The sequence below is a fragment of the Apaloderma vittatum genome, unplaced genomic scaffold, assembly GCF_000703405.1.
Source record: "Apaloderma vittatum isolate BGI_N311 unplaced genomic scaffold, ASM70340v1 scaffold9378, whole genome shotgun sequence".
Lineage (NCBI taxonomy): Eukaryota > Metazoa > Chordata > Aves > Trogoniformes > Trogonidae > Apaloderma > Apaloderma vittatum.
Window position 1 is genome coordinate 4,890 of NW_009730212.1, and position 67,203 is coordinate 72,092.

The 67,203-nt window shown below is 39.7% G+C and overlaps 1 protein-coding gene across 1 annotated transcript; it reads right to left on the bottom strand.

Moving 5' to 3' along the window:
- Window positions 1-3,149: 3,149 nt before the first annotated feature.
- ATP10A (ATPase, class V, type 10A) lies at window positions 3,150-60,182 on the bottom strand (the record flags this gene model as incomplete). The annotated part of the gene is given in 20 exon segments (XM_009874716.1): window positions 3,150-4,464; window positions 5,155-5,342; window positions 5,677-5,781; window positions 5,872-5,952; window positions 8,511-8,711; window positions 12,851-12,976; window positions 16,944-17,020; window positions 18,335-18,656; window positions 19,943-20,127; window positions 22,300-22,426; window positions 22,598-22,701; window positions 28,254-28,812; window positions 30,256-30,450; window positions 31,938-32,155; window positions 42,391-42,643; window positions 43,437-43,570; window positions 45,947-46,078; window positions 46,187-46,293; window positions 52,836-52,921; window positions 60,096-60,182. Coding segments are annotated over 20 exon segments (3,993 nt in total), but the record flags the coding sequence as incomplete, so codon positions are not given.
- Between the last annotated feature and the right edge of the window lie 7,021 nt (window positions 60,183-67,203).

Genomic DNA, 67,203 nt, shown 5'->3' on the forward strand with positions numbered 1-67,203 from the left:
GAAATTTATAAATTGGATAAATCACTAGCAAGTTAGTTCACGTAAAAAACCCTAAGAAATATGGAACTCTGTGAGGCTTAATTCACAACTCTCTTCTCCTAAGTCATTAGTTTCATTCAGACTGCTTCAGCCAGCAACGTTTAATAAATGTAGGAGTTCTTGCAGAGTCCTGTGCAAATATTTTAAAGAGTGTACAACGGGCTGTTGTTTGTAATAGACTAAAACCGGGCATTGTTTTAATTGCCTCGTGAAATCTTTTATTAAACAGTTACAGGACTTTTGAGGATTGGCTTCATGAATTTAAAGCTTTGTTTTGCCTGATATGGCAACTACTCAACTGCACTGACAGGAATATCTTTAGAAGTTTATTTCTATTTTATTGAAATCAATGTATACAGCTTCAAGAAGCCATTAGTATTTGTTTAGTTAAAATGTTTCAACTATTAATAGCAGCTTCAAAATGTTGACCAGCCCTAAAGCACAGCAAGTAATATGCTTTGATGTGTTTGTCTTCTGGCAGCTGAAGAGACAACTTCTGATTTGAAATGAAAAGTATTAGTTTGCTTAATATTTTCTTTTCAAATGTGAAACCTGTTTTTTTTTTTCCCTCCAAATTGTGGTTTAAATTACATTTTATTTACATTATTTTACAATCTATCTTGCAAAAGAAAATGGAGACATCTTGCTTAATGACATCCTGCTGACCTGGTTCTGTGCACCTACGTATCTCACCGCGTAGTTCTGGCACACAGAGACCTCAGTGTGGCACATCTTCCTAGCTGTCCTCCTGAGGTCACTGGTTCATTAAGGTTAGCAGGATTATTTGGTTTATTTAAAATTAAACATATACATGTTTGCAGGATTGCCACCATAATAGAATATTTTATCTTTTAATATGGAGTGAGCATTTATACTTTATGCATTTCAAAATATATCTCTAAGGATTTTTTATTTTTTATTTTTCTGCAACCAAACACAGCAGTTATTGAGGCCTGACTCCCAGCTGGGGTAAGTCAGCTTGCAGAAATTGAAGTAGCTACGATGGTTATAGCAGCTGAGCATCTAGATCTACAGTCATGTTGAGTTTCCCTAAATATATAACGCAGATGTCCTACTCTCACACTCGCAGTGGCAACTTAACTATCTGGCAGCACATGAGCATCTCTCAGTCCCAAAGGAACCCTTTAATCCCTTATCTACAAAAATAGTCTTTGAAAACACTGAAAGCACAACAACTAAACTGAATCTTGCATTACAAAGGCCTGTCTAGTGAGGAATTTAGATTATTTTTGATGAGAATATCATCAAATACAGCTCTGAGCCAAAGCCCAGCAATGTTCCAGCCCTGTCTGCTGCCAGCACCAGGCAAGTCCCATGTAGACCTGCAAGACCCTAAATGTGCTTTGGAAAGATGTGGAGGAGTCAATAAGTTGGAGAGATCCTCGCATACCTGCTGGGACTGCTGCTGTAACCGAGAGAGGGCACACGCATGTGACATCCATGGTACGCTCCTGCTACCACCCCACGACACTCAGACTGAATTTAACGCCTTGTAAAGCTATGAACTCTGCCTTGCTTGGTATCTGGTACTGTGAACTTCTGTGAGACTCTTTCACAAGCAGAGGAACGTTTCTAACCAGATGGCAAGAAAGTGTCATTCCATTTCCCCTCTGACATTAAAAGACACTGCAGCTCCTCACGGGTGAGTTATTTTCAGTGGCAATCTCTGCATAGTTTGTGTTAAATACAGCCAGCTAAGCTTGCAACAAATTACCTGCAAAGTCATCCCCGGGGAGTTACTATCCAGACCAAGAAGGCTGGTGGAGCAAGTACAGGTGTCTCACCCAGCTAGGGACACTTGCAAAGGAGGTTTTTCCTGAGCTGAGTCTCTCAGTCTCCCTTACAGAAAGTGGAGAGAAACAAGTGCTCTGAGGGTGTGGGACTGTGCCCTGCTTTGGAGGCGTGTGCCAAGACACACACACAGACACACAGAGACACACGACACACAGACACAGACACAGACACACACAGCCACACACACACATGTCATTTGCATTCATCTGCAGGCTACCTAAAGGTTCCCCTCAGTAAAGTACACAGAGTGTTAAGGACAAATTCAGCTGGGTAGATGGGTCTCTGTGACCCTATTTAATCAGCACAGGTGACAGACACAGACACACACACACACAGAGACACACACGTGACTCCCAGCTGGCGTTGGCCCTGGCAGTGCAGGTGCCCACCTACCTTCATGGAGATGGAGTGCCTGCTCTTACTGCTGCATTTTTTATTAATGTAAAGCAGAGAAATGTCAAGATGCTTTCAGCCAGTAGTAAATGAGTTAAATAGGTGTGCTTTTGCCTGCTAAAATCTACACACCTAAACCCACGTTCCCTTTCAGCTAGAGACTAAAAGGAAGAAGTGTGCTTCAGGGACATTTGTTTTAATCAATTGCATGCTTAAAGCTGTTCACAGAAGACTGAAAGAGTGAGTCCCGTAGTGTCTTTGCCTTGTCCCTAGTCAATTCTAATCCCAAAATACAGTTTAGTTACATGTGGATGCGTCACGTTTCATGATAGCAAAGTATTTACAGGCTGACAGCTCTGACTTCGGTTGCTCTCATCGTTTCCTTTCACTGGCATTTTACAATTTTGTATTATCAATTCTTTCTTCAGGAAAGAGGCCAGTGTATGAATCTTTTAAAAAAGAAGATCCCGAATGGATTAGCAAGTGACCCAGGGTAGGCACTCTGCCTTAATAGGCAGAGGCAATGCATGCAGAGTCAGGTCCCCTTGCACAGAGCACGGCATGAACAAATTCTGGCCTTACATAAGTGAACGGCAAGCAAGGAAAAGGCCATCTGAAAATCTGCAACAACGAAATGAAGAAGTGCAGCAGCTGGTTGATGCCTGGTCATAGTGACTAGATAGGAAAGAAACAAGCAGCCTTGGTTCAGATCACGGAACCTCCCGGGTCAAACTCTACAGCAGACACAACGCACCTGCTCTTTGCCACCAAACTGTTCCTCACAAATGAGCAGCAGCTTTTCTTTGCAAGTTGAATTGCCTGATATGAGGCCCTGCCCGGCCAAACGCCAGCTGCTCCAAGCGAAGGGCTGAATTGCTATTAATGCCAGACTGGGAAGTCACTTTGCAGTATGGATGGTCATTTATTTATTGTTTTATCATGACACATAAAATGCTATGGCTGCAATATCAAAATATGGTGTCACTTCTAAAATACCAGTATTATTAATGCAGCAGTAGGAAACTGTTAACATTTACAGAGAGGTGTATAATAATTCGATAGTCCTGCCTAATGGTTTTCTCCAGTGACAAAACACCCCAGGCAAGCAGATGATGGATGGAATACAGTGCCTATTTATTATCATCATTTTCCCCCCTTGATTACTGAATGGCTTATAATGATATCAGTAATTGTTGCTGAATCTAATCCTTTTGAATAAGGTAGATAGGTCCTTTGCTTTTACAGTATGTGTCAGAACAAAAGAGAAACATCTGAAAAATAAAGAGACGGCATTTCCTTACAAAATGAGATGAAAAAATAAAACAATATAAGTTGAACTTTCAAGTGTTTCTTTTTATATTTAAAGCTCTTATTTCAATATACTGTATTTAAACATTCTTAAATAATCATTCTGTACCTTTGATCTTCTGTTTCATCTTTGGAAACAAATAGAGTAATCTCACTATAAATGTGTGCAAATAGAAAACATATAAATATATTTAAGGCCCATGTCATAAAAAGGTGGTCTCGGAATTGTCACTTTTACAATGATCAGCTGGTGTTCCTTCTGTTTTGTCCTGCAAGTTATTTGAGCTCTGTTCTTTCAAGCCTTTGAAGTCCACATGCAAAGAAGAGCCAAGTACACACATACTGTCCTGTGTTTCGTTTTGTAAACTGCCTGATGATGACTGTAAAACACTCCCAATGCGACTGAACAGCGGCGTTGATGTGATCCACTTCAACAAACTGAAGTCTGCTTCGTCGGTTGATGAGCTCCACGGGAATGTTGCTCCCACAGGCAATAACTCTGCCTCTGAAGTGCCGCGTCTAACTTGGTGAAATCCCACGGACCCTTCCAGACTACTTGCTAACGGGGGGAGTTTGTCTTCCCCGTACAACACAACACCCTGAGGAGAGGCAGCCACAGTCTGATCTGTTGTATGTTCTGCCTTTGTGTGCTCTTGGAACAGTGACTCAATTGTTTGAGGAGATGATGGCAAAGGCGTGCTTTGGTTATAAGCCGTATAACAATCACCAGCACTGGAGCCAAGGCTGGGGGAGAGGCTGTCTGCAAAAGGTTGTGTCTGACGGGTTGTTTCCTTTACATTCAACTTGGTCAGAAGTTGGGTGCGAATCTCTGGGGATAGTTTACTTAACTGGCGTCCAAGCTGAAGCTGCGTTGGGAATAGTGTTCCCTGAAGGGTTCTGTACAGAAATCTGCAAGAGGAGAATGTGCACGTGAGAAGAACTGAAAGAAGGAAGTACCCAGGATATTATTAAGAGAAAATACGCAAGACAAAAGTACAACACAGAAAAGAAAGAGAGTTTCTGTTTGGCACAAGAAAGCTTGCAGATGAAAAGGTCTGCTGTGCTAATATTTTGATTAATAACAAGCAGCGTAACAAGTTCGTGCCTTTGGCCAGTGATCCACCTTGACCATGGTCTTTCATCTTTCCTCATGATGAATCAAAGGCAATGGGGATCAGTCTGCAGAGCAGGCCTCCAACATCCCTAAGTAGGCAAGTAAGTCCACAAAATACTATTGGAATTTCTGTACTGTGCATGTTATGGGAGGATGGGTTGAATCTGGAAGCATCACAGAACACCTCACACAGTAACAAATTTCTGCAAGGCCAGGAGGTTTGACCAACAGTCTGCAGTTATCCTGCTCCTGTGGTCTCTGGCCAGGAGCTGTGGTCTGTTCCTGTGGTCAGGAGCACAGAAGAGGTTAGACAACCTGACTTCATATAATCAGCCACTGGAAAACATTGACTTGGCTGCTAAGGCAAAAAAAAAAAAAAGAAAAAAAAAGAAGAGCAGCAGTGGAAAAAGATGTTTCTTACCCTCCCAACCATATGTAGGAAGTACTTTCATATACTAAAAAAACTATGAGAGAAGATACAATACCTGGGCAGCAATGCAACGATCGGTGATATAATACATGTGAAATAGAACATCGGGTCTCCCATTAGCCTTTCCATAGTCCAGTAGGGATTGGATGGAGGATGGCACACTGGGCAGGAAGCATTGTAAACCAGAGCCACAAAGAAAAACAGAAGGATACTGAAGATGCAAGATGACCAGTGGAGAAAAGTCTAGAACAAAAAAAAAGGCAAAAAATGATGATTCTTTATATTCTGTGAAGTTTGCTGTGATTCTGAATTAACACTTCTTTATTTCTGGATCCAGATCCACACACTTCAAAGAGATTAGAGCCTTGTATTTCCAAAAATTCTTATTATAGATACAACACTGCAAAGCTGTTCTCAGATCATAGTTTAAAACCTTTTTCATGTTTGCTTAAAATGCTTGCTAAAAATAGAATGTGCCGAGGGAATGAAACAACCATCTTCTGTTTTTAAAGAATAGCACCAAGAAAAGAGTTAGGTGTTTGCCAGCAAGTTTCTATGCAGGCTGTGGATACCTTACCCAAGTTTTGGTTTCAATAGCCAAATGTAATATGATGGTGAAAAGAGCTATTGTGGTGATGGGAGTTCCCCAGGAGAAGATATCCACGTCTGAATCGTAGTAAGTCTGTAAAGAAGGAGACAGAACTTAGCCCAGGCTGTGTTGCCGGTTCTCTTAAAAATGCTTGAAACAGGATGACTTAAATCAAACACTTACGAAATAAGGGATGAAGAAGCAAACCAGGCTTTGATACATAGCATCAATCATGTTCATCCAAAACATGTGTGGTTGGTACTCCTGTGGCATAAAAAAAATAAGAAAATCAGAGGAGAATGAAAATGCTCTTTGCTGGGATAGGTATTTTGAGCGGGATATTCCAACAGGCACTTTTCAGGGCGTGGGCAAATAACTTCACAACTCTGTCTATCAGTTAGAAAACCTTGGGGATGAAGAGTCTACCTGCAAGTCACTCTGTTTATTTATTTTATTTTTTTTCTGGCAGAGGGTGTAATTTGAATTTGATGCTCAGACCAGCAAACATCTATGAAGGTGACCAACTCCACGCACTACGATTAGACCATTGATTTTAGAGGGAGCTCTCTGAGGTGTAAGTACATGAGTAAATACGTTTTACATGATACACATACAAGCACAGGGTATTTATTCACAAGAGAGAAAACAGAAAATGCACACAGAAAAGAAGATCCACAACAATGATCATTACCAGTAATTCATACAGCAAGGTACACTTGGTTATAAATACATATATAAACCATAAACATATAACTGTGTGCACAAAATTGCTCACTACGAAACAATATTAAACTAACATTTCAGTTTAAAGAAATATACAGTTGCAGAGGTATGGATGGTCATATAAAAGATTGAGATACAAAGAAAAATAGTTTGTAAATGGCAAAATAATTATTTAACTCTGGGATAAGGGCTATAATTCCAACCATTAGGTTGATCAGGGTTCATTCCCTCTATGGAGAATTTCACTGCAGCTTAAAAGTGGGAATTGAAAGATGCTTAGAAAGATGCTTCTTTGGCCTACTGAAATAACAATCGATTAAGTCCTGAACAAACTGCTCAGAGAGACCATGGAATCTCCATTGTTAGAGAGACATTCAAAACTGTACTAGGTAAGTAATTGTACTGTGAAACTAGACGACTTCTCTCCCCAGTTTGACAGCTGGAGACAGTCAGATACAACTGCCCAATATTCTTAAACCATGACAAGATTTCTATTACCTTAAAAAGGTGCAAGAAGTGAAGGTATTAATGTTAGAGATCTTTAAAGTGCAATGCACTGGAATGGAAGAAATGTAGAAAATGGAAAACAAAAACTGGGTGAAAGAGAATTTGGACTAAGACACTAAAAATAAGTTACACTAAAATTCTCGTTTTATCTTTCCAGGATAACGTCTAGCAATGTTATTAGATGCATGGGGTACCAAATGCAGGTGTACAGTTAGAGGCAAAAACTTCTCACTGTCTCTTCCCAGAGTGCACAATGTCAGATACTTTTAAGAAAGGCTTTTGCCTTGGAAGCTACATCTCAATACAGATAGTTTTGCCAAAGAGAAAGATTTTCCCATGGTACACTGTAGCTGTAATTACCTGAACTGGTTTGGCTTGAAACCCTCCTGCAATTCCTTCTGTTTTTGTTGTACAAATCAAGTAGATGAGGACAAGGTATTTTCAACTGACATTTCAGCTGAATCTGTCATCTGCTGGTGACTCCCTCCCTCAGAGCCTAAGCATTTTGACCTCCGAGTTTACTCTTAAAACTTCTTTCTCTTCTAACTGTTTGTAAAGGCCTGGGGCCTGAAGTTTTGAGTAACTACTGTGAGGTTATTCTGTGAAAGTCTGTGCTAGCCTACAAGGTATATATAATGTGCTTTACTTTTGTGGTTATTTTTGAGGCTGGATCATGAGGGAGGTGTTCAGCGTAGGCTGACTTAGAGCATCCAACTTTTCTCCTGTTACATATTTAAAAACACAGCTGCATTTGTTTGTTTGTTTGTTTGTGTTTTAAATGTACTTTTGGCATTTAGATACTTTGACTCAGATGAATCACGGAATTGCTTAGATTGGAAAAGACCTTTCAGATCATCAAGTCCAACCACTAACCTGACAAGTCCTCGACTGAATCATATCCCTAAGCACTATATCAGCCCATCTCTTAAATCCTCCAGGACTAGGGACTCCACCATTGCCCTGGGCAACCCGTTCCGATGCCTGATAACCCTTTCAGTAAAAAAATTCTTCCTCATATCCAATCTAAATCTCCCTTGGGGCAACTTGAGCCCACTTCCTCTTGTCCTATCACTTGTTACTTGGTTGAACAGACATATCACTACCTCACTACACCCTCCTTTCAGGTAGCTGTAGAGAGCAGTAATGTCTCCCTTCAGGCTCCTTTTCTCCGGGCTAGACAATCCCAGCTCCCTCAGCCACTCCTCATAAGACTTGTGCTCTAGACCCTTCACCAGCTTTGTTGCCCTTCTTTGGACATGCTTCAGCACCTCAGTGTCTGTCTTGTAGTAAGGGACTCAAAACTGAACACAGTACCCAAGGTGTAGCTTCATCAGTGCCAAGTGCAGGGGCACGATCACTTCGCTGGTCCTACTGACCACACTATTCCTGACACAGGCCAGGATGCCATTAGCTTTCTTGGCCCCCTGGGAACACTGATGGCTCATGTTCAGCCTTCGTGAGAAATATCATAACATAATAATAGTGGCTTCTGAGATTGTTTTTATCAGTCATTCACCATTTGGGAGCAGAGCTGGTTTTCAGTTGAAAATAAATGTTTAGGAAAAATATTACAAAAAGGAAAAAGCTTTTACCTCCATATTCTGGCCACTTTTATAAAGCTGAGGTACAGCAATTAACACTTCAGCTGGTATGTCCTTATCCAGCACACCAGTAATCAGTTGTGGAAGAGAAGAGAAGAGTAAATTAAAGAAGATGAGATACCACTGATCAATCATTGATGATGCAGAGAACCCACAGTAGAACTGGTACCAGAAAAGAAGGGCCACAAACATCTGAAAGAGAATGAGTAATGCTGTAAATATGACAAGATAAGCAGGATCATTATCCCATTGCGTTATGAAACCATTCTGACTCTAGTTCTGCAAGGACTTATCTATGAACGCTAAACATGTGAGCAATCCTTCTAACGATACCTAGCCTTTAACTTGCTGTTGCTGATGCCTGGACCACTTAGCTAAGATGCAAACATTGGGCATACGTGCAAGTCTTTGTGCTGCTGGAACCTCAGATCTCAGGTGTCAGGCATGACTTCACACAAAATTAACTTTCAGTTCAAGTGAAACTCTGAGGTGCAATTTAACTAACTGTAAAAAGTTCCCAACCACCACTGACCTCTGGGTACATGAGTACTGAACTCATAGCACTTACATTACTATTGTAAGTATAAGCATTTCCATAATAATACCCTCTGCTGGCCTGAGATATTTTGGGAGGCCCTGCTGGTCTGCAATAGGTAAATGCTTTTTTGCAAGACAAACAGGAGACTAGCAGCAGCAAGGGAGGTGAAACTAAGGTCTAGCAAAGTTGTCTCAACTGTTCTATCTATGTGTTTTGAAATTCAGCAATTTAGCAGTGATGTAGAGATTGCTCAGTCTCCCTCACTCTTCCGCTGTGTAAAGAAAACAGCTGCACACCCAGTTGCCATGGGATTGTTCATTTAGTTATGTTGGAATCACCCAGAAAGGGACAAACCAGACAACTCATTTCTTCTACAATCTCCGCAGCATGGAGAATCCAGAAGTTTTTAAGTCTCAGGACAGGTGCTGATCTCACCTGGTGAGAGGGAATTTGAGGCCCCGAAAAAGACATGCAGCTTCCTAAGTAAGGAAATAAACTCGTAGCCTTGGACCTCCTAAAACTGCAATTTTTCTTATTCTTTGTAAAGGGATTAACACAAAACGGAAGGAAACGAGAAAAACCTTGGCAACTGTCCCTTGAGGGTTTTCCCCATCTTAACCATGAAGAAGGGAAATAAGATGACCTCTCTTTTCACTTCCTCTTCTTTTTGTATTTTGTTCTCAAAAGCTTTCAGACAGCTGGAGTATGTTAACCCTTCATCAGTTTTACATATACAGAGGAAAATATAGATCTGTTCTATCTGCATGACAAAATGTGGTTGAAATTCAGACATAGGAGGAAAAAAAAAGCTATGGTCTGCTTAGTAAGTGAAAACTGCTATAAGGAGAGTAAGACTATCTTGTGAAGCAGAACTGCCACAGAATTAGAGGGTCAGTCCTGTTGTAACTAAATGTATATATATGTATACACACACACACACACACACACAGAGAGTATATTTTATATATATATTCTGGCAGTGTTTGCATACTATGCTGAAGTGGGTTGTGTATCACCAGCAACATACATGTCACTGTTTGTGAGCCCATACTATTAACTAACCTATTAACAGTTAAATGGTAGTATTTAAGGTTCACCTCTAGAAATGTTTCTGCAAATACATTTCAGGAAAAATACCTTCCTCTGGCCAAAGCAAGAGCTTACTAGAGCTTACCCTCTTCAGTACAGTTGGCTGGGAGGTGATAATTATTTCATTTAAAAACTGAACGGATTTTGGAATTTATTTCCTTTCCACACCCAAAAAACAACAAAACTTCCTGAGTCTTTTCTCAAAGCAGAATTGCAATAAATATGTGAATTCAGATACTTTTCTCTCACTCATTTGAAAGAAATAAAATTCATCTAATCCTGGACCTCAGAAATTTTCCTCTTTAGAGCCTTGCTAAAATTAACCTGTCTTGGAAACAGTTTGACTGATAAAAATAGATAACTTGATGAAAATACAGTCAGCTGAAAATTTTCCTGCCATGTCTAGTATGGGTCTCAGCAGGGCTGTCAACGCAAGCTGTACAAACAAATGATATTTCAGCAACTAAGTTTAAATTAGATCTTTTTTCCCCTGAAATTTTATTTTGAATTAAACAAGTGTTTAATTTAACTTCAGTTACAATATTCCCTCTTGCTTCTGTGCATTACCCCCTGAAAAAATAAAACCAAATTCATATAAAAATGGGATTAAATTTTAAACAGAAAAAGCTTCCTTTTTTTTCCCCGCAGTTCAGACTGTTTTATGAATGTGGCTCCAGACAGAATTTTTCAGTGAGTGAAGTATAGGTCAAAAAATGTCCAGTGCTGTCTTGCAGAGATAAGGTATAAAGGGGAAGAAGCAATGCATGCTTGTGCAGGTAGAGTTTTGTTTACATGAAATCCCTTTTCATCAAGCTCAAATATTTCCAGCCATGCTATGTTTCAGTTTATATTTCAGTTGTATTTTTATTATCTCCACAAGGCCAAACATCTTCTTGGATAAGTCATCTGAGTTTCTAAATGGCTTTTGCAGCAATTTTGGGTTTAAACTTTCAGTTAGATGGGTTCTAGCGAAGAATGGAAAATTTCATACTATTAACAAATGGGGAAAAAACACTTGAGGAAACAGAAAACTTGGAGAATATTTGCAGTATTGCTATCTTGACTCTACAGAGAATCACCCAGAATAGTCTCCGTGCAAAAGGATCAGGTGCTCACGTCTTTCATTTTCGAGTATTCTTTCCTAAAGGGTAGGCATTGTGTGAGACATACTCATGTCTATGGGCTAGATATCCCACTACAGTTTTGGAGTCTGTAGCAACAAGTATTCCTCAGAAAGCTCTCAAGGCTGCCAGAGCAGAGCCAACACAAAGATATTTCTTCAGTTAGATTCTAGCCTTGAGGCGGCAGCTACTGAAAGCCTCTTACTAAAAATGGCATGAGAAAGAATATCCGTAATCGAGGGGAGTTGTACCAAAGGAAATGGAAGATTTTACATGACCTGAACAAAAACGTAGATATATAAACAACATTCTGGCTGCTGATTGCAGCCAGTCGTATGTCTATTACTTATCTTTCTATTTTATTTTAATGTAAGACAGCTCTGCACACAATTCTTAGAAGTTCAAATACGGTACAGTCAAGCCACCGGGGATGGGAATACAGACGTTCAGCATCATTCAGGATTATGCCTTAAAATGCAGACATTTGAACAAAGACACTTTATTAATTCTTTACCTCCCTTAGGTACTCCTATGATGGTAAAAATTTTGAGCAAATGATGGTCTTCTCCTGATAAAATAGCTACCTTCAGATTGAGATCAGATGGAGCTTAGTCAGGCCAAGAGGAATTTGCATTAAAAAGTTGATTAAAAAACTGGAGGATTAGATTAAATTTGGAAACCAACTTTCACAAAATTGAGAGCTATCTTTTTTTTCTGATATTGAGGATAAAACACATTCTCCTGCCTACAGTTGATGCATTGCCCTCTGGAGCAAACAGAAGTCTGAAAGCTCTAACTCCCCTCTTTTTCCTGCTTCTTCTATTCCTTGCTCCCAGGGTGATTTGTAGGTGTTGTAATTGAGCAGATCCATGCCCTTGCCGGTGACTCCCATGCAGCTGATGGAAATCTTGGTTGTCTTGTTGGGCAGTTTTCTGTCAGTTATCTTTGTACTCCAAGATCAATGCAAAGGGCCTTTGTTAGGTCCAAGGAGTCAAGTTGCTATTGGCTCCGTGCTCAGTATTGAACTAACTCCTGTTTCACACCCCAGGGAGACCCATATCCTGCTCTTTACCATGGTGTGCTTCCCTTCTAATGAAGTCTTTGGGTTAGTTGGGAGTAAGACATATCCAGAAAAAAACTTCCTAATCTCTGCATGTGAGACACAGAGAGGACTCAGATTATCACAAGTCACTAGGGAATATGTAATATGATTCATAAGCAATGTCAAGATAGGGTCAGGAAGAGAAAACACTCAACTGCTCCTTCGGCCCAATGCTGGATGGCTTTGGCATTAAAGACTCCTGTGTCTAGCCAGCTAAATTCTGCAAAACTGCTCTATAAAGAAACTTTTCTTAAGCAGTGCTTGTTATTTCTGTTACATAATTTGCACATTCAGCAGCACACTGTAGCTGTTATGGAGTGGGTCCTGTATTTCTGCGAATGGCAGCCAGCTGTCTTTCAGCTCTGCAAATGTCTTTGCTGCTTATTTATAAACCATTCTGAAGGCTGACCTAATGCTCACTTAGCACAAAATAAGCCCTGAAAACATGTGGTGGCATAAAGCTGCCAAGTCAAACACTTACTGCATTTTTGTAGAAGAAATACAGCACCATGTTGGCGAGTCGGGAATAACACCAGTGGCCATGAACAAGCAAGAGCTTCTCTAAATGCCGGAACCTTGGGATTGCAAAATCACTTGCCATCACCGCCTTTAATGAAAGAAAAGTTGGAATCATTATTGTGAAGTGTCACTTTCAACATTAATGGTGAATCTCGCTCTCTCCTCAATGCATACAGTGGAAATCGTACTGAAGAATGAAACCCACTACGGTGCATCCGAAATGCAGCTGCTGCTGCACTGATTTGGAATATCCAGAGGGAAACCTGGCAGCTCAGCAGAACATGCAAGGCGACCCGGTCCTCGCCCAGAGGAGATCAGAATCTACGGTCCAGATGGTGACAAGCAGCAGTAAAAAGCGAGAGGTGGGAGAATGGCTGGCGATTGCAGTTGTATGGGCATGAAGGCTCAGGGCCTGCGTGTGAACATCTTGGTGGCTGTGAGATCTTTCTCTGCAAAAACTACAGGGTACTTACAGAGCAAAAGTGAATTTCCATAGAACAAAATAAGAAAAGCACAATTAAGTGGTTGCATCATAATTACTGGACTTTAAAAGACAAAACGATAAAAATATTCGTTTTAATTACATTTGCAATCCTGGCTTATAAAGTTTACTCAGCTGTCCTGAGATGTCAGTATTTTGAGGGATTTTTAAATCTGCATGTTCTCTAAAACTCTCTATGAAGAAATCACACTAGCTGAGGCTCCTCTGGGACTGTGCAGGCTGCCAAATCACATTGACAGAATAATCACTCCATTTCTCTCTACTTCTGACTAGAATTCCGGGTACTGTACTAGATGAGACCTTCTTGTAAACGATGATGTTATCCTAGTCATTTTCTTATCCCTAGGATCACACTAAGATATCATTTAATAATATTTTACATTTAGTTTTCTATTTTAGTATCATCTTTCTTCTCACAGTTCAGCAAAAACACGAGGAAAGGTGAAAATCTCCAATGCAGCCATGTCTTCCTCACACTCCACAGGTTATATTTTGGCTGTGTTTTTGAATGAGAGATACCTTTCCCTTTAATTTTTCCTAATTCCTTTTCTTGCTAAATCATCAAAAGGGCTCAGTTTTCTCAAGTGAATGCTTGTAGAAGCTATAAATAAACTCTAAAACAGTACGCAAGAGAAGGAGTAACAATGCATTGTAATTTAAGCAGTAACTGCACTGGGATATTTTTTAGTATGTTGACACATCCTGGGATTTCTCAAGTACTGTGATACATTTGTTATGACCTCCCTGCACAGAACAGTCTGATTTGTCTTGCAGACATACAGTTATGTTGCCGTTTGAGAACAGAGCTCTGCTATGTCTGCTTCCTTGTCCTCTACCCCATCTCAGCCTATTCCGATGTTACAGCCAAACTGTTAGCTTCTTTTCATTTGTGCTTCTAATATAGTACTTCACAACACATAGTGAGAAGTGTTAGGGGTGGGGTTTTTTATTCCATTTTGGTTATAGCGAGGAACAGAGTGAAGAAGACAGCGTTATCCAGTTACATTTGCATGTTTATTTCGTCTCAAAATACCTCCTTGATTTTCACATTTTTATTTTTTCTTCCAGCTTTTTCACAGGAAAAAGTGATTCACGCTCCACATGATCTCACAGAATGTGGAAAGAAAATAAATCAGAGAGTATTGCTGGTTTAGACATGTAAAAGCTCAATATCTTCTGAGTACCTGCGTGCATAACATTCTGACAGTTGTTTATAATAAAAAGAGGCCTACACGGTTCCTTAGGATCTCACAGTAAAGGAAGGTATCTATGAACATTTACCACTCTGTTCAATTTTAATTTAGAAAAAAAACCCCAACACTCAACAGGTAGTTTAATGGGTTAATGAGCGTATAGTAGCTTTCAGATTTGAATGCCCCACATAAGTGTATAAACTCAACTGAAAGTGGCGTTAACGGGGAGAGGAGTAAAAAAATGCTATGAGCACTAAATGTCTGCATTTGGGGAAAAAAGTGATCGGAATTAATACATAGATGATAGAAGCTAGTAGAGCTAAGACCCCAGGAATTCGAGGCTGAATTTTTTGAGTTGATAGTCTTGGAGGGGACCCCACAAAAACAGTCTATTCTGGGCTCTCTGGACCCTGGGCTGCCGAGCGATACTGCAGAGTTAGGCGAAGGTCTCAGAGCCTGGTGAAGGCTGTGGAACAACAAATACACTTGCTGTCAGCTTCCTCTGAGACTTCCTTTACTCCTGCCCTCTCTGGCCATCCAAGTTAGACTCACAGAGTCTATGGCTGGGATGCCATATGAACAATGAATATCTGAATATTTTTGTGGCAGCTTCTTTCCAGTCTAGCTTACAGATGCTAGGATGTTTGGAGAAGCATTTTAAATGTATTGCAGGCCTGAACACTGTTAGAAGAGCACTGATGGACATCCACTTGCCCTAGAGACATTACTTTGACTGAACCCACTGGATGACTACAAGAAGTGTAATAGCTTTGGTGGGTCAGGCTGAAGCCCATCTTCTCCAATATCCAGCCTCCAACAGTGGCCAAGAGAGGATGCCTTTGGAAGAATATATGAATAAATAACAAAACCACCTACGGACTTTTTCCAGAGTACTGTCCTAGATTCTAGTGATCTGCATGTCAGAATATGCACAAAGTTGACATCCAAGTTCATAGCTCAGTTAAATTTTTGTTTCATAAATTTGTGCGTTGACTCAAATATATTACAGCATTCACGAAGTCCCATGGAATACAATTCTGTAGCCAGAATTCTACGTGAAGGAGGCCCTTCTTCCCTTTCAAGGAAAACATCTAGCCAGTATTGCAAAAAATGCAACGTGGGACAGAGAACCAGGCACCAGTAACTAAGTTAAGGAGCATGCTCATCTGCTCAGCTCCTCAGGATGGAAACACTTCCCATCTTCTCTGAGGAGCTCTTTGACATATACTCAGCTACTCTACTTTCTCATCTCATCAGTCTGCACCCAGCCCAAGTACAAGGCAGGTTGTAGAAATGAGGTATCTTCTTCATTCTCTGTGTCTGACTGCCATGGCTGCCACTAACACCATAAGTGAACTGCACTAGCAGTAGAGGAGGCAGAGGTAACAGTTAATAAAGTAGGTAATGCATCCCACAGATAAACATTCTCTCTTCTGGGGATGAGAGAAGTAAATCTTATACAGTGGTAAATACAGTAATCAGAGGCTGAACCTATCCAGGAGACCACAGGGTAAGCCCCTTATCTTGCTATTCCTTGTGGCAGGTGCGTAGGCAGCAGTGGTCCTGCAAAGGGCTACAATTTCCTCTTTCTTCACTGTCCTGCAGTCTGAATAGACTGAGTGAGTGAGGTATGCTGGTGGCTGGACTAAGGGTTGCCACCAGAACATGTAAATAAGCTGCATTAACTGGGTGAACTTGTACAGCTACTCTCCAGGAGAAGGTTACCCAAGCAGTACAGGAGAGAGGAGAATAAAAGCCAGAATAAGGTGAACCTTTATTTTCTTAAATAATGCATATCTTTCTCCTCCTTTAAACCAGTATATAATAAATGATTTATTAAACCATATTGCTTAGAGGGATCTGATAATCACAGAATCACAGAATGTCAGGGGTTGGAAGGGACCTCAAAAGATCATCTAGTCCAGCCCCCCTGCCAGAGCAGGATCACCTACAGTAGGTCACATAGGAACACGTCCAGGCAGGTTTTGAATGTCTCCAGAGAAGGAGACTCCACAACTTCCCTGGGCAGCCTGTGCCAGTGCTCTGTCACCCTCACAGTGAAAAAGTTTTTCCTAATATTTTTGTGGAACCTCCTATGCTTCAGCTTGTACCCATTGCCCCTTGTCCTGTCACTGGACGTCGCTGAAAGTTGAATTTTCTGAGAAGGCAGAGTGTTCAAACTCACCGCAGATCTGAGAACACACACAAGTTTTTGATGCAAAATCAACACTTCTGAGCACAACTTGCTGCTTCTCCTTTATTTGTGCTGCTATCCAAAGGCAGCCTGGTCAAGCTGATGTATGGGAAATGCTTATTTCACTCTTTCATGGGAATGCTTTTCAGTGAATGAGCAACATTACCTGCATGCCTTCTTGACCAGAGATCCCCACGCCAACATCTGCCACTTGGATCATGCTGACATCATTAGCACCATCACCTAAAGATGACAAGACACAGTTTTGTCATCACTAGTAGACCCGACACAACAGCAGAAAAGCAAAGGAAAATGTTTTTAGTGAGCGTTGGATGAGTACAGCAAGGGAGACATGTGGTAGGAAAGGATCAATCTTTGGACTGTAAGATTCAAAGCTTGGCAAAGCTGCCAAGACATTCTGATCCTTGTAGACTCTTTTTTTGCCATGGAAAACTAAAAATAAAAAAAATTTCTTTCTTTTCAGTAAGACCTAAAATTCAAGTAAGTGGCCTGAACTGCACAGATACTAAAAGCCTGGAAGGCTGAGAATGAGCTTCTCAATGCTTCTCCTTCCTGATTAACCATCTGCCTGCAATCAGGTATGACAAAGAATGAAATGTGCAAGGAGGCCTAAAGCCAACGTGAATGTCTACACAGTAAAAAATTACAATAAAGTTAAAAAGTAGACGAATTCTTGACTTCAGTCTTTAATACAACCATCACAGGTAGGTTTAACTGCAATGGCTGCACACTCACCATCCCCTGCTCTGCTTCCAATCACGATACCACAAGTGACACGTGCCATAAAAAGGATACCAGAATGAGACATGTATCTACTTCTTAACATCTTATATTTACAGCCAGTGTGCTAGTGGAGAATGAAGATCTTTTAGCTGATGACGAGACACATGGATTTAAACTTCAGTGGCTGAGGTGTACCGTCACATCTCACTCCAGTTTCCCCTCAGCTGGCATATGTAAGAGTGATATCAGCTCGCCCAACAAGGCCAATGTCTTTGTGACTGTGTGACACAGCCCCAAGTTTGGCTCATGTTGGTTAAAAGGCAGGATGTATATAGTGGGCTTTTAAGCCAGAGCAGGAGTTTATGTTCAACTCACAGGCTTAAGATGCTCAGAAAGAATGAAAACACAAAGTGCCCAGTTTCCATTATCGTTTTTGAGCATTCTGGATAATTCAGGTTAACCAGCCAGCCATTTTTGACAACATATGAAAATGATTATGTCCACAGTCAGTCAGCCAAAGATATAAATTCAGGCATGAGAAAGGCATATTTGAGCTAGATGCAATACTTTGAGCACAAAGGTTATTATCATCAGCAGACATTTGGTGGTGCAGATGTCACCGGAGTCTGGCCATTATTGTTATAGTATTACATTAGAGTAAATATGTTAGAGTCGTCTGACACATTTGCAGACAAAACTGGAAGGCTGTTTGAGATGTGAGACAGCTGGAAGGGTCCTACTGCAAGTCACAGCATCAAACTTGTCAAGACACAGTATATATCAAGGCAGGCTAGTTTAAATTGAGATATTTACCTATTGCCAAGGTCATTGCTTTGAGTTTGTCTCTGACTAGTTTCACTACCATGCTCTTTTGGAGTGGGGTAGAGCGACAACATAGTACTGAACGGCATCGCTTGGCTAGGGCAAGAAATTTATCTTCTAGTGTAGGTTCCAGGGCATAAGCTAGAGTCCTTCCATCAATCACTAGGCCCAAGCTGGAAAGCACAGGGGAAGAGGGTGGATAGAGAGGGGTGAACCCAACAGTCATGTCTCCAGTAGCTTCATCTACTGTGTTGTTTGAAAATTTAGACTCTACGCATTGCAGACACTGTTCCAGCAAGACAGCACATGTCTCCTGAAAAAAATTAAAAAATAAATATGCTTGAGAGAAAAGCACATGTATTCAAACATTTGTGTTTGCTATCTATTTAGCCATAAGGAATATAGAGGATGCATTATATTTGTTGCACAGTCAAAAGCTTAAATTTCTAATAATCTTTTCTATTCACTTTAAACACAATTGTTGCAAAAGATATGATAGCAATGAGGACTTGAGCGGCTTAAAATCTGATTCCTCTTTAACATGCTAAACTAATTTCTTTTAGCTCTTTCTCAGAATAACAGTGCTGGGAAATGATATAATCAGAATCTGTATCAAAGTTAAGTACAGTGATGAGCACCATGTACACGCCTACAACTCAGATCAAACAGTTATGCATTGTTAAAGGCCAATTACAGGTTATTTAAGCTGATGTTATTGAAAATATACGAACATTTAAAATTAAATGCTATCGGTCTTACAGCAAAGTATGACAAAAAAAGAAAGATCATGGAAAATCAATTTACCAGTTTGGTTGATACACTCAAGAATGAAAAATGCTGTTATATTTTCTTCCTTTTCAAAAGAAATTGGAGCTGGATACTGCTGGCCTACCTTGCCTCTGCTGATCTGAAGTCCAATTTTATCACCCCATTAAAGGACTATAGCACTATCAGTCTGGTTCCTTGTATGTTAGGCCATATCAGTAAACTCTCTGTGATTGTTTGCAAAAAGTTGAGCACAGGAAAGATCAGTAATTCAGAAGCATTAGAAAAGGTCTGTTAGGAAGCAAAGCATTACTGTAGATGTGGTTTTCTTACTTTCAATGTTAGCTTAGAAATTTTAAGTATCGCTTCTATCTCTATTGAAAAAGCCAGATGAAAACATATGAATAAATTATTTAAATACTATATCTCAGTGGTGTAAAATAAAGCACAAGTTCTCAATAGATAATACATTGTTTTCTTCCTCAACACATGTTAAATAATAGGTTGCTTCTGGAGACCCATTAGTGCCAATAAGCAAAACATGGGATTTTTTGAGAATGCATACCAAAGAAAGGCATTTATGCTGCTATGGCATATTTTCATTCATCGTGGAGCCCACTACACGTGACAGCACGTCTTCAGTAAGTTTATGACACATGACATCATGACTTAGAAGCATGATGCACTGAGAAGTATTCAAAGACATATCCTACCTGAAAATTACAGAAGAAGCAGGAAAAGAAAAAAGAAAGAAAGGAAGCCATCAATCTTTTAATTGTACAAGTTGAAAATAAAACTAGTTCACAAGTAAACTTGTGTATTGTATTTGCTTACTGGTGACTCTGCATTCAAAGTGATGATTTCTTCATCGTGATCTAGCAGCTTGCAGGCATATGCAATATTAACAGCTGTTTCCTGCTTGTCTCCAGTAAGAACCCAAATCTGCAAACCAGCTTTGCGCAAATTTGCAATGGTTTCTGGAACACCATCTTGTAAACGGTCTTCAATGCCAGTTGCACCTAAGCACATTGAAAAAGCAATATACAGCACATTAAATGAACAGTTAGGGTTCACCTCAAATTGTAAGTTTGGATTTTCAAAAAAACAAGCAGTCACTTTTATTGGGAAATAGCTGAACTATCGATGGTTGCAATATTCCGACAGAAGAATAGAAAGTAGCTGGGGTAATCATCTGCATCAACAGTCAACAACAAATCCAGAATTCAAAATGTCCAAAGCAATCTGATGCCACTTCTAGTCTCAGATGTTCACAAGGTTGATCTATCTTTACTTATTGTCTCTCTGCTCTGCATCTTCATCACTCTTCTGAATGTTGCTATGAAAGATAATTTTGCTTCTAGGAGATCATTTCCGTTCTTAAGGGTCTTAGCTGCTTTTCCATAATTAGAAGAGGCTGGCTCACTAGAAGAGGCTGGCTCACTAGAGATCTCTCCTTTTTGAAGCAGGACTGCAGCTTAACAACAGCATATTATGCTACAGATATAAACCTTTTCTGCCTTGTTGCTACTTTTTGCTCTTGCAGAAAGACACTGGTTGCCAAATGTTAAGAGAATAAATGATAGATTTGTTGGCCATAAAGTACAAATAAAGTGTTGCTTCTTCACACTTTCAATGTATTCTACCTGTTTATAAGAGACTGAGCACCTTTCCTACGTAAATCAGTTGAGAGGGAGAAGATTTTAAAATACAGTGGCGAAAGATGCTCAGAACCAAGTTCAGTGTCACCACTATTGGTGATGATCACTGCTCGATAGATGCTTCACTCACTTTCAGCAAGGCTTCAATGTGAAGAAATCTAAGACCTCACTACTAGGGAATGAGGAGGTGACAGACACGCAGATTACCTGGAACAACAGGAAAAGCCAAGTAAACTTTTCTCAGCTATTTGTTATTCCTATGGTTGTTCCCTGAAAAAAAATGGACTGCCACTTGAAGTCTCTGCAGTCAAGTAGGTAGAAACACATTCTTAGGGCAATGTTGGGAAAGCTATTATTATCCAAACAGTGTACAACTCACCTTCCAGACTCACTTTATTGTTCCCACAACCTAATCATAACTGACCATTGCAAGATATAAACGACAGTATGAGGTTCTTGGGGAATGGCTGAACGGGTAGTTTACTTCTGACTAGAGCTTGCTTGCTTGCCCATCTGCTCAATTCCATTTTTTTTTCTTTTTTTTTTTTTCCCTAGAGTGCAGCCAGTGCCAACGAGCACAACCATGGTAGGATCTTTGTGATTAATGTGGTCCAAATTAGTCACCTCATGCTCCTCTTTAAGTCGGAGGAGAGAAACAGCCACTTCAAGGGCATGATCCATCAACTCCTAAGGTGAGTATCTGAGACCAAATGAACTGCATTTTCTTTTTTTGTCCCTCCATTTGTTATGTAAGGTGCCTTAGAGATCTGTAGTAAATACATGAGAAGTTGAGTGAGGTGCGTCTTGTCTCCCAGAGTCAGGAATGTTGGCAATTAGCGAAGGTTGTTATCTCCAACAGTGCCATGACTGTCCCAGTTTCTTTGCCAGAGAAAGCAGTTGGGTGCTTGGAGTAATAGTGAATATACAGACATTTTAGGATCTCAGTGCTTCCAACATTTCAACTCAGCAGAGGAAGATTATGACTTAGCTCTTGGAATACATTTTACATGCACTGATTTTGACTGCATCATTATGAAGCAATAATTCCACAGAATACATAGGCCCTGAGTGCACGAGCTTGAACCTGATGTATATGAGAGTTGATGCCTCTCACAAATGCAGTTTATGAGCTTTGCTTTATGAGCGTCTCTGGTGCCCCTGGAGTCATGAAAATCTCTGGTATGTTGAAGCGGCACTAAGCTAACGAAATTCTGTAGACAGTTTGGGCCAAGCCCTCCTCCTGTTTAGAGCAGCAGTTCCCATTTATGATACTGTGTCAAATTCATCTCTGGTATTACACCACTCATTTCACTAGTGATAAAGTGATGGCAGAAGCAAGGAAAGCAGGCTACGTCTGCTGTGTTAATTATATCCCACTCCTTTGTGGTGCTGCACATGACAGCCATGATAAAGTCCAAAAGAAGCCAATTTCTGTACTGTCAGAAACCATTTAAGGGAAAGACTGGATTTCATAGCCAAGCTTTCAGATTTTTTAACACATTTTAATTTCATGTCCAGCTCTCATTTCATTACCTAGCAGATGCAGATTCTTCTCTATCCGCAGTGCTGACTGAAACAGAAGTTCTTCACGATTTTCAATAGAGGATTCTGCTTCTAAATGACTTTTTAACCAACAGGCATACTCTTCCTTGCTGAGAACCTATTAAAAGGAGTATGTGAGGGCACAGTCATTGTGATGCAGAGGCATTCATACTTTACAGAATAAAATGAAAAAGAAGTTATGAATCAAGAACAATAAATTAATAAATGCCTTCAGTAATCTTTGTCAAGACTCTCCTTAAAAGCAAGCTAAGAGTCTGCAATTACTTACTCTTTTTGCAATACAGAGGGTCCGTAGCCCATCTACAGCATACAGATTAAGATAATTCTGGGTTTTGCTTTTGATTTTTTTTTGATGTTTGCCCCGAGGGTCATCTACATAAGAATAAAAAAGAAATCAGTGATTGAAAAATAACAGCAGCTTAATGGCCTCAGAAGATAAAAACTTGTCTATAGTACTCACTGTACTGGCACTTTATACCTGATACTTTTAAAGAGCTGTGGATGTTTCCTGGGAAACTGAAGTAAAACACTCCATTTAGAAAAAAAAATCTTGTCATTTTGTTCTTTCTCTTCTATCTTCTCTCTTCAAAAGTCATTGTGAATGTGTGTTAGAAAGCCCTTCTTTTTCTTACTCCGTAAGTATTTGTTTTGCCTGAATACTTTAAGAAATCACCATAATCTTCAGAGCAATAATGTCGGAAAGAAAAGTATGATTTCAAATAGACTACTAGAAAACGCTTCTCCACATCTCATCATGTACAGAAAAATGACGTACTTAAAAATAGCGCTTAGGTTTTCCACCAAGGTTAGTATCTCAAAAGAGTGAGAAACAGTGCTCTGTTTTGTATATTTAAGTGTATGAAGGTACTTCTGCTACTGCTGTACTGAGTCAATGCAAGAAGTTCTGGGTATGACTGTGATTTCATTTAGAACAGAAATTAAGCTTGTGTAGACCTCACACCTAGCTTCTACCTTGAATGCAGCAACACAGCTTCCACTTAAAGCCATGTGTAAGAATTCAAAATCAGGACCGAGCATCTGTTCCTTTGCTCTCTTTAGCTGGGACTGGTTCCATGTGCTCACACTGTGATCAAAAAAGAGTAATAAATATGATGGTAATGCATTTTGTTCCATCTCATTACCTGAAACGATGTCTTCAAAAGTTAAAAACAGGTGATATGCACCTTTTTTATCATCTAGGATCAAGACAGGTTCACATACAATGTACTGTCGTTGTAATCTTAAATATGAATTGCAGGGTTAGTGCTAGAGTAAATGTTTGCACTGGTAGGTTTTTAGATTGGAATCACTGAGTGAGAATGACCAGTATCTTATGGCAGGTCTTCCTATTCACTGATGCCATGTGGAGTTTTATTTTTTTTTAATAAATCTGCAAGTTTTTTCTGGGGGGTCCACAATCATTTCAGGATCATAACTTTGTAACTGGAGATGTTCCTTAATTGAACATTTGGGTTACTGGTACTTGTTGCACAGTAACAGGTCATAGAGTCAGGTGAATGCCACTCATCTCCAGAAGTCTGAGCATCCAAAGAGACCTGCTGCATATGATCTCAGCTCACCATTGGATGTGCTCACCTCTCTCCTTTGGAAGGAGTCCAAATATTCTGTTTTCTCAACCATGTATCGTTTATTCATATTTTCATTTATTCACATTTTAATCACTGCACAGCTATTTTCTCACCTTTAAAGACTGTCCTATCCTCTCTAGGTCTGTAAAACTGGGAGCGTACACACCCAGCTGTTCCTAAGGGACTCCATGATGACTGTGGTATTTCATGTACACCTTCATTTCAGTTCCGTCTCTGATTACGGTTATGTGGTGAATACTGGTAGGATTATTCTGGTGGCATTATGCTAGCACTATTGATTTTCTCAAAGGGACAATTCAGATATATTATTCTGGAAGAACATCCCTACAAATATTATTTGCAACTGGAAAGTCCTTTTTTTGCACTACAGCTTGTGACTCCAACACACAGACTACCAGGTTCCTTCAGAAGCTATTAAACCAGCTTACAACTAGATTCAGCTGTCATAAAGTGGAAAAACATATATACTGAACTGACAGCCTCACACATTTTAATTTAGCTTATTTTCTACTTGTGCATGGCAATCTTTTTGGCAATGTGACTTGCCTGTGTAATATACGATTATATTTTTTTCTTTTTGAGGGAGAAGTACTGTAGCAAACCTTCTTGTAGGCTTCTTGTATTAGAGTGTCGGCTTTTTTAATTTTAGGACGATAAAGCAGGCAAGCATTCTTCCTAATTTATTGTGATACATTAGTATTCTAGAGAGAAATGCCATTATTTCTTGCATATCCCACACAAAACTGTCTTATGGGAGTGGCTGTTTCAGTCACTCATTGATTTCAAATGGTGTAAACTTCAATAGGTTCTTAGTTGCTCCTGTCTGTAAGTGTCATTAATCACTTCAGCTCTTAGTACCACAGGCACTAATGCACTGACCACAGTGTCAAATGCTTACACCAGCTTCACAGAATCACAGAACGTTACGGGTTGGAAGGGACCTCTGAAGATCATCTAGTCCAACCTTCATCCCAGCATACCTAACCACTACACCACAGCCTCAAGTGCTAGATCTACTTTTTTTTAAACACCTCCAGGGTTGGTCACTCCACCACCTCCCTGGGCAGCCTGTTCCAGTGCCTCACCACTCGTTCAGTAAAGAACTTCCTCCGAATATCCAATCTAAACTTACCCTGACGCAACTTGAGGCCATTTCCACTTGTCCTGTCATTAGTAATTAGAGAGAAGAGACCAGCATCAGCCTCACTACAGCCTCCTTTTAGGTAGTTGTAGAGGGCAAAGTGAACAAAGACAGTAATCCTCCACAAGGAGAGATGTGCATGCCATTTCCTGTGGGAATTCTCAATTCCGGTGTGGACAACAGCATCTCCTTCCTCCACCAGCATACCGATGACAGCTCAACCCTCTTCCAGCTCTTCATGCGCCTCATCACTCCTACCCTGAGATTCACCTTGTGTGCAGAAGTTAGAAAGGGGCAACAAATTTCTTGCAGATAAAACCCAGTTGTGGAGATTCTTTTTAACTGGGATGCAGTGGCGATGCTGAGCACTGTGACCACATGCGACACCTCAGTGAACACCAGCAAATAAGTCTTCTACAGAAGAATTATTTGGAGAGCAAGTGGCGTTCTGCTTGCTTCATTTCCTTCCCTAATCGCAAGCTGCAGAAAGCCGGCCCAGACATTGTTTTCTCAATGACTTAATGTTCACAGTTCCTGTGTGAGCTGGGTCCTGATTCAAAGAGTAACCTTCTTATTTATGAACATAGTGACTGTTGAGATAAAGTAAAAACAATACACTCTTGGGAATCATTTTAAGGCTTTTGGAAATATCTCTACAGTATCAGAAAACATTAGGCTTCACAGTCTCAGCTAGATATACAGGCAGAGCAAAAGGAATAGACTTAGAAACTTTTTAAGTTTGGAAGCTTATGGCAATTTCTGATTTTGTGTAAGACACAATGGAAGTTACAACATAATTTTTACTTTTGATTTTGGGCTGCTCCTCAAGTCATATTTTAAAATACTCTTCCTCCAAAACAGGGACCTTTGTGTCTGATAGGACCCAGTCATCCCACACGATGTTGGGAGATCACACACACAATGTTGCCTTGGTCCTTTCAGTCTAAGGGCACAAGTATCACAAAATTTCAAGATGCACGCTGGACTGGTGTACAGTTTACACATCTCTGAGGCTCTAAGACAGCAAAGAGCAGGCACTGGGATTAGCTGTCATGTTGTTTCACTTATCAGTCAACTCCTTCAAATAAATGCCTGAATTCTTGTAGTATTACATCTCCTCTCACACTCATGTTCCACCATCACCAGAGAACAGGATGAAACCATCAACAAATCTGACGATATAGAGAATCATAGAGAATCATAGAATGGCCTAGGCTGGAAGGGACCTTAGAGATCATCTAGTCCAATCTCCCTGTCATGGGCAGGGACACCACCTCTCGACTAGAGCAGGCAACACATGGGGATAATAGAGGCTCCCTCTACCTAGGGAATACCTCTCTGTAATGGAGAAAGATGCTGTTCCCTTAGGCACTGACAACATATCCACTGACATTAGGAGACTGCAGGCAGAGGCTGTGAATTTAGTTCCAGAAGTGGAGCTGCTCAAGAGACATGTCAAGCATTTTCCAGACAGATCCGCTGAAATGTACAGAATTACTGAAGCCAGCGATGGCTTAGAGAGCTACAAAACCAAGGAAACTGCTTATGAGGTTCTAGTGGCTGCATTTTGCTTGCAAAAGCAAAATACACTAAAACTCATAGTTCAACTTAGGCTAAAAAACTAGCTAACTAACTAAATAAAAGGGGACAATTTCAAAAATGTCTTCAATATGCTTGCCTGTAAAGATGGTGGCATCGCTGTATTTGCCCAGCTACAAAACTTGCTCACTGCCAACACCGATCTTCAGGAACTCTGCTTCTCCTTCTCTGACATACGCCATCTTTGGTACTGTCACCGTTGTTTGGTTTTCCAACTTGCCTTGTTGTTTTTATCTAGGTGACCCCTATCTTTCTGAAAATTTCCTGAAATTTCTTTGATCCGTTGAGTCTACTGCAAATGGACACAGCAGCTTCAGAGAGAGGCTGTTATATGGTGACAAAATATTTAAGACTTGGCACAAAATAATCTTTTCTTTTTAAAGCTTGGTTCTCATTTCGAGAACTCATTTCCAAATCTCATTTTCTAGGTATGTTATTAGAAATTCTCAGTAGTACAAATTGTCTGTTAGTACTTTGTAGAGAAAAAAGTTTCCACAGATGCTCTATGTACCTTCTGTGATACCAGACCTTTACTAGAGAATTATTCATGAATACTTTGTTGTTAGTTAAGGACAAGTTGTTCTTAATTTTTTTTGGCTCAGCTTTGATTTATATGGCTGTAAACAGAAAACTAATGCCAACATTTTTCTGTATTTCATTAAACTAAAATTATACAGTATAAGGCTTTCACAATTGTTTACTCCAACTAATGTCAAAGTAACCACAAAGTCAATGCATTAGTGAAACATGGGAAGTACCTCTAGCACTTTTGGGCTCTGTCCATTCATACTGGGGTAACTTTTAAACATTGGATTAAATTCAGTGTTGAAAATACAGTAAATCAGATGCAAACTGATTCATGCAAACTGAAACCCATGTGTCTCTTCTAACTTCTCAAAGTTTACAAGGTTCTTCTTGAATCCAACTGATTACAATTAGCAGCTATTTAAAGTTGTCGGTGTTTCATGCAACGTCTGGGTGCTAGAGAAATCTCTGTGCTTTAGGGAAGTGCTCCATGTTTACAGCTACATGTCTAGGCCCTGCCAGTCAATTACATATTTGAAGCCAAGATTTCCCATCTGAACAGCATCTCTCCTTCTTCTGCCACAACATTTCTGTTTTGATGGCTGATTGATTCACGGTGCCCTTTAGTGTCATAGTCAAACCAGCACAAACACATTTGATTTAGGCAAACACATTGCAGCAAAAGGATGCAAAAAAAATAAAATAGCCAAACATCACCAGGCAGGCTTTTCTGAGGAAGTGTAAATTGTTTTGGTAGAGTTTCAAGAGTTTCAAAATAAAGTTTGCTAGCAGAAGATCTTGTACAGAAATTAATTTCATTCGTTCTTGTAAGGTAAGGAACCAGCAACATATTGCAGAAAAATTTCTGTAATAGCAAAGCATTATATAAGGAGAGAGACTGCTGCCATTCTGCTATGTCCTGTATTCATAACAAAAGCAGGCATGTCTACTTGCTAGAGCAGGTATTAAGATACGAAGAATTTTTCAGCAGTTAAGCAGAACTACCTCTCCCCGTCCCTGACTCCCGCAAAAGTAAGTAAGAGTTGTACCTGAAGAGCCCGGTAGAAGATCCATAATAACTGAATCTGCTCCTTTAGTGTAAACATTTATTTCATCTGTAAGGGGATGCCTGACCACTACTGACATCCTCTTCCTGACGGAATCAAAGCCCAGCGTATGCAGTACTTCAAAGCTTAATGTTCCCAGGTGAGGTAGCTCCACTGATACCTGGTCAGACAACCTTCCAACCAGAGAACAGTTGTACGCCCTTGCTGCGTAGACAAGAGCAGCTTCATCTGGACTCTCTGCTTCATAACGGAGTTCTCCTTCCCCAGGTCCACTCCCCACAGCTGTCCTCCCTTGCTGGGAGCTGTAGCCATTGTTATTCATCTGTGCAGAGTATGCCAGCTTCTCTTCCAGTTTTAGTAAAGTGCTATCTGTAGATGTAGGTGAAAGCACACTTAAACCAAATCTGTGCATAGATCTGCTCGTAGCTAGACTAGATGAACTGCTGCTGTTAGATCCAGAGGTCAAGCGACTTGGAGTGAATCTTCGTATGAAATCTTCTATGGTTTTTACTGGAGATTTTAGTTCAAATCGATCTCTAACCTTGAGAAGTAGAAAAACAAAGCAATGAACAAAACTCAAAGAAAAGCTGTGAAAGAATTCCAACACTGACAGTCAGTTTAAGAAGCTCCAACTAAAGAAGAGAATTTCTCTGACAGCAAAAAATACTGGTATTTGCATTTTGAGAAAGAAAACGGACAAAACTGACTCAACAGAAAGAAAAAAACACAACCTTGACCTGAATGTCACAATTGTACATGTGTGTGAAAGCATGTATGTTTGTATTAAAAACATTTTCTCTTCTTCCACCTCCTCAGATATGACTAATAGATAGACTATCGATACTGCACCGCCACTAGTAGTGCATACTAAAAGCTCTTGTTGGTAGGAACCACTGGCATTCTTTGCACATATTCAGTGAAGGCAGTAAAAAACCAAAACTAATGCAAGAGTTTTCTTCCGAGAAGTGTGGTGTCAGAAAATTTTTATAAGAATATGCCAACGTTAGTAACATTCTCCATAGGAACACGTTGAAATAAATAATTTCAACTGTCTTCTCTTCCAGCATCTTTGCTTCAGTTTTATCACTTATCTCAATTTGCATAAATCTTTTTACAGATAAAATGTTAGTAATAGTCATAGCATATTCACAGCAATATATATTAAATCACTGTGTAACAGTAAAAACAGCAGAACTGAGCATTCTCCAAATGTTTCCCTGGCACAAAAACACTGCAGACTAGTTCACTTTTTATTCCAATCTGGAACAAAAACAAATTGCAGAATTTTCTGCAGAATGGAAATTCCAGCTGCTGGCTAGCTTTAGAATTACACTCCATTATAATTTTTTCTTACAGATCATCTTGGGATTGCATTTTTCAGATTCTCATTTATCAGTGACACTGGTTTAGGCCAATTTAAGCAGTTGTCAAGGGTTAGGGATGGGCTGGCCTCTAAACAAATGACAGATGGTCTTTAACGATCATTATTTCTCATAATGAGCTTAAGATGCATCTTTTACATAACTTGAGTTATAACCAATGTTTTTCAAGCATATTCTCTTTCCAAACTTTTAAAAATGTCTCAGCCTTTTCTTAATTTAATCCATATGTACAAAATGTTCACAGACAGCTTACATTCTTTTCTGCGAAGTGTTGCACATTTACAAACTACTTACTTACACACATACGTACATGTATTAAATGAGTAAGTTACAGTACAAGAAATCGGGAAAGTTTCAGAAATTTCTTGAAATTGTTGATGAAAGCATGTCTTACCTTGACGGTAGGTGAAATAGCTGACATACTTCATTCAACTAATGCTTAACTAAATCCGCTCAATCACGCAGTGGTTGTAAGGGTTATCTCACTACTAGTCCTAGTTGTTTCTCACTAGAACAGAGGTTTTAATTTCTCCAGTTTACAAGCTAAATTAGTATTGATGCAAAAGATACTTAAATTCTCATTTTCTGTTTCTTTAACCCACCTTCTGTCGGGGCTGATTTGGTGCAGTAACCACGACTGTATTACATATAGTCAAAGCGATGAAGAAGTCAAAAATGTCACATAGTTCTGGACTCAGATGGGATAACGGATGTTCGTGGCTCCTCATGACCTCCAGACGCTTTGCACATTCGTTCACCTTTTCTAACAATCTTGGATCAGGTGTGATGTCCTTCTCCTAGTAATAAATAGCAGTGATTGCTATCTGTGATCACATAATTCTTCAAAGCAGAGACAAGCAAAAAAAGCATCTAAATTAGTGTCAATATCAAGGGTTTTATGGTGGCTTTTACACCACAGAGTGGAGGTGGAGAGGACTCTAAGACGCCCAATTGAGACAATAAACAGTCAACAATGATCCTTCTGATATAAATGGAAATGTGAGTAACTGTGCTATCAGCTTTTTCACTGCAGATTACACCTGCAATATTCATCTGCTTTGGGGGCACCAGATAGAAGAGTTACATGCTAATATCCCTCCCTCTCTCCTGTCTAATTCAAGATATTTATTATCTATTACTAAAGGGTGGTACCCTACAGAGTCTAAAAGAGTGGAAAACTTAGACAACAATGAGATTCAAAGCTTGGCCTTACATCAGCGCAATAAAATGAAACTATCTTGGATTGTTAGAGAACGACAACCATCCACACATCTGAAGGTAATTCATGTACTTTTTCACATTGAAACACAGAGCATTTTCAACTCTATTTCATCAGCTCTCTCTACTTCTTTAATCTGTTTCTTGTCTGAGGAAACACTGGTATTTCTTAAGATAGGAGGATGGAAGGATACAAAAGATTAAAAGATAAACTGAACTAAGGCTCTTTCTTCAGCAGAATTTTATCTGCTGATGCGCAGAAGCTGATGAATCTGAGCAACCACAGAACTCCATATGTAAAAACTGCAGCTTGGAATTTTACCAGAAGAGCTTACTTCCACCAGTGCAAACAGCATCCCTCTGTGTCTACATTAGTAATTTGTTTTAAGGGTGAATTTGAGTCAACAGTGCAACAATGCAAAATCTCTATATAGAAAAGACTTGGCTTCTCTGCTCTCTTATTACAGTTCAGCTCGTAAAAATTCCATGGAATTACAATAGTATAAAAAAATTAAACAAAGCAAAGTTGTAAGGACATAAATTTGGCAGCATTTGGAAATGCAAAGCCATCATTTTGTTTAAATATAACATACGCAGCTCACTGACAACCTTGAATCACACTAAAAATTATGCTACAGTGTATGCCAATAGCATCTAAGAAACGGAGTACATGGTGTCCAGTTGAGCACTTACTAGTTTTAAAATTCACTGACAAAAGGGAAGAGGCATATGCAGAGCAACTAAAACTTTTGACCTGAAGCATTATGCTACTCTCACTTTCTCTAGATAAAGGGAAGGCATATATTTTCTTTTCAGAATTAAAGCATAACTAATACAAAGGTTTCAGATTGTCTTTTCCTTTAGCTTGTTCCCACAGAGGAGTTATTTAGATAAAATCTACACCAACACTCGATTGTTTTTGTACAAACACCTGTGACAACAGAAGAAAAAATGCCAAGATGAAGTCCATAAAAGGCACACAATGTGCTCCAGGTTTCTTTCCCTTTTCAGGACGATGTCCTATTAAAACATGCAGGACACTCTGCATTTAGTTCTCATGACTTACCATTGGGCTACTGAATGCAGTGTGCTTTGAGAGTATGCTTGCTCTTTTCGCTTCAGCTCTGCTACCTGTGCGCCGGTGAGTTTTGGTGCTCTGGCTTCTGTGGATGACTTTGATGCTCTGATGGCTGCAGATACTATCACGTTGGGAGAGCGTTCCTCCTTTTGGGCCTGCCTCATCTTCCTCAGAATCAGGTTCTTGGTACATTGCTAAGCGTTTGGCTATCAGTAAAAATGCAGAGGGAGAAATGTTGCTCATGTTAAAAGCAGCTGAGAAAGAGCGACACAGTGATCTTGTTCAAGTGATCTGGTTTTAATATTACACTGTGCTTTCATGGTAAGAATGAATAATTCTATTACTAAGGGATAACAAAATCTAGTTTAATTGAACGGTAGTATCTAGCAGACGATGTAGATAACATCTGCATTAGAGATGTATAATGCAATACACTGCCTCTCGCATCACCATTCTCCCTCTCTGAAAGGTAGTCAGAGTCTGCAGTAACTCCCTGCATTCCTGACAACTATTCTGCAGCTCAGCCTGATGAAATCAACCAAATAATTTGGTCTTCACTTGCAACCTGAGAAGAAAATAAACAATCTAGAAGACTTGACTGTCCTTTCAGAAGGAAGTGCTTTCCAGAAAAAATGTCACATCTACGCAGTACCAATTAACTGACATCTGAAAAGTCCTCAGAATAACACACTTGCAGAGCACTACTGCCCTTAATTTATAAACAGGGATGAGGTAAAGAATGTAGAAGCCTGATCAAGGTCACAGCCATCAGCTGCAGAGCAAGGAACACAAACCACCTTGTTCTTGACTCCTAGCCTAGTGCTAAAACCACCCTGGAGTTCATCCCTTCCTCTCTCAGCAGCAGGACAGTATGCGGTATCAAAATCAGGGTACCCTCACCTATTGTAACATGTGTTTCTATCACAATTTGCTGCAGTGAGCAATATGCAGCATAGAATAAGAGTTTTTCCAAATGATAGATTTTAGACAAATGCTTCCTCAGTCAAGAATCCAACTATGACAATTAATGTTAGAAATCAGTCCCGGTGGTTTGATATACAGAAGTTAAAAAGGAAACAGAAAGAAGAGATGTGAAACAGCTGTGGAATGCGGCCCCTCTAATGATAGGCTCTGTTTAGCTCTAACTGATGTATAACATATTTTTCCAGTCTTAAAGGCTATGAGCATTTAATAATCTGGGTTAGTCATTAGGCAGGCACATGCTACTTTAACAGGTATCTGTTTCTTCCTTCATTAGGTATTAACTGAAGGGCTTTTCACTATACTCTCAAATTAATCCTGATATTCCAGATAGACAGTATGTTCCGTACTTGTGGATCAGTTTTGTTTCAGTCCTCTGGTGTAACAAATTAGATTTTCCCAATGTCAAACAATAAATCATTAGCAAAAACAAAAACAAAAGAAGCTTTTTCTTCCAAAATACTTCCTGAGAAAAATCTTGCATTAAATACAGTGAGTCTGGCATGGCATCACTTTGAATGCAGCTAGCTTTGCAATCAAAGAAAACCCCATCCTTGCCATCCGCTGCAATTTTCAAATATGTTTTAGCTGTCAGAAAGCAGTTGGAGGAGAAAATCAGATCACACACAGTGCATAGTGATAGCTCTATCAGTATGATATCATACATCAGAGGTTTTTTCAACTCCATTCGGAACACGTATAGGCTCTGTCTGAAATGTGGGAGCTGGGAGAGCTTCCTGGTCCTGGCTGTGAACACACACCTGGTCCTTGCTCGAACTGCATGCCCAGGTACGCGACATCCTGTGCTGCGCTCTGGCTCCTGCTGGAAGAAACTTCGGGCCGTGGAGGTAGAAAGGGCCATAGTGCAGTTGGAGATCCCGAAAAGAGACTGCAGGGCACACTGCAGATCACTTCTGCCCCACAGTTCGAATACAGCCCTGCAGCCCTGGCCCTTGAGGAAGACTAATGTGAAAGACTGAGGAGTTTCCTTCATTAGCACCATTTAGTGTGATTCATGCTCCTCTGTGTTATGTGGTAGGAAAGAGGTTGAGCAACGGCCCATTCAGTGCTGCAAGGGTGACTCCTCCTGGAGCCACACAGCTGCACTCAGAACAGTGAACCCTTTGCCTTCTGCTTTCAGCATCTACCTTGTCCTTTGATTCATAACAGATTCAGAAGACAGAACCTAGAAGACAGCTCAAAAAATCAGGGAGGTCACTGGTGTCCTTGGCCCTTCTGTTGCATGGTAATGAGTTGCCAGGAAATAAAGTTCACTTCACCTGCATAGGGTGCTTCCTGCAACTTGTCGCACATATTCTGGGGACAGCACAGTTCAAACCTGTCCCATCATTCTTGCCCGCTAATTCCCACTTTCTTCTGCTCTCTAACCCTCTATGTGGTTTCCTAGTGGAAGTACAGATCCCTATACCATTGTTTTAATTCAAATGATCATAGGTTTGTCTCTATTAGGAGTCTACATTGGGAATTCAAAGCAATCTTCAGCATGTCACAATCACTGACCCAGGGCTTCGATCCAGATTGGAGCCAGGCTGCTCACTGTTCCCCCCACCCCAGCATCTCAGTTTCCTTCCGAAAGAAACCCAGGCAGGCGAGGAAGCAAGGAGCCATGGGGATAGCATAGCGCTGAGGATGCCTCCAGTACTGGACTGGAGCAGCACACTGAAGGATTTCTGTCCTTCTCTGTGCTGGGGAGGTATGATGGAGCATACATCTGGGGAGGTATGACAGAGTGCACATCTCAGGAAGGGGAGTTCACATCCTGGGATGAGGCCTGTGGAGGGCAGTGCCCAGCCTGAGAGCACAACTTCTGCCTTAATCATCTTAATCATCTTCTGCAGGCTCCTAGTTACATGCTGCAAACCCCAAGTTGAAAAACAATTGCTCAAGATGTCACATCAGTAACATTTTCTGCACTTTACCAATGTTTAAGACTTGTATCAATCATCAGATCACATTTCAGAGCCTCGTCTTCACTAAGACTCTTAGCAGCAAACCCAGTCTCGAGGAGAGCTGGCAGGACACGTGGACACAGCCTCTCTGAGGAAGAGCATAAGAAAAGCTTGGATTTGCCATAGGGATAAATCTTCCTCACTATGGATGCTGGACATTCAAGTGGTAGACTGACAGAATGCTACACTTCTTCTCTTAACAGGTAATATTCCTTGACAGGAAAAGGACTGGCTAAAATTATTCTTCTCAGCTTTGCAAAAAGTGATACCTAGTTGGTCCAATTCCATCCCTAGCAGAGGGCTTTTTTTAAAGGACATATTTTCTTTAACAGTCATACCTAATTTAAGCTTCTGCTCTGAAAATAGATCTTGAAATACATGACTCCACAGACCCTGAACTGTTTATAATTTTATTCCATGTATAAAAACTCTAGTTAAGAAGAGAATGTATTTCATGCAAAGTACACAGTTACACTTGCATACCGTATCTCTATATTCTTCATCGCTTATTCTTCTTTCTTACATTTTATCTAAAAATAATTTGTTTATTTGATGTAGCAAAAGCTGTTTCCTAATGCAGCACTCAGCTTATTTATTAGTATTATAGCAATAGCACGATCTTTTCTAGTGTATGCAATATTAGCTATCTCTTGTTCTCTCTGCAGGTTTTCACCATATCTCATTCATGTAATTGTTTCTGCCACTGAGAAAAAGGACAAGAAGAGAAGGTAGACACAAGACTAGAATCTCATTTAACCAAGTCAAATGTAATTCTTTTGATACAAATGGTGGTACTGCAGCTTATACCAAGGTAAGTTGATAATAAAAAGCAGGCCTTAGCACCTTTTGACATTTTCTCAAGTGCAGTCCTACACACTATGCAGCAAGAATTCAAAAGTTTGAAGAAATAATGAAACCCGGTTCAATCATTGTGTTATGGCTAAGGTTCACAATGCTTCAGCTGTGCAAAGTGTGCTTCTTTGGGAACAGGCTGTTCTCTCCACCCACCCAGCTCTCTTGGATTCCGAACCTTTCCCTGTGAACATTATAACCTGAAAGACATTGTTGTGGGATGCTTTTCAGTTTCAGCACTGAAAATTGATGGCCTTGATCTTTTGCCAGATAGGGAGTTTTTTATTAAGGGCAAAGACACAAACAACTTTGAGAAACACAGCAATGCAATTCATGAAAGTCAAATTTCACTATCCTCTAGTTCATTTTTTATATTTACGGCACAAAGAAGAAACATTAATTAATACTTATTCCATGAACTCTCTTCCATCTGTCAGAAGACAACAGTAAGCTATAAATAAAACTCCTGTAGTAGCTGCTAAGTGTTTGAAGATACATTCTTTTGTATTTTAAACTCCCTTTTTTCATTATTTTTTGTTTTTGCTTGGTTTTGGTTTACTTTCCATGCTATCTATGTTCTATAATAAGGCATCCATTCTGCAGGCTGATGGAGACACTGTTGCCACACAGCCAGATGTTCCACTAACTAGAAATGTGGCATCAGGAAACTGAAGACTTCCCTTCAAGTAGAATAAAACTGCAGACCCAAGTAAACCAGAATAATTCAGCTGTCAGTGTGTGGGCTGTGATTTCATCATGGGATAATTCCATTTTGCTCCAAACCATCAAGTACGTCTTTCTGAACTATCAGGAAGTAAATCGAGATGTGTGGTATTTACACCACCACACCACCTTATTTCCTTATTATTTTATGAGTGCAAGCTTATTTCACTTTGAAGTACTCTGGTGTCTACATAAAGAGTCAGTTGAGCAGCTAGCATCCTATAAATTTATACAAGTGTTCTAACATAATCTTTACTTGATTTAATTCACAAGAACTTCCCCATAAGGACAAGTCTTGAGATCAGAAAACACCAAGATTTTCTCTCCCATATTGGCATTCCCAGCAGCTTACAATGAATAACCTCAAGTCCTTCATTAAGAACTATTTACACCACTTAGAAATTGTGATCATTCCTACTTCTCTGAAGATTTTCCAGAGCAATTGTGAGAGTAGGCATATGCTTAGAAAAAAGTATTACCTGTCTCTAAATATGAGCTATTCTGTCTTCTACAGGATTTAAAATGGGGCACTCCAAATGTAATGAGTTCTACATCTGCTGTCACTGGTTCTCTCTTCAGTTGCCAATTAATGTTTTTCAAAAAGTAATAACAAATGTAAAGAGAAACTAGAAACAAGCCACACAGAGTGCACCCAGTTCTGTGGGAGGCCTAAACAAACTATCCTGATTTCTGGCAATTGTCTAGGGTAGCAGATGAGAAGTTCCCTTTGAATCAACAGCCTCATTTACAGTAAAGACTTTATTAGTTTTCATTTTTTTTAAATAAATGCAGTTCTCCGATGTAAATGGAAAGTACAGACTATGTTCTCTTGACTACATGCAAAAAAGAGTAAGAAAGTTCCACTACAAAACAGCCCCGCAAACTAAGAAAGAGATTTGATTAATATAATGGACTTTCCTAAGAAAAGTAGTTGCTGGTCAGTCTTCAGCAAGAAAAAACAGAAAGCAGAAAGAAACTACCTCTTTCTCTGACTTAGTGATTAAGAAACCTTGCTAGGCAAGAAAAAATATGAGGTTTTCATCATCTGCCTTCATTCCCATTAACTTCTCTTATTCTTATGCTGTCTAGAGTTTTCTTCACAGTCACTGGAATGAAGGGGAAGGAATGTAAAGAATGAAAAATTTAGGTTTTTCAGATTTGTTTGGTTGCATTCCTGGATATTCAACTTTTGTTTTGTCAAAAGTTCCATACAATGAGAAGATAAAACTAGAAAAACAGAGATCACACCCCTTAGGCAAGAATGTGATTAATTCAGCCTTTGGAAAACTAGGACAAACGTCAACCTAAGAGCATCTGGTTGTAGCTAAATCATGTAACGACTTTCAGAAGCACAGTCAGCTTTTGGACTCCTACTGTCTCTGGGATTAGCAGACAGACTTGGGGCATAATTAGTTCTAAGAATACTGAGATTTAACCAGATTATAGTGCCAATGGGTGTTCCATTAATGCCCAGGACATTTATGAATGGGACAATCATTCTTCCACTTGGTTTGGTCCATGACATACCCTGTTCCTGAACTAACATTCTGCACATCAAGAAAAAGCTTAGAAGGAGGCAACCGAACAGATTTAAGAACGCAGGTAACACACATGTGAGGTGGGAATTCTCTTCACCTGTATTTAGAATTTTAAACTACAGAGAAATAGGCATGTATTAGACAACAAAGGTAGATTTTGAAAATGGGTCTGATGAATTCCATCCCACAAATGCTTACTTTTCTCGAATAATTGTAAAGTCCTTAGAGGACTATCTTCCATACAAGTATCTGACCTCAGGTTACAAGAATCCCACTGCTATCAATATAGTCTCCACGAGACAGTGTGAATTCCTGTAGTTTGATCCTGATCAGTGCATAATCCATCACCAAAATATTATAGGTGACCTCAACAGTGATGAATATTTGATAGAACTTGTTTCATGGAACTGTTGCTGAGTGCACTCACACTTTCCCTCATAGGCTTCACAAGCATTCCCAAATTCCTCATTGATCTACGCTCACATAGCAGTACCCATGAGTAATACTTTGTACTACCTCCAGTTGGCCAAGAGATCCATCCCATGTTGGTCTAATTTATTGCCCTCTATCATTCATGTTTTTGTCACCTCTTGTCTAGACTAAAACAATGCAATCCTCCTGGGCATAGTGCCATCAGCCTCATAAGAAATTAGAGATAATAGAGAATTCTGGAGGAAAATGTTTTCTCCAGCAAATTAATGAAAAAGGCCTCTTGTTCTCTATAGTACCTAAAAAAATATTAGGTCTTGTTCAGGTTTTTAGTTTTTATTTTAAGCACTTAATTGCTTCTACCCTGCATAATGTCTACATAAGTCTCTGGGATGAAAACCATGATTAACATGTCCACGTCTGATGCAAAACAGAACTCTCCCTCGTAATCGTAAAGCTCACCTTTCACATGGGGAATTTGCATGGCTTTGTGGAACAAATTCCCAAAAGAAATAGACACTCTCACTTCTCAAGAAAAAAAAAGTGCAGCCTCAAATGTACAAAAGCTAACGCAGCACAGGCTATGCTTTTTAAGCAGCCCCCAGAGGCAAACAAATTGTGTGGTGCACTCGTAGGGAGAGGAAGAGGAAAGCCCAAGCTATACATAAGGAAAGTCACATACATTGCTGGGTGGAAGGAAATCAGATATGATGATGACAAATGCTGTATAATTATCCCTGCAGAACAGAAAACAGTGGGATAACTGCTCATGAATGTGAACAAATTTTAGGGAGAAAAGCTTACAATGCAGCATGAAGAAAATTTGTGAAGTCTTTGCGCAATCTGTTGATTGAGTAATTATCACATATGCAGCAGTCCTAGACTGTGCAGAAAAAAATGCTTCAACAGAAAATAAAAATTCCAGAGGGAGGAAATTTCAGACCTCAGTCTGCCACTGCAGGCATAACTTTCCCCCTTGTGTGTGTGCATGGCTGAGCCCCAGAATATAGGGCCTCGAGATGACTTCAGAGGAGAATTTGTCAGAACTTCTTAGCATGGGAAAAAAGTGTGTTACGTCTTAGCCCTGTTCTTGGATATGGCTGAATGGAGCTGTTCTGACTGAAATTTCTCCCCCTGCATTAATGCCCGAGGCAAACATCTGGCATGGAAAACTAGAACCAAATAGTTAAAGTTTTGTAAAACTACACATAACTGAAAACAAGATCTTATCATGAGAAGGGCGAAGCAACTGGAATAACAGGCACTGCTAACCAGACACAGTAGAATAACGACCTTAGGCCAAAGAGCTCAGAACAAGGATATTTTCATCCTGAGCTATCTGCTTTAACAGTAGAAAATGACCTGTTATCTTGAGCTTTCGAATCTTGACCCATGTACAACAATTTCATATTCGTTTCTTCATCTAAAATTCTACTCAAGAGAATGATTCGAAGCAACAAACCACTTTGCCTGAAAAATTTCTCAGATAAGCGAAGATTCAGATCATCTAAAATAGGTAAGAAAAAGCAGATCAGCGCATCTTGTTTTTCTTGCATATATGGCAGCCTCACATCACTTGTCAAGTGAAAGATTTCAGAATTTTCTCATTCATTAAATCTTCGTCAAAACCTGAGTTGCAGAGCAGGACAGCATCAGTTACAACATATGCCCCAAAACCTTGGAGGGAAATTCAGATACTTTGTTAAAGACATTGAAAAGTGGCTGACAAATCATTTGCAAGTAAGCACACAGCAATTTCATGCACTCCCTAAAAGCAGAAGGAGCTGTGACAGACATTTTACCATATCTAAACAAGAAGGTTTCAGTAGCAGAAAATATAAGAGATGGTTAGAAAACCAGACTGGGGAAGAGAGCTAATTAAAAGGATCTCTAAGGTCCCTTCCAGCCTAGGCTATTCTATGATTCTATGATTCTATAAAGACTTGAATGAAGACTAGTTTTTATTGTGTTATTAATCCTGATTATAGGGAGCACAATCAATAGAAGTTATCACTATTTAGGTATACAACAACAGAGAAAGACCAGGTTTTGGTAGAGGAGAAAAGAAAAGGATTAAAAAACTGTGTATAGAATATTTTCTCTCCTTGGAAGTGTTCAAGGCCAAGTTAGATGGGGCTTTGAGCAACCTGGTCTAGTGAAAGGGGGCTTGGAACTAGATTATCTTTAAGGTCCCTTCCAACTCAAACCATTCTATGAGTCTATAATTTTGTATAAATTCTGCATCAATTAAAGAACTATATTTATCAGAAATTTTATGTTGACTGGATTTACAAGAAAGCCCAAACACAGCCATACATGAAATGACTGGTGAAAAAAGAAACAGTTTATGTATTTACTTGATTTCTGATTATAGTGAAATTCACTTTGCGTTCATTAACATTTATGTTGTAAACTGAAATCACAAGAGGAAAATAGGCACAAACTTAGATTTCTGTTAAATACACTATATTTGAAGAAAAAAAATCTGAAACTCAATACTTGAATTCAGATCCTGAGTTCAGTCTACATATTAGCTGATGATAGCAAGCTCATAAAAATCCCCTTTCTGCCATGTTTTAACTGGCAGTACCAACATCATGCCTACAAGGCACAGAGCACACTCTGAAATTAGTATAAACAAGTAAATGATCAATGGCAAGGAAGAAGAAAAAAAAAGAATGAATGATCAGACTGTTGCAAGCAGAATTAGGAGTCCAGAAACACACTCTTAATTCTTTCTTCTCTTGCTCTTACTTAGAGTACAGAGGTTGAAAGTCACTGCTTTTCCCTGTTTAAGTTCTTTCTGAAATACTGGGGTAATAAGACTACCCAAACAACTTATTTCTTGAAAAGAGTGCCTTAAATGTAAAGTCCCACTACTAAAGTAGGAGAAAAAACCACAATCCTTGAATAATCCAAGACTTCGAAATATCTTTTTCCAATATCTTATGAATTCTCTAAAGCATATTTTAGATTTAACAGTCTATTTTGACTATTTCTCTTAGTCTGTATCTTATTTGTAAGCTGAACTTATGCAATGGTCTTGGAGAAAATACTCTCATCAGTGATCTTTATATGCTATGCACATTAAGAAACTTGGTTTTGCAAACAGGAATTTAATACTGTACCTATCAATATTTTCTTGCATACTGACAGAGTGGGATTTGAAGAGTTAACGTCTGTTATGTCAAAAATTGTAACAACAAGATGATAGAGAAAAATAACACAAACTGCAAACAAATCACAAAACGGGAGATGATTTTATAATTTTAAAAGGGTGATGAGACAACACAGGGATGACAACCCTCACATTCCGTTCTGACAAAGAGTAACCTTTTAGTGTTTCAGGAATCCGATACTTGGGGACATTCTCTCAACTGCAGTGTTCATACAGCAGTAAAGATACCTTAACAGAGACACCTGTCACACAAGAGCACCGAAAATAATCTGAAAAAGGTAAAATAAAATATGCTATTAGATTAGATTATGTTGCTGGTAAATATGAAAACCAGCAGCTTTGTTAACACTTACTTCTCAGCACAAAAGGATATTGTCATTCCATGTATTCAGACAGACACTGATCTGACTGTATGCTTAAAACTGGTATTTTACACACCAAACAATTGTGATACCAGCAGCACTAGTCTATTTGTTTAAATTATCCACATGCTCAAGCACTTTACTGTACCAGGAGCTAAAGTCAGAAGTTTTAACCATCTTGACAACACACTGTAGATGTTACGGAACTTTTTGATGAGCGTCATTGCTAGCTGAACACAGCCACCAAATTAGACTTTATCTGAAAACAGCTATTACAGAGTTTGCTGAGTGGATACATGCAATTTCTTTTCTTTTCTTTTCTTTTTTAAGATTACAGTAATTTTTTTTAATCTACTTCAGATTGCCCGAAGTATAACTGTTAGACAGAAAACCAGATCATGAGCTCACCGTTATCATCATGAGAATACTCTATTCCAGAAACAGTGCATCTTCGGAAAACCATTTTGTTTTCAGTAAGTGTCCCAGTCTTGTCTGAAAAGATAAACTGCACCTGACCTAAGTCTTCTGTGATATTTAAAGCTCGGCACTGCAGCTGAGAGTCTGTTTCTTCATCATATAAATCTTTATCTTGATGAATAAAGTAGACTTGGCAGATTTTAACTATTTCAATGGATACATACAAAGAAATTGGAATCATAACCTAGAATACACAAAAAGAAAGAGAATTAGGAGAAGGCAGAAGCAAGAATACAATGAATTGATAAAATCTATTTAACTTGGTACCAGACTAGAACATAAAGAGGCTACATACTTTAAGCATCTACTGTAAAGTTATTATCATCGTTGAAAAGAGTTTATTTACTGTGTTAGATGAGGAAAACATACCTGAATTGCTGTGAAATGCATTATTATGTCTAGAAGGGTGATTATCAAAACCTGGACAGAAGCCAACTAATAAGGTGTCCTGGTTTCAGCAGGGATAAAGTTAACTTTTTTCCTAGCAGCTGGCATAGTGCCGTGTTTTGGGCCCCCTTGCCTAGGAAGGGATCCCAGCTGCTTGGCTTCCCTACCCTCTAGTTTCAAGCCACCGGCCCTGTTATTCCAGCATTGGAGCAGCCAGGTGATAATGCACTCACCTGGATGACAAACCACCCAGGGAGACCCCAGGTCAATTAGGCTTCAGTAGACCTGGGTGCACAGTGCACCCTGATGCCATCAGGTTATAAAGAGGCAGAACCCATCCGTGCTTCTGGAGCAACAGAACAGGCCACAGTTTGCTTTTATTTGGAAGGGCATCCAGTACACTTGGAAATTACTGCCCGAGGGATGTAGTTACCACCCAGAGATATGCCCCGAGGCTGGGGAGTTGTGAGTGGCAGGGTGTGCAGCTTCTTGCATGCCTTACTGGTAGAAGGGGTACTACACATACTGTGCATTTATAGATTTATTACAGCAACTATGATCAGAAGTGACAGCATGTACAAGTTGATTACCTGGAAAACTATGATCACTGTCAGAAATAAATACACTGCAGCTAAAACAGGAGACAAGTATTTGCCATCAGGCCCTGGAACATCAAAAATTGGTTTCTTCTTCTCACCATATTGCCATACCCATAGGCCATGACCTGCACAAGAGATGAGAGAAAAATGCAAAGAAAAACACTTATGGTACGAGTTTTTTCTTAGAGTTGAGTTATGTGGGAAAGCGGTATTTGTTTTCAACTATTCTGCATGACTTTTGAAAAAGGCTCCAAACCTATGGTTTTTCTGCCTTGAGATCTGGCCTTGAGGACCGCATGCAAGAGTCATTTCACGTAACTTTATCTAAATAAAGTAGGCTGGCTAGTCTAAATTAGTAATTTAGGCTCTTTCTGTAACCAGCAGAGAAAAACAGACTTCTTCTGAAAATTACTCATTTCAGTTATATTTGATGTGTTAAAATGAAAGAAGTCTACTGATTGCACTAGGCATATCACTAGGCATTTATCACTACACTAGTTTCAGCTGGATAACATCAGAAGAGACTTTAATCTTACCCACCACGTTTACAGAACTAATGAAATAACAGTATCAGCAGAGTCAAGAGCATGGAAGCTGAGGAACTAAAATCAGAAGAAATTATAAGCCTTGCTCAAAACATTTCTTGTGGGTTTTTTTTTGTTTGCTTGTTTTATTGGTGGTAACTAAATAAGGATAAGATTATTAATATTTTGGGAAAATGACATTCATGTAAAAGAGACAGGAAGTTGCCTTTTTAAGTACTGTGCTAGGATTAGCAGTCCTAAAAGACCTGACATGATATGCCTGATGTTTCTAAGGTTAAAACCAAGAAATAATTCCCCCCATGATAAGAACTATCTTCACTATATGTCAGAAATTGGAAAAAAACAACAAAAGTCTACTTTAAAAGTCATCTTTTATACATCTTCTATAAGCCATGTCTGACAAGTTTCTTTAAATCTTGATACACGAACTCATCACTGAAGTCTTGAAAAATACAATCAACACTTAAGCCAAGTCAGCAAATTATTTTTTCCCTGTATTACCAGCATGAGCATATCATCCTACTGATGTCTTTATCGATGTCTGTATTTTTACTCTTGAGATCAAAACTTGGAAGCCCCACACTGAGAATGACCCACACGAGGCTTGTTTTATAAATACCCTGACTGAGATTTTCAGAAGAATTAGTTGTCACACCTTCGCTTATACTTTTTTCGACATAAGGTACAAAAATCACCTGACTCTTTGCAGAACACAGCTTTGCCCCACTTGAAGCACCAGGCACCCCTGGTTTCCAAGCAAATTTCTTTCCAGCTGTTTGTGGTTGCTGCCAGCTCCAGCAGTTCGCTCTGGCCCTCTGGTGGCTTCTAGCCTCGTAGCAGAAGTGATGGAAGGGAAGGTGTGTGTGTCACCTACTGCATGCCACCTCCTCCCATCCACATTCACCCCTCTGAGGAGTTCCAGCTGAACTTCAGTGTGGGCAACACCTCGGATGTGGCGGCAGAGGGGATGGCTGCAGGCAACGACACCCTGCAATTAAGCCCGCCCTGGTACCTCAGCCCTGAGGACCAGGCTCCCCAGCCCTGAGACACTGCAAAAGAGTGCTGTGAACTCAGTGGAAACAAAGTGATTCGCAGCTGGCTGATTCACAGCTGGAAACGCTCATCTTTAAGGAGCATTTAACAATACCTGGGAAAAGGCACACAGAGATGGATGAAATGGTGTAAGATTGTTGTTAAAGCTACACCACGGTTGTTAGGAAACATTCTGGTGTTTATGCCCTATGACTCACACATAAACATTAGGGAACACACAAACGTTAAGGATATGGAACTCATATGCCATATATAAAGAATTGTTTTGGGCGCCAAATGTGAAACTCAATTCTTTCTCACAAATGAATAGAAAAAAGGCCTGAGGAGTATTAAGCAGAACCTCAGCATTTCCTTAAACACTCCATGAAGTCTAAGAGAGTCTTCCACTTGTATTTATGTAGATTTAGTCTTTTATTTATTTCTTCCGTGTTAAAGCTGCAGCCGTAGGGACAGTGTGTCAGTGTTGTGCACTGTGCCCTTGATTTTATTAATGGTACTGGGGAATGGCACTGTGCTCATTATGTTTATTCTCTGCTCACAAATTACTTTGTTGACTGATTAATGGCATGTGACATCCTACCACCTGTAATTTTGAGGGCACCATGTATAAAGTGGCTTCTTTTGGACTTGACATTTTTGGATGCTATGAAGTGTAGCAGAATCTAAGCCTTCAGATCTCTGATACTAATAGCATATGTTTGATTGATACTAAGAAGCTGTTTAGATGAGCTTGTGTATCAAGACATCTTGATTTCAAAGAAGAAAACACAACAAAAATTAGACAGTATGGAGGCAGCTTTATGGATTTCACGTTTTGGCAGATACAAATGTTTTTGTTAAAGCCAAGTGTATGAATCCCAAGATAGTCTGATACTTAAGTTTCTGCTTTTAAAGAGCACTTACCAATGGCAGAAAACAGACACATGATTAGAAGTATGAGAACACACCAAAGGACATCAGCGTTCATCTGTCTTTCAAGCTTACTGCGTTTGTAACGGGGTCCGTTATTATTTAACAAAGCTTTAGTCTCATGCCCTGCAGAAGGAATTACATCAAATGATGTCATATGGATTTTTGTGATGATTGTTTTAAGGAAACTATAAAAATGCAGTATGCCTCATCAGACAGAATAACAGCTTTTACCTGCGTAGATTACTATTCCTGCAACCTCTTCTGTATTTCTAATGGTACATCCACGTAACAAAAGATTTTCTTTGAACAGTCCATCCTTTTTTCCACTTTTATGTACACTGCAGAAAATTTAAAAACAGAACAAAGCACAGCATATCAAAACTTGTTAAATCATACTACTCTGTGATATAACAAGCCCAGGAAACATCTTCAAAGATTAAGAAGTTTTGTCAATCTGATGGTGAAATATTTCCTTAGATCTTCCTCATGGGAAGATTCTCTAGCAGACTTTGAAAACTGACAAACTACCCAAGAATGCTGGAGGAGTACTGGTTGCTGTTGGATATACAAATGTACCGGACAAATGCTCGCCAGAGATACCCAGGCCAAATCTACAGCACGTGTGCAGCCTGTCTAATGCTTTGAAAATGCCTTGAACTTTCTGTGTGTGTGCAAATTGGCCGTGCAACTGCAGTTAATCCAGTCCACATAGGAACAGCTGTGTAGGGCACATGATGAGCCCACTACTCACACGTTCTTATCAAAGAACTCCTGGACAGAAATATGATGAAATTGGGAAAGGACTGTGCTTCAGCAGCAGTGATAGTAAAGAATATGTGCCAGGGATAACAGGTGTCAGATCAGTGAAGAAGAGAGGAGAAAAAATTTCCATGTGCTCATCAGTGAGAACAAAAGAAATTCCTTTCAGAAGTGTCTCACTGACTCTCTAAGAAAAACAAAATGGCCTGCACCCTGATGATTCTTGTTGACTAATGCCAAAACACATGAGAAAAATGGAACAAAGTAACATTTTCACTACAACTTAAAATCTGCTGTGCATGGACTGACTCAAATTTCAGCTGACAGAGAAATACAGAAAACAGCCTTATGAGAATTAACAGTCACCAGGGAAATGCCAAACAATAACAACAACAATTAAAAAACAGCATTAGAATGTTTTATTAGGTAAAAAAGACAAACCAAGTAATCATTTCAAGCCTTTTCTAAATGAATAAAATTTAATTTAATCAACTGCAGTATCCCACTGCCTCTGAGAAGATTAAAGTCTGAAATTGTTTAAACTTTCTGCCTTCACTTTCAGAGCATCAAAACTGCAACGCTTCCAAAGTCTAAAATACTGCAGTGTTCTGCAGCTATTGCAACAGACTGCAATTAAAAACCCTCAAAACTAATACAAGCTAGGAGTTCAAGAGAAATCCTGGAAAAGAACATGTGCTATACTACAACTAACACTGTGCATTCGCAACGACAAATTTTATGGCTACCTGGATTTGAGCATTTACAATCCTATGTGCCCCGAAACCTGCAAAATGGCTTAACATTTCGCCTTTTATAAAAAGGTGGACTACTTCTTCTTTGCCTCCTATTCTGTAAGCCTTGACAGCTGGGCTCTATCTTCATGCTTTTCTCTGATTGTTAGAGTCTTTTCTTTTATAAAATGAGGATCAAAATTCTAACTTTAGCACATGGTGTAGGATGTCAGGCCCGAAGAACTATATCAAATATCCTGAGCTCGGTAAGAATAGGTTTACGTTGTTGAATCCTATGTACTCTTCCCCAGTTTAGTAGGACTACTTGTAGATTATGTTGTTATGCTGGTTACGCTATGCAACTTTTAGTCTGTGCTCTTAGTGAGTAGAATACCCATAAATAACATATATACACTTATATGTATGTGTATATATATAAACATACACACAGTTCTTTTAAGTTCAGTATAATATATTACACCCACTCCTTGCTCAAAAATATAAATTAAAAACTTTGGTGATTCAACAGGTGTGCTTAGCTTTTCATTGTAGGGATGGAGAAGTGGTGGGTTTGATAGCTGACCTAACTGCAGCAGAGGTAACATCTGACTAGAGACCAGAAACAAATGGAGAAGGAAAGGAGTAGATAGCATCAAGTTTGTGACTCTGACACAAAAACGAAGGTGGCGTTTTCATCAGAATAGAACTTCCACTGCTCAGCCCATGTTTCCTGCCTCAGATGCAAGAACAGGGGTTTTGCTTCTGTTCTCTTCACCGAACCTCCTTAACCCACTGCCTCACTGCTTAACCAAAAAAGCTTCAAAAACTGGGGGCTTCCTAAAAGCACTCCTGCAATACGACAGTAGGAGTAAGCACTGATTGCCAGATGGATAACTACCCAAATTTGTCTGGGCTTAAACTATGGCAAATAATTTCTTAATGATTCCATACTGTAGAAATTACACTACTACCAGGATTCTGCCACTCTTGTGCTTTTTAATGCAGAACTCTACATTAGGCTTTTTTGTAAAACATAAGGATGTTAGTCTGAATTTCCATTAAAGTTTCCAAATGATAGTTATGATTCCTGTCAATAAACCTACTTAAAAAGTAATTGCTCTGGCTTATGATTTTATAGCCTTCACCAGTTTTTTACACTTCAGAGCAACAGTAGGCTGTGACAGGTATATTGCACATGGCAATCTTTATATACAATTACTTGTGTATCTGTTCTATACAATTACATATTTGCTATTACTGCCTTTATCTTACACAAACGCTCCACAGCAATGGTGTAACATTTGAAATTAACCTGTAGGTGCCAAGACCCCAACCTACTGCCCTCACCTGCACGCTGAATCTTCTCACCACAACTCATCCTTACATGCATTTAGTAAGGCTTTGTACTTTTTTTTATCCAAATGAAGTCAATCAACTCACCTCTTGCTCATGAGACCTTTAGAAAAAAACATGGATGAAGTCAAAATCAGGGAGAAAGAAGCTGGCAGGGGCTGGAGGAAATTCACTATTTCCTTCTTGTTTGCACTCTCTCCCAGTGACTCACTAATAGAACATAAATATAAGGCAACTGGGAAATGATGATAAAGGGAAGAAAAAACATTACAGACATAAAGATCTGGATTAAAACAGAATGAAATCCAGAGTTAGACAGAACTCCTCACTTTGGTAACAAACACGCCAAGGCTATAACTTTAAGTCCGGGTGAGGAGATGGCTTAGATCCCATAGAGCCCCGAGGAGTTATAAACCTTAAGCTTGTTACAGAGACTGACAAGTCTGTTTTTCCCCTTTCTGGATTCTGGCCAGTATAACTTTGGAAGCAAAGAAGGAAACTTTTCTCTGTCAGTATTTAAAACAGTGGCCGGCTGAAGCCGCTCAGACGCCTGGAATGCGAAGGCGAGCCCGCAAGGAAACACACTGGCAAGCACAGGTGCAACGCTCCTTTTCTCTGCGATTTCTCACACAGATGACACCACAAATATGCAAGATCTAAACACCTAAAATACACATGCACCACGAACTAGCAGAAATGGGCGGACCAGATGCAGTTAGCTACTACTTTGCTACAGCAGTCTGAAAGTCTTTGTGTAAAAAGAAGCCTCTTGGCTTATTACAGCAATGCAAAAGTTAAGTACGACGCTAGCTCACTTCAGCCTTCTATTTTCCCTTGTTACACATTTACCAGCATTAAATAACAAGGTGACGTATCAAAACTGTATTCAAAAGAGAGTATTTTCTTACACTCTCTGGTTTCTCAAGTGTCTTATAAAGCAAATGGTAGAGCTGGCATTACTTTCCAAGGCGTGACACTCCCAAAGAAAATATTCAACAATCTTAAACATAGTTTCAGTGCACATCATCAGTTAGAATCTTCCCGACTCTCTATTCTGATGAAACTTAGTTTGGGTTGTTTTGTTTTCCAGGAGAGGTGGTGTCACTATATCACATTAAACAGACATCACTGTATAGATTTATACATTTCTTTTCTTGAAAAATTGTAACATGATCTTACATTAATTTGGTTTTGTTATCCTATAACAAACTTTGAAATATGAATACACAGATGTATTTGTATTATTATTACCATAATTCCTTGCCATACTTACTTTGGTATGATCAGATAAAGTTGTCTCTTCTTGTCTAATACTAAAATTTTAACTTTCAGAGAAAAGCTGAAAAGCCAGACTGTCAACTACTACTTCTCCTTTTCCCTTGCCCATATGCACACAAAAAGTTAAAAACAAGATGTTAAAGCCAATTTTGTTATTTTTGGAACCTGGCATAGGTTTTTTGAATGTTTGCCATGCATACTGTACATAATCTGGCTAGACCCACACAGGCAGGGGGCATGTAAGGTTTTACTCTATTCTTTTTTAAAAAGAAGACTTCTTATAGGGGAAATAAAAATGAGGAGATATGCTTGGGATATTTGAGGGTGAAGAAACTGCAAAACAATCTTAAAGCAAGCACCTGAGCAGAAACAGTAGTCTGCCTGTCCGTCTTCACACCCAGAGTGTGTTCAGTGCAGATTGTGCCAATATAACTGAAGAAGTTGTATGTATTAAAACATACGGTACACTTTTACTGGTATAGGATAGGACCAGGCTCACCTCAATGCATTTTGCAATATTTTTGTGATTTTTTATTATCATGTCTCTTTGTTACCCTGGCCTGCCAGTGCTACATAGGTAACCTATAGTGATCACATTTCAGAATAACTGTGGAGAACAGAATTTTAACATGTTTATATCATACACATGGACAAATATTTCTATTCTCTGAGAGATTTGTCAGTACAGACTTTAGAAACAAAGGAGCTCAAACAGAAAGAAACCAGTCTTAATCAAAACTGGAAACCTAATAAGTGGTCAATACTTCAAGCAAACCGACAGTAATGTCTCAGCACAGCTTTTATATATGGATTTCTTGAAAGTCTACTATTTCACAGCATCTCTATTTAAGTATCTCAGTAACATTTCAGTTGAGCTAGTATCAGCTGGGAACTATCTGAACCTTTCAAGCAATGACCACTGGTAAATTTGAACAGGTGTTAAGATCTGAGTTTGACAGAGCAATGACATGTTCCAAATCAGATGTGCTAATTACTATTCATCTTGCTAATGTATGAGTTGAAATAGACACATGATTTCATAATACTAAGGAAGGAAATCTAAAAAGAGGGGGGAAAATGCCTTCCCCCATGATATATTAGTAGACAGAGAGTTTATTTGTTGATGGGGTGGTCCCGTCTCTTTACTTTAAACACCCCATGGTGTTGTAAATCTCTTTCAGGATAACTGATGAGACCTGGAAATCACCTACTCCTTTCTGCCAGGTTCAAAACTGGTGTCTTGGCTTTTTGCTGTGTCAAAATATATTCAAATCATTTGTGAACCATTAAAATATAAAGAAGATTAAATAGAATCAATACGGAACGACGGTCTTCCAAAAGGGTCCTACCATGTTTTCTGCTACGTAATTCAAATGGTTCTGTAACTTACATGCTAGAGACATTGTCCACATGGAGTACATAAGTAAATATATAAGGAAAGACAAATTTATGCATATCTTCTATATCATTCAACTTCTGCTCAGTATTCTGGGGGCTGAGATTCACACACGTGAACTGTGGTAGAAAAGCTGCCAAACTTTCCATTTCCATACCCGGAAATGGCATTTCTGTAGTAGAGCAGGCGCTCTATTGTTGTAGACAGTTACACACCCTCATGCAGTAATGGGTAATACTAAACTTTTATCTTTAAATGAACTGTAGGGGGTTGTGCTGCTAAAAAAAGGAACACATTTTCCCACACTACAACTTGATGGAGTTTCAAAAAAACTCTCCTGATTTACACCAGGTGACAGGACATCCTACACAATCTGTGACATCTGAGAGAAGTAACTGAGATGGTAAATAGCATCACTATAAAAAAAAACCAAAACAACTCCCCAAGCTCCAGTAATTTACTTTGTGCCATTTTTGCAATTCAATACTGCTTATTACTGCTAATCAATATGGGTGATAAATCATTGCATTCTAAACAGAATGAGCATCTGTTTAACTGTCTTGGTGAAAATTTAGACAAAATTAAATAACCTGAGCTCTCGCTCTCCATGTGGTTACAGACAGTAGAAAAGTTAAGTCGTGCAAGAGTGTATCTATCTCCTAAGTCACTGCTTTTGGCATGCCTTTACACCACAACCCTGGCTATGTTAGAAGCAAAGTGCTCTGCACGTAGTAGAACAATTGCTTCTGAGCAGGACTGATTGTCCAGAGATAAGCAGGCTGTTGATGCAGATCTGCTTGCTTAGAATCAAGTGCCCACAGATGATTCTGAACAGCAATGTACAAGCACATCTATCCTGTTCTATTTTGTCTGAATGAGAGGAAAGGAATGCTGCCATAACTGAAGAAATAAAAATTCCACCTTCTGATTTTCCTCAATGACACTTATATTAGAAGAAACATCAGGCAGACCCACCTTCGTAAAAGCTGCATACAACAGATTGTGTTTGTTTGTTGGCTCTCTTGAACTGGTTTTCTATTTCCTCCCATTCCCAGATGGGCTATTTTGATCCATGGAAGGAAAGAAAGAGGGAGGAGTGTCTGTAGTACACTGCTTCATGCATTCATTTCTGGAGCGTAAACTAATCAAAGCTAACAACTAAATCTATCCAAAGGAATGGAAACATGAGGTTCCCATCTCACCCTGAAGTGAGGATTCTCTAAAAGAGCCTTAAATATGCAAACCTATTTAGATGTGATGATGATGCAACTCACAGAACACAGCCCAAACCAAACCAGCATTAATTTTATTCCATATTAGAGAAAAGGAGTGTATACCGAAGGATATTATATGAAATACTCACATGTAACCTCGAAACCTACTTAAGTCATTGTTTGGCTTCTCGCATTCAATGACACTGGTGAACTTCAAGGGATCAAATTCTGAGTCCTGGAATAACAAAAGTGCTAATTACTTAGGGTAAAGACTTGCAAATTATAGCCAAAATGCCTTTCTTTTCTAGCTTTCATAATATTTTAAAGCTCCCTCTCCCTTTTTTTTTCAAAGGCAATCAAATGAATGACACCAACCACTGGCACTGAAAATGGGACCCGGTCACCAGAATTCCTTAGGTGCCTTTCAAAATGTCCCTGAAGAAGATGACTTTTTTGTTCTGCAAATGGAAGAGTGTGAGTTACTAAAGACATTACATAAAAGACGCTGAGCCCGGAAGTCAAATGAATTTGGCCTGGAGTGGAAAAATGAAATTTATCTGGGAAGGCTCAAAATGTTCAATAGTATCACTATACTTCATGTTCAATGAAGTTGCTGAAAATCTAGGACAACATAAGTCAATATAGTGCCAGTTATGAAAAAGCTAATATGAAGGTTTGAAATATTAGCAAGACTTCTTAATTGCTTTATGCCAACACAGATAAATTTTTCTACTACAGCAAATTACACACATACATATAGCAGAAGAATGTTTTCCTAATTAACACTTAAAAACCTTCTGGATTCTCTAGCTCATTAGTCTGAAGCTGGTATTTTTGCTAACTATATGCGTTTACCTGTAGTTAGCATCTTGTTGTGTCTGAGGAAAAACATCCTATCACAGCATAATTACTTGATTTTGTTAAATAAAAATCAAGGTCCTCTCTTCTTTGTCAGACCAAACAAACTACACAGTGAAATCAGAGATACCCAGTCCTGCTGCTGCTGAGAAGCCCGTTTGTCTCCATCAGTGAGGACTGTCATTAGAAAACTGCTTTGCACACCATTTGAATGAGAGAAACAATTATGAATTTTCATATTATTAGACTTGCAACAGTGATAACACTGCAAATGTTATGTTTTATAGTATTTTTGCTGTAGACCCCAACCAATGTTGTTTAGAACATGTTATGGGAACAGCTGTCTGGGAATCAGTAACCAAAGGACAGACACAATCTTCTTGCCAGTTCTAGCTAGAAAAAGGTGAAAGAAGCTAGATTTTAAATAAGAGATAAAAGAAACTAGAGAATAAGTCAGCATCGCCATCTTCATTTTTCTACCAGTTACACCTGGAGGAAAGACAGACGTACAGTATATAGGAGACAATTCAAAGCACCCACGCCTGACACTTGGAAACCTTTCCTGTATTTTCAAGAAACAAGAGATGATAAAGAGAACTGTGAAGACAGGCTGTCACTTAGAGACAGTTACAGCCCACTGGAGGAAAGAATGACTTTTATACACAGAATTCAGCTTGTAAACAAGGGGGAAAAAAAAGTAAAAACAAAGGACGTTTCTGAGCAAGGAAGAAGACTGCTATGCTAAGAATTACGTCAAAGTTCGCAGTTCAGCACCTGAGCCTTAGCAAGAAGTCCAGATGGTCTTCTCAGCACCGAATACTGTTGTTATTTAAGCTCATTAGATATTTCTCCTGGTCAGCCTTACATTTCTCTAGGTGACTGAAGCTTGATCCTGGGAATGCTCAGAAGTACCTAGTTCCACAGAGGCACCTAGTTCTATGGACACATCATTAGGCTGGAGAATGGGGCAGATATTATAAAGCCAAATGTTGAGCTATTTTGACCCTCATTCCTCAGACAGAGACCAGCAGTCACAAGGAGGGAATCACTGGTTAAACAGACGTCACAAAGCTTTCAGGCCTTGACATCTGAAATCTGCTACTACAGCTCCTAAACTGTACACTCCATCTGTGTTCTTGCCTCCAGCAGTCAAAGGTTCACGTTACAGAGACACTATACGAGCAGCCAGTGCTACCCGGCAGCTGCCTATACTTAGAATCAAAGAATCACTGAGGTTGGAAAAGACCTCTAAGATCATCAAGTCCAATTGTCAACTCAGCCATGACCACTAAACCATGTTCTGAAGTGCCATGACTACACATTTTTTAACACCTCCAGGGATTGTGACTCAACCATGTTCCTGGCAGCCTGTCCCAATGCTTAACAGCCTTTACAGTGAGCGTTTTTTTCCTAATATCCAGTCTAAATCTCCCATGACATAACTTGAGGTCATTTCCTCTCGTCCTATTGCTTGTTACTTGGGAGAAGAGACCGACATCCACCCCGCTACAACCTCCTTTCAGGTAGTTGTAGAGAGCAATAAGGTCTCCCTTTAGCCTCTTCTTCTCCAAACTAAACAGTCCCAGCTCCCTCAGCTGCTCCTCATGTTTCCCAGAATCTTCACCAGCTTCGTTGCCCTTCTCTGGACACCCTCGAGCACCTCAATGTATTCATATACTGCAGCACCCAAAACTGAACACAGTACTCAAGCTGTGGCCTCACTGGTGCCAAGCAAAGGGGCATGATTACTGCCCTACTCCCACTGGACACACTATTTCTGATACAGGCCAGGCTGCTGTTGGCCTTCTTGGCCACTTGGGCACTCTGTTGGCTCACATTCAGCCAGCTGTTCCACCAGCACCCCCAGATCCTTTTCTGCTGGGCAGCTTTCCAGACACTCTTCCCCAAGCCTGTAACACTGCCTAGGGTTGTTGTGACACAAGTGCAGGACCCAGCACTTGGCCTTATTGAATCCCATACAAATTTTGTCTTGGAGAAAGTGAACTTCTTCCTCAGTCACATCAAAGCTTGTGCTGGGAAAGCTTGTCTTGCCTACACTGCTGCCTCAGAACATGATCTTTTCCTTCCTTGCCCCGGTATCCTTCCTGGCAAAAAAAAACACCCTCCAAAAACAAACAAACAAACAAAACCAAAAAAACCCAAACAAAACAGAAAAATAATCTATAAACATTGCTCAAGGCGTTTCAATAATCTACTGTATATCTGCTTAAGTACTGCATTAAAGAAGAGTCACCACTGTAGCTTAAATTGCATATGTAAATCAGAAGGAAAAGAATAGACTGGAAAAGGAAACATTTTTTGCCTTTTTTTATAACATACTATATATTCTATAGTTAATTTAATTCAGTGATCTTAAAGAAGAAAGTAAAAAATCTTAAAATCTTTGATGAATGCCCCTGAAGGAATCCTAGCAACACCTAATAACAAAACCCAATGTAATGAAATGCAGGATTTCTATGGCTGCTGAACTTGGCAGAGAGAGCAGGGTTTCAGTGCTGTACAGACACATTAACTTCCAGAGCAACTGGTAGTTCACACACTGAATTTCCTTTCTGCTAAGAAAGCCTATCAGCAAAACTAGCAACTTTACAAATAACAATGAAAAAATCTACTTTCAAACTAGACCCAAAGTCTTCACAAAAAAAGAAAGATCTTGTCAAGATTGGAGAGGACTAATCCTACCTGACTTCCCATCACTGCCACACAACACTGCCTTTCTCCCTCCTCTGTTTGTTGGATTCTTTTCATTTATGACTCAGTTCTGGAACTAAAAGTCCTTTATCATTAAATCTAACCGTCTGTGTATTTGTGTTCTGTTACAATTAACTCAAATATGTGATTCTGTGATTATAGTATTTAACTAGATAATATCTGGGAGGAGAAAAATCCAATTAGAAGAGTAGTTTACGTAAGGAAACAAAGCTGCTGAATTCCGATTTATGGCAAAAGCTGTTTGGTTTACTAATAAATCAAACAACTCCATCTCCTCCCTGTGAAACAGAAGAGTAGGTGTACACTGATAACACTGTTTTGATATGAAAATGCCTTCTGGTAAATGAATGCACAAATAGTTAAATGCTGCCTGCATGTGACTGCTTTCAGTGGTTATAAAGTAGCAAAGCTAACATAAGATTTCACAACGATCAAAGTTTTGTTCCTTTTTATGTTGATATCCACACTTCAGCAGCAAATGAAACATAAACTGTGATGATGTTCCCATGTATTAACAACTGAGAGATGCTGCAGCTACACAGAAGTTCAAGCCAAAAGTGTGGCTTTCACAGTTCACAAATCATGATTTGTGTGATTTTCTGGGTAAAAGTCCATGAAAAAATAAATTCTCCACCTCTAACTTTAACTTTTCTCTTATGCTGGATTTCTGCACCACTGTTACGACACAGGAAGAAAGATTAAAATATGGGAAAAAACAGAACTTCCACAGATTTTCATGCAGCATTTATCTTGTGCCTGATCTTCAGTGTCTTAGTTCCACTTTACATAACTGCTGGGATTCAAGCTGTCCAGGCCTCAAGAAGGTTGAAAAACTTTGTGCCTAGACAGACTACAATCTGAATTAAGGCTTTCCAGTGTCTAATTTAAAACCCAAACAAAACAAAACACAAAACTTGACTTGTTTGGCATTTTCATGACCTCCCAGCGCACATGAACAAGACCAGGTCACTCACAAAAAGCAGCTGAAGGCATTTTTTTTCTTTTCTGAAGGTATGCAATGGCTGTGTATTTATTATACGGTACCTCTGCGTGTCTCCCAGACTTGACAGCCTTGTATGCTGCTGATTTGAACAACTGACTTGCAGGTTGATACAAACCTGAGAGATGCACACTGATTGCAAGTAAGTTCCCCAGAGTATTTCACAAAAGTATTGTGTGGCAAAGGCTAGGGCTAAATTCTCTTTATGTCAGTCAGATTTTTCTGCTATACTACTTGTTCTCCCTCTGCTACAATGTAGATTTTAATTGTCATCTTTAATTCTAAGAATGAGGTAAGGCAAAACATCTTGCATATGCTTAAGGCAGAGTTCTTACTGCTAGGTAGTGCTTAATTTGGAGCCCAGAGTGGTCATTGTAAAGACCTTACAGAAAAACTGCCTGAAAACATACATTAAGGTCACTCAGAGAAATGAGAAATGATTGTACTAGTTTCAGTGAGTGCCGAATTTGAAAAAAAGCCAATATGAGCCCCATGTATGTCAAAATCTATGTAAAATAAAGCATATCCAATTACTTTAAGGAAAAAAAAAAAGAAACAGTCAGAAGAACTCAACAGTTTCGACACTTGCATAAACACTCTAAGGCTGCACACAATCATATTCCCACTTATTCTCTCTCCCTCCCTCCAGGCCAATCAATCTCAAATTCTCTTTGAAAGAGCTACAGTTTGAGAGATGGGTGACATTTAGGAGTCAAGAAACACAGATTTGGCTTTCATGAAGCTGAAAAAGGAACTGAATACTTGTTTCACTTTGTTTTTAGGAAATAGGACTAAACACCCCTGCCCATGATAATGTGCCCACGTGGCCAACAAGGCCAAGAAAATCCTGTATCAGAAACAGTGTGGCCAGTAGGAGTAGGGAAGTGATTGTTCTCCTGTACTCAGCACTGGTGAGGCCACACCTTGGGTACTGTGTTCAGCTTTGGGCCCCTCACAACAAGAGAGACATGAGGTGCTGGAGCATGTCCCGAGAAGGGCAGTGAATCTGGTGAAAGGTCTAGAGGACGCCTTAGGAGGAGTGGCTGAGGGAACTGGAGGCTTGAGGGAGACCTTACTGCTCTCTACAACTACCTGAAAGGAGGTTGTAGTGAGATGGGAGTTGGTCACTTCTCCCAAGTAACAAGCAGAACAAGAGGAAATGGCCTCAAGCTGTGGCAGGGGAGGTTTAGATTGGATATTAGGAAAATTTCTTCACTGAAAGGGTTGTTAAGCACTAGAACAGGCTTTCTAGAGGAGTAGTGGAGTCACAATCCCTGGAGGTATTTAAAGGATGTGTAGATGTGGTGCTTAGGGACATATTTAAAGGATGTATAGATGCAGTGCTTAGGGACATGGTTTAGTGGTGGGCTTGGCAGTGCAGGGTTAATAGTTGGACTTCATGATCTTAAAGGTCCTTTCCAACCTGAATGATTCGATGATTCTATTCACACTGTCTTAGTACTTACACGCTTTAAAAGATGAGTGAATCTTTTACAAATGTTAGGTATTGCCCCTGCTTTTGTGACACAGTAAGCACAGATATGAGCATCCATCCATATGGGCTCCAGTTGGCTACTCTGCTGGTCTTTCAGAGAGATGCTGTTCCTCATGCTGAGTCTGAATTTCTTATTACCTTCATGGTTACACAGCAGTGTCCCTCTACAACAGGGCTCCCGAGCTGTACTGCCTGCACAATGGCAAGAGAATGCAAGTTACTTCAAAGACTGAAACCATAAATTATGTCTGGTTGCCTTTGCTCTGCAGAATGTAGGGTATGGCTGGTTGGTTGCTAAATGCTATCTAAAAAGTCAAATGATCACAGGCCTGTACACAGGGCATGAGAAGCTAAAACTGCTGGCATGCCTTTTTCAGTGCTGCATGGTTTAGTGAAACACCAGGAACCTGTTGCTGTGACCATCATGACACAACACAATCATTTTTCAGTGTCTAAATCAAAGCCTTGAAAGATGCGAAACAGAGGTTTCAATCATTTCTTCCTATACAATCTAAGAGTTTCAGAAATACAGAAATAAAGAAATACGTATTTTTGTCAACATAGAATGCATAGAAACACTTATGGATATTCCCATTGTGGTTGTTCATACCCTGCATTCAGAAGCCTTCAGTGACCACATGTCATCCACTTCATTCTAATGGTAAGAATTCTTTCTTACCACTAGCATTTTAAAAACAGGTCTTGAAAATGTCTGTAGTATGAAACAATGCACAAGATACATTGGAGGGGTAACATAGGTGTGTAATAATTGGACTTTGTCTCTGGGAGAAGCACAAATATACACAACAGAAGAAAGTACAATGGAAAGGTGTTTTCTTTAAAATTTTTCTTAAAACAAACCCCTGTCCCTTATCTCTCAGCTGACTATTGATGTATTGGTCTCTGAAAATTTTACATCCTATACAGGCAAAGTGTTGAGGGCAAGAAAATATTACAACGCCTCTTTTACAGACTGGGAAACCTGTAGATGGATTAAGGAACTATAGAGATCTGTCACAAAAAAAAAGGGAGACTAAATTTATCTCTCTCCAGCATGACTTTGGAGCTTCAGCTGTAAGATCATTCTGAATCTCTACAGTGAAATGCCAGCCTTTTCGACTCTCCTGGCAACCTCACGAAACTGTCATAGCTCAAGAAGCAAAACAGGCTGCTCTGCCAAATGACTTAGTTTGACAATTACACAGTGTTCAAACAACACATTCTCCTTCATTAAATGTGTGTTGTAGGGGTGATTTAATGGCCTGCTAGTGATATTAATAATGCATAGTTATTAAAATGTTTTCCTTTATTCATCTGCCCTACTCTACTGCTGCAGAAACCAGAGTTCAGTGTTCAGTCCTTCCTTCCAACAGGACAACATGAGTTCCCCAGGATGCCCTTGGGTGACAGTGACAGTTACCCGCTTATCAGATTGTGTTTAATGGATATACTGGGGATCTTATCCAGACTTCTTCCCACAGTACAATTGCTGGATGAGGGCTCTGGGATTTGTTTTGGTGTGCGTGTTTGGAGGAAACAAAATGGGAGAGTCATGGGGACAACTCAAAGGAAATATTTAATAGACAAAAATCTGTCTCCACCAGAAAAATGGCTTGCCAGTTTAAAAGCTTTTAAGTGCAATAACAACGCATCCTCCTAATGCATTGGTCCATCCCATTATTGCTTTATATAGCAGTACCCTGCATTTACTGTATAAAATTAATCTGACCTTTTATTAAAGTGCAATTGGAATTATATATTGATTTTACGTAGTCAAAGCACGGAGACTGTTTATAAACTAAAAGAGTGAAATTCTTTAATGTCTAAACTGCATTAGTTTAGACTGGCAGAATTTATCTGTGCCCCTAATTCACAAGAAAATGAAGAAACAGTTTGATCTATGCTATTTAGGAACTAAACAGGTCCAGCTGTACATCAGAATTTAATAGCTTTGTTTTCCACACTGACAACTACTGCTATAATTGGATTTTTTTCAGTACTGTTTGTTTAAATGGAACAGAGATGTTTAGTATTCAGAAACACTGGAAGAGCTGAGCAAGCCAAATACATGTTAGAGGGCTGATCTTCCCTGGTAAAAGTTTTCCCCTTTGTAGCAAATCATATGAGGGAACAGCATGATAGGAAAAGAAATGTGTCTTTTTGCAGAGCCTAGGAAGATCTCGATAATTTTATAACAGCCAGGTGAAGAAACTGCTGTTAGGCAACCATGGAACAAAAGTACAAAAAAAATATCAATAATACTGAAAATAACACACGTGCCTGTTCTAACGTCTCTTGGGATGAAGGCCATCCCTAGCAGCTCACTGAAAACGATTAGTGCTGTCAATGAATGGGTTCACTGACTATAGTAGCACTGGAGAGCAGTAAGGGAAGAGAGTGTGTCAAGGCTGAAATATGGGTTCAGACCTGCACAATTAAGAAAGTGGTATCTGCTTGTTCCAAAAGACAGCTACTGAAATAAATGAATGGGTTTATAGTCTGTAAGAACCGACCTCAGCATTAGCTCAGCACTCCAACCAAACCACAATTCAAGCCTCTCAAGGGCTCGCAAAACTCTGCATACAGCCCGTGCTGCTCCGCCAGAGGCTTTTCGTTTCATTCTCACAGACACGCAGTAAGATGTGACCCTCCCCACTGTCTAGTGCCTCCTCCTTTCTGGAGAGTTTTCTAGCAGTCTTTTGCTGCATTTTGTTACTGCTAGAAGAAAACTTGACTTGACTAGCAGCAGAAGCATTGCATGGCCATTTTAATTTAGTAGCACAACAGCTCAGGTCAGCTTCTGCATGTACCTTGGTCTATTTCTAGTCTGGGCTGCTGGCCAGTCTGAGTTCTTGTGGGATGAAGTTCTGCCAGAAGAAATGGGAATGGGAAAGACTAAGACCCTTCAACCAGGAGAGGGAAATGCCAAACATCTCTCTTACATCATTCCACAAAGAAAAACCAGAACATCAGAAGCGTGACCGGAGAGCGAGTGGCTGGTAATGTAGAGTTTTCTTTAGGAACGGTAAAACCTAACAGTAGCAGCCGTAGTGTCAGGACGTACTAAAGCCTGGTGAGCCCATCTCAACCTGAAGATGGAGAATCTGGACAAAAGCAGCTTTACCTTGCAAAGCATTATGTTTAAGAAACATTTCTAGGATGCGAGGGAAACCCTCAAACATACAGAAACCACCCAAGAAACTGAGGGACTACAGGCCCTGCCAGCTCCAGGAGAGCACAGAAGGGAAGAAGCGATCCTAATGAAAAGACACCTTTTATTCCAAATACTACAGGGCAGCATTCATATCAGCACTATCACAGGTTTGTCAGCCTTCCCATGAGCATCTGCAGCGTAAGAAGGCAATATAACCAAGTAAAAACTCGGCCAGATGGACATTGGCATGACCTCTTTGGTTGGAATTGCATGTTGTATCAACATTCACCATCACATCCCTGTCCTACTAATGCTCCTAAGGCAAACACAGCATTCGAAGAGCACCTGTCCACTTAATGCCAGATGTTTCTGTACTTCACTCACAGATCTGTGGAGAGGGTGGAGGGGAAGCTGTGAAAATTGTCAGTCTGAAGGCAGCAGGGCTGTGGTTGGTGTGCGCAATACATGGGGGAAGTTGAGATGGCTGCAGAAAGCTTTGGCTAATAGCTTTGCTCCCTGGTCCATCTATTCTCATCTACTATTTATTTTCCTGAACAAGTTGTTTTTCTATCACCATGCTAAAGACGCCAGTGGCAATGTGAAAGACACCTTTTCAAAAACTCACGTAATTCAAGGGTGATGTTTTTCAGATACAAGGTGATTGCATAGATCTTAGGAAAAAAACTTCACAATGGCCTTGCTAGTTCCAGATCTGGACAGCAGAGCTGGGAAATGAGCTGAGGGTGACAAACGTGTTGCTGCGGTAAGGACTGAGGTTTCCTTCCCTGTTCACACTCCAGCCAGTCTCATGCTTCAGGTACGCACAATGGTTACAAAGTTCCTGCATAGTCTTCTCTTCAGCAATCTGCATGCTTTGTTCACGTAAGTGTGGAATTAAAACATATATGAACATGACCTGTTGAATCGGAGCACAGCAGAGCAGCAGAGTGTTACTCCTGTGAAGGCTTCCCTCAGCAGCAGATGTCATCTACCTGGACTTCTGCAAGGCCTTTGATACATTCCTCCACAACATTCTTGCTGCTAAATCGGAGAGATATGGATTAGATTGATGGATTGTTAGATAGATAAGGAATTGGCTTGATGGCCATGTCCAAAGAGTTACAGTCAATGGTTAGATGTCCAAGTGGAAACAGGTAGTGAGTGGTGCCCCTCAATGGTCCATACTGGGACCAGTGGTATTTGTCAGTTTCATAGACAGTGGGACTGAGTGCACCCTCAAGTCTACATAGGACACCAAACTGAGTGGTCCAGTTGATATGCAAAAGAGAAGGGATGTCATCCAGACAGACCTTGACAGGCTTGAGGAATGGGCCCTTGTGAGTCTCATGAAGTTGAACGAGGCAAAGTACAAGGTCCTGCACCTGGGTTGGTGCAATCCTCAATATCAGTACAAAGTGGGGTATGAATGGATGGAGAGCAGCCCTGCAGAGAAGCATTTGGGGGTACTGGTGCATGAAAAGTTGGATATGTGTCGGCAATGTCCACTTGCTTTTCAGAAAGTCCATCTTATCCCGGGCTGCAACAAAAGAAGAGAGGCCCGAAAGCTGAGGGAGGTGATTCTGCCTTTCTACTCTGCTCCCATGAGACCCCAGCTGGAGTACTGCATCCAGCTCTGGGGTCCCCGGTACCAGAAATATATGGACTTGTTCAGAGCAAGTCCAGAGGAGAGCTACAATTTGAGCGCTGAAACACCACTCTTGTGAAGAAAGATTGAGAGAGTTGGAGTTGTTCAGCCTGGAGAAGAGAAGGCTCAAGAGAAATCTCATTGAGGTTTTTCAATATATAAAGGTGTAAGAAAGATGGAGAGAGACTTTTTACTAAGGCCTGCAGTGACAGGACAAGGGGCAACAGTTTTAAACTAATTTAGATTGGATATAAGGATTAATTTTTACTATAAGAGTGCTAAGACACTGGAACAGATTGTCCAGAGAAGTTGAGGATGCCCTGTCACTGAAGTGTGGTCAGGTTGGATGGGGCTTTGAGCAACATGATCTAATGAAAGATGTTGGAGTAGATGGTCTTTAAAGGTTGCCTTTCAACCCAAACTATTCTATGATGATATGATTAATGTGTAAATATTAATTATTAAAAGGTTTCAATCAATGTGAGATGTGGAAGTGTAACCAATGAGAGCAAATGTCAGGAACAAGACCAACAGGAAGAACATCAATTAATAAATTAGTCTGTGTAATTTTTCTTCCAAGTAATTATCAGTTATCTACCTTAACCAAAGATTGCTTAAGCAGCTTGCTATTGAGCACCAGGAGGTACCCCACTGCTTTGTGTTTCTTACTAGCTGACATGACCCATCTTCAGGCAGTTAATAGCAGGATAAAATAATTATTATCCTTTCCTGCAGCAGCCTGTAAGTCAGATCCCCATGATCTCAGCGATGTAAGCCACATTGATATACAGGTATATGAGTATACTTAGCCGTTTGGGGCATGGTTTTGAATCGGGTATTTCATCAAGTCAGACCAAAAATACAATAAGCGAACAAGCGTGGAAGAGTGAAGTACAGGCTGGTAAATGACAACTTACACACGCTTTCTAACCATGTTGCACATTAAACATGAAATTATCCTTCTCTTAGAAGCCAAAAGGCCAAATGTTCCCTGCTTTGATGTAAACAAGTGCATTACTGTGTCATTAAGAAATCTGAATTCGTGTATTAGCACTGCTGTCTATAAATCTCTACGTACTACTGATGTTTTTAATTGAAAATCAAAAGGAAGTATAAGCACTAGTTCTCTGTGGAGAACAGTATCTTCTCCAGTCACACACCCACAGAACAATAATAACTTTCTCTCTCACAAGGACATACGCGTATGTAAAGTGTCTGACCCTCACAGAGCCACAGCAGTGCTTGAAAATACAAACCTGCGTATAACCAATGAACAGAAATTTTCATGAGTTTACCAAAATAACAGTTTTGAGAAATACGGCCAGCTACTTCCCATGTAAGTAACATTTTAATGCAAATTTCTACTGGCCTCTGTGGCCTTATAAGTACTAAAATGTGTAAAAGACTTGTAGCGTAGCAAGTGGAGAAAAGAGAAGTGGGATGTGGGTTCACATCCTGGATGCTGAGACAAATACTGGAATTCCTCATTCTGATGCTCTTCCTTTTCTGGCAGAAAAGCAGACTCTTTCTCCACCTTAGTGCTTCCCAAGGGAAGTGAGACTATACCATCATAGCTGGAGTTACATCTGGCTTAATACTGTAAATTGTCCTGCTGTGGAAAAAAAGCTCTTTCCACCCTTTCCTAACTGATACTGCCCACTGGGATTGTGCTATCAGAGACAAGTGTAGTGTGACGTGTTTCCAGTTTAAAAATTCCCGCCCTAAAATCAGGAGTTCTCAATGTTATATTACAAAATCTCCTTTCTGGGAACATATATTCCAGATATTTCCTGCTCCCAGCTGACAGGCCAATGAATAGCTAAGGAATAAACAGTTCCAGAAATAAAATTTTGTTCGCAAAAACTGAATTAGGCTAAGAGATCAGAAAAGTCATGACAAAAAACATTTTTAAAATAATTAGAAAATATCTTCTTAACTTGTTTCAAAAGTAAAAGTTTACTTCTCTATAACAGGAAAGCAGTACAGCATTTTATTTTCTCTGAGGACCTGAAAGGTTCTCTTGTTTTCTAATGATTTTTCAGAGAAACAGCAGAATGGAGAAATGCTGTAGTACTGATACAGAGAATGAAATGTCCTTCCTCTCTAGAGGTCAGATGCAGCACAAAGACTGGCATAGTATATTTCCTAACATGGATTTACCACTGTTCCACTGGTGCTGGAAGGTTTACTCTAGTGATGGGAGGTCCTTTACAGCCAAGACATTCAAACTGAGATTCATCAATTTAGCATCTTTAACCTATATTTAAACACAAAATCAAACAGCCAATGACAATGGTAAAAGCCAAGTACTCAGAACTCCTCAGACCTGGACTCTTCCTCCACCTCCTCCCACTGCCAATACTTAGATTAAGATATCCTACATTTTATTCTTACAGTTATTCATATTATTTGTCCCTCTAATAAAGCTCTCTCGACAGTCAAACTTGTGGCCTGGACACCTGCACAATGGAAACTAGAAAGAGACGATAATCTTGCTCAAAGCTGACCAAGGAGGAACTGAACCATCATTCTTGGGTTCTTTACTTCCCTGTACCTCCGAGCGTGAGACTACTGGCTAAATGCCATGGTGAAACGCTAGAGTGAAAAGTTGTTCTCAGTCTCTCTTTCTTTAGGACTTCTAGTTTTTGTTTGCCACATCACTGACTTGGGTCCCGGGCTGTACCAGGCCATTCTGCACGCAGCTGCTATACACTTGTTTTTCGGTTAGAGAAGCAGAAATTGCTTCTTCTTTAACTAGATGTGTCAACGGTTTCCACAAAAAATAATCTCTGAACACGCTACTATCCAAAAAAAAGATACAACAACACAGGCACAGAGCTTTTAATAGTGATTCAATGCTCACTAAAGCATGACCTCAGACTAAGGTCTTCACAGGGTGTGGCATGCTCACATTTTGTACTGACAAACACAAGTCTTCTTATAAGACTTGTTTCCCTAAAATCTTCAGCTAAGCCGTAAATTTTTTTTTTAAAAAAACAATTTAAATTTAATATTCTGGTAATGAGTAGGACAAAACATTGTTTTCTTTTTCTTGTTTGGTTATAATTTTTAAGGATCTTCTCCCTCAGGGACATCTAATTTTGGCAATGTGTGGGATGGAGCACTAATCTCCTGTTTTAACATGTGCATAGCTGGAATTTTCGAAACACTTTTCCTAGCCTTATGAACCTTCTCAAAATACTGCAGAAAAGAAAGGCACATAACCCCCAAAAGGTACTAGGAAGACATCCACTGCTCTTGCAGCCTGATTCCACCCTGTTAAAATACTTACAGTTTAAACAACACAGAGCATTCTGATCAGTTCACATCTACTTGACTATAATAGTGTACTAGTCCCATTAATTTCAGGTGGATGATGGCCTGAGGATATTAGCGGGAAAAGGAGCTTCAGAAAGAATATAGCTATGCCCTCCCTTGTTGCGCTTTAGAAGACTCAGTCAGACTTCTTGAGGTAAGAACCTTCTGTCAGCAGGTGAATTGAAAACTAGTCTGCTGGGGATTTGTACTGGTCTAACTAGGCCAGCTTAACCAATGCAGATGGCTGCACAGGAAATCTTAGCTCAGTTTAGACTAACCCAAAAGTTAAAAAATGCTTTCTTTTCTTTTCTTTT